A 72089-nucleotide genomic window follows, 5' to 3' on the forward strand; every position below is an offset into this window, starting at 1 on the left:
GTAATAACTGGTTCCTTCCTGCCTAGGGTGTTCTCTCACTGTAAGGCTACAACAGCCTTTAAAATTGTATAAAGTTGCAAACATGCAAAAGTAATGAAGTCATCAGTGGGTATGGCACAGTTTCTTAGTCTTTAACAGATTAATGCTTTAACAATTATTGCGTTTGAACTTAAGTGAACAAATAAGCTACACTTAAAATAGTCTAAGACATTACATATAAACTACATATAAATATAATGCTAGAATAATGTATTCTAAAAGTGCACGTTGCTGTCAGCAAATTACATTGCAACATACTTACTTCTGATTTTTTATTGTGCTGAGAAGGAACACACCTCCCTGGGTACTCTATAGCCCAATGTAAAAACATATGAAAAACCTCTGAAAATAGCATCCCGTTTCTCTCCTCCACCTGTTGTGTAGTGTTGGTATGAGCCTTCTGCCAAATCAGAAGTAGTATTTTGATGTTAGTGGAGGGATTACAGGTAAAGTTATTTCTACATGCTGGCTGGAATGGATTTTACTCTCTACAATCAAGGCAACTTCCCACTGATCTTAATGGGAGTGTTGCCTGAGAGAAGGTGGTAGAATGAAGCCTCATAGTTTATACAGTACATTAGGCTTTTTTTTTTTTTTTTAATCAAATAGATTCTTGTTCTATTCTGTACTGCTGTGACTGTTCCACGCACTAAACTCTCGTTGACTTTGGAGGGAACGTGGGCCATAGAAAAGATATGGAAAATATGCAGCAAATTGAGGATCTAGCCAGTATCAAGTGTGAAGGAGCTAATGCTTCTCTATCTATCTATTTATTTTTATATTAAGAGCACAGTCTAATGCACGTCTTGACTCCACTGGGAAATTGAACGTTGAGAAATCAATCCAGCAGCTTTGTGTGAGCTGAGGTTTATGGAATGGGACTGAGCCAAGCTGACATTGCCAGATTTATTTTGCATATAACCTTTTAATCCTACAAATATGAAATGCAACATTGAAAGGATTCACTATACAATAAAGACTTTCATTTGCTTAGAGAAATAGTCAATAAACATTATATTCTTTCTGAGCAAAGATAATACTTCTAAAGCCCCCTGAGACACATGCCGCCCACACAACCTTTTGGCACAGCTCTTAAAATAATCACAAAATACCTAATAATGATAATAAGACTGTAAGCCAATACAATGAATAAAAATGCCATGCCATTTTATACGTCATCCCCTTACTGGAGGAGGTGGTACAGCATGATATTTTGGGTGGCATAAAAGAGTAAAGAAGTTAAAGGCAGATTATATGAATACATCATCTGAAAATGAAATCAAAGTCTTTGTTGGTGGTCAATAGGGGAAATGGAGTTTTATGTTATCGTTTATGTTCTTCTAGAGAAAACATTACAAAAACACCAAACCCTATGCCATCCAGTCTCTTCCAACTCATAATGACCCTAAGGGACAGAGTAGAACCGCCCTATAGGGCTTCAAGGCTGCAGTCTTTACAGAAGAAGACTGCCATATCTTTCTCTTGCATGGAGTGGCTGGTGGGTTTGAACCACTGATCTTTCAGTTAGCAGCCCAGTACTTGAACCACTGCACCAACGGTGCCCTTGGAAATTATGAGAGGGAGCTCTGTTGTACAGAGAACTGTACAGAGTCTCAAAGAAGGTACACATAAGTAATAAACATGATCTTTCTCTGGGAGTTTCGAGAGTGATGGGATTGCTGGGCAAACTCCAGTGAGATCACAATACCACGTAGAATATTTCCATGGATTTCTGGATGCGAGGATGTAATGAGAGCTAAACCCAGCCACACAGAGCTATGAGAGATTGTAACAATTATGGAAGAATCATCATTAACTGGGACGGTTTTGTGAAGGTCCTGAGTCCTGAATAGAGTCTTGAATGGAAAAAAAAAAAAAAAAAAGGCCCACAGTGACAAGAACATGTCAGGTTAGAGGAACTGGATATGATAAAAGTCAAAGTCAAGGATGATAAGTTCAGATTTGGATGCCGCCAAAAATAGATTCAGAAATGAAAACCATAAGAGGTAAGAAAAAGAAGAAATTAGTGGAGGACCTTGAAGTCCAATTAGGCTAATCGAACACTTAAAATACACAATAAAAATACTTGAATAAATTATTATTAAATGTACACTATATTAAATTAATAAAAATAGGTCCCATTTCCTGAGCCCATACCATTTCTGAGGCAATGTGTTAGTTAGTTGTTTACATATATTATCTCTACTGACCCTGTCAACACTGCGAAATTATATCATCCTTAATTTCCCTAAACGCAAATTGTTCCTCTATAAATGAGTAAATTTTCAACGGCATTTTGAGCTGTTAAAAGAAGTAATTAAGAAATTCAATGCTATTACTAGGCAGCGGCAACAGTATGACTCTAGAGGAACGTGGACTTGAGAGGAAGTTAGTATCCATTCACACACTCAGACTTTTTCCCAGAACACTATCTTCTAGTATTTCAAACTTGAAGGGAGAGTTAAAAACTGTGGCTGGAAAGAGTGATCTAAAAAATTGTAGAGCAATAAGCCGCTGTTGTGGATTAAATTGTGTCCCCCAAAGAATATGTGTGTTAACTTGGCTAGTCCTTGATTTCCAGTGTTGTGTGATTGCCTACCATTTTGTTATCTGATGTGATTTTCCTGTGTTGAAAATCCTTCCTGTTTGATGTTAACAAGGTGGGATTAGTGGCAGTTATGTTGATGAGACAGGACTCAATCTATAAAATTAGGTTGTGTCTTAAACCAATTTCTTTTGAGATATAAAAGAGAGAAGCAAGCAGAGAAACAGGCAGACCTCATACCACCAGGAAAGCAGCTCCCAGAGCAGAGAGTTTCTTTGGACCTGGGGTTCCTGTGCTGAGAAGCTCCTAGTCCAGGGGAAGACTGATGACAAAGATTTCCCTCCAGAGCTAATCGAGAGAAAAAGCCCTCCCCTGGAGCAGACACCCTGAATTCGGACTTCTAGCCTACTAGACTGTGAGAGAATAAACTTCTGTTTGTTGAAGCCATCCACTTGTGGTATCTCTGTTATAGCAGCACTAGATAACCAAGACAGCCACTATTCAAATCAACAGTGAAAACATATAAACTGGACCTTAACTCACCGTATGGAATACAGAATATTTGCTTTAAAAACATCATAACGTAATTGTTCAGAGCACAGGTTCAAACAGCAGTTTACCTGGGCTTGAGTTCTTACTCTTCCAAGTACAAACTTTGAGATACTTGGAAAGTTATTGAGCTTAATCCTTGATTTTGTCACCATAAAGCCTTTGTCACTATTAATATTTCTTTTTTACCTCATGATACTATAATAAAAATTAAATTAGATTTTGCGTGTAAAATGCATAACATAAAGCCTGATTAAGATAATATGTGTTCAATAAATGTCGACTAGTTTTGGCACACTATAACCTCAAATTCTCTACTCCTTTCTACATATTAAAGCTTAGAAACATATGCAGTATTTCCTTTCTAAACTCAAGAGATTTCAAATATTTTCATAGTAAGAAAAAGTCTTACATCATGATCATGTGTGCATGTGTATTCAAACACACACATATACATTTTCATGCATGCACATACATATTTCATGAAAAATATCTTTACTAAATGCCATGAATGTGATACTCTATTCAATTCCATTTTCTTCTATTTCCTTCTTTAAAATGCTGGTTGTGACTCAGTAAATTGACTTTGTTTCTCAATAATGGGTGTTAATCTATTGTTTGAAAAACACTATTCTAAAATTGTTCTTGAGTTAATGAAACTATTATAAATTTGGGAATCTGTACTTCATTGTTTAGCCCTTAGACATTTGTTTTATTGGCTTGTTCTTAGGTATTATACCACTGGACTACTTTGAAGGGTGTCATGGATTGAATTGTGTCCCCCCCAAAATCTGTGTTAACTTGGCTAGTCCATGATTCCCAGTATTGTGTGGTTGTCTACCGTTTTGTCATCTGATGTGATTTCCCTATGTGATGTAAAACCTATCACTGTGATGTAATCAAATGGATTAGTGACAGTTATATTGATGAGTTTTACAAGATTAGATAGTGTCTTAAGCCAATCTCTTTTGAGATATAAAAGAGAGAATCAAGCACAGAGACATGGGGACCTCATACCATCAAGAAAGCAGTGCCAGGAGAAGAGCACATCCTTTGGACCTGAGGTTCCTGTGCTGAAATGCTCCCAGACCAAGGGAAGACTAATGACAAGGACCTTCCTCCAGAGCCAACAGAGAAAGAAAGCCTTCCCCTGGAGTTCTCACCCAGAATTTGGACTTGTAGCCTACTAGGCTGTGAGAGAATAAATTTTTCTCTATTAAAGTCATCCACTTGTGGTATTTATATTATAGCAGCACTAGATGACTAAGACAAAGGGCATTATTATAAGAATAAACCTCATGAAAATTATTATTATACATATTTTAGTGATTTTCTTTTAGAATCTGGGATGAAATCTCACACAATGCCTCATTTAAGGAGCACTTGTGTGTTTCTCAGGTCTTTTTAGGCCTCACATTTAAAAAAAAATCATTACTGTGGAAACCATGGATTGTGTAAGGCATTAAAATTCAAATATCTAGCATTCCCAAGAGAAAATAATACCTTGTGGCAGAAAACTAAACAAACAAAAAAAATTAAAACAAGTCCACAAGAGCCAAAGTACAACCTTAAGTATATCCCAAAAGGATTTGATGCATTGAACGCTAATGACTGAGGACCAGATGAGCTGTGGGATGACATCAAGGATATCATACCTGAAGAAAGCAAAAGATTATTAAAAAGACAGGAAAGAAAAAAAAAAAGATGAAAATGGAGGTCAGAACTGCTCTGGAACTTGCTCTTCAGTGTACAGTAGCTAAAGAAATTAGAAGAAACAATGAAGTAAAAGAGTTGAACAGAATATTTCAAAGGGAGGCTCAAAAAGACAAAGCAAAGTATTGTAATGAAATGTTCAAAGACCTGAAGTTAGAAAATTCGAAGGGATGAACACACTCAGCATTTCTCAAACTGAAAGAACTGAAGAAAAAATTTAAGCCACGAGTTGCAATATTGAAAGATTCTACAGACAAAATATTGAATGATGCAGGAAGCATCAAAAGAAGATGTAAGGAATATATAGTTTCACAATACCAAAAAGAATTGGTCAACATTCAATCATTTCAGGAGGTAGCATATGATCAAGAACCAATGGTATTGAAGGAAGAAGTCCAAGTTCCACTGAAGGCATTGGCAAAAAACAAGGCTCCAGGAATTGACAGAATTGCAACTGAGGTATTTCAACAGAGGGAAGCAATGCTGGAAGGACTCACTTGCCTATGCCAAAAAATTTGGAAGACAGTTACCTGGCCAACATATTTGTCCCGTTCCAAAGAAAGTTGCTCCAATAGAATATAGTAATTATTGAACAATATCATTAATACCACATTCAAGTAAAATTTAGCTGAAGGTAATTCAAAAAATATTTCACCAGTACATCAACAGAGACCTGCCTGAAATTTAAGGTGGATTCAGAAGAGGATGTGGAACTAAGGACGTAAGTGCTAATGTCAGATGTATCTTAGCTGAAAGCAGAGAATACCAGAAAGATGTTTACCTGTGTTTTATTGACTACACAAAGGCATTCCACTGTGTGGATCATAACAGATTATGGATAACATTGCAAAGAATGGGAATTCCAGAGCACTTAATTATGCTCATAAGGAACCTGTACATAGATCAAGAGGCAGCTGTTCGAACAGAACAAGGGGATAATGTGTGGTTTAAAATCAGGAAAGGTGTGTATTAGGGTTGTATCCTTTCACCACACATATTTAGCCTGCATGCTGAGCAAATAATCTGAGAAACTGAACTATATGAAGAACAGCATCGGGGCTGAAGGAAGACTCATTAACAACCTACCATATGCAGATAACACAACCTTGCTTGCTGAAAGGAAAGAGGACCTGAAGCACTTACTGAAGAAGATTGAAAGCTACAGCCATCAGTATAGATTACACCTAAACATAAAGAAAACAAAATCTTCACAACTGGACCAATAAGCAACGTCATGATAAACAGAGAAAATATTGAAGTTGTCAAGGCTTCCATTTTACTTGGATCCACAATCAATGACCATGGAAGCAGCAGTCAGGAAATTGAAAGACATATTACATTAGGCAAATCTGCTGCAAAAGACCTGTTTAAAGTGTTAAAAAGCAAAGCTATCACCTTGAGAACTAAGTCGTGCCTGACCAAAGCCATGGTGTTTTAAATTGCCTCATATGTGTGAAAGCTGGACAATGAATAAGGAAAACTGAAGAAAAACTGATACACTTGAATTATGGAGTTGGTGAAGAATATTGACTATATCATGAACTACCAGAAGAACGAAAAAATCTGTCTTGGAATAAGTACAGCAGACTGTTCCTCTGAAACAAGGATGGTGAGACTTTGTCTCTTGTACTTTGGACATGTTATTGGGAAGGACAAGTCCCTGAAAAGGACGCCATGCTTGGTAAAGTAGAGGGTCAGCAAAAAAGAGGAAGACCCTCAATGAGATGGATTGACATAGGGGCTGCAACAACGAACTCAAACATAGCAACGATTATGAGGACGGGGAAGTGTTTTGTTTTGCTGTATACAGGTTTGCTGAGGCAGAAACAACCCGGTGGCAGCTAACTACAATAGCAAATTTTGTGCATCGATCTTACACTTGCCTTTATTTTATTATCTTCATTTTCTACACTTATTTCCCATTACTCCATTTTCTTAATTTTATGTTGTCTTAGGTACTTTTTTGTTTCTTTTCATTATTAGCTTTTAAAGAAATGCTACAGCCACATGTTTCAAAATTCAATAGGTTCAAAAGACAATACGGTGAAAAGTGTCCTTCTCACACCTGTCTGGCAGCCATCCAGGTCTCATCTCTGGAATCAACAAATACAATCAATATCTTGTGTATCCGTCCAGAGATAGGCAGTATCTCAGGATAGATAAAGGAAAGTTCAGAGTATTTATTGTAAAACAATTTATTATCTACCCAAATAGCTAGCTTTTATCTCACACCTCTTTTATTATTACAAAACAGTTATTCATATTAGTCCATATTTACTTAAACTATGATGAAGTTTAGAAGCCCTGGTGCCACAATGGTTAAGCACTCAGCTGTTAACCGAATGTTTTCTGGTTCAAGCCCATCAGCCACTCCATGAAAGAAAAGACTTGGAGATACGCTCCTGTGAAGATTACAGCCTAGAAGACTGTACGGATCAGTTCTACCCTGTCATATAGGTTCGCTATGAGTCGGAATTGACCCGACGGCACACAACAACAACAATATGATGCAGATTATTCTATTGTATATTAGTAAATAACAGACTTCTTCAGTCTTTCCCATGAATGAATGATATTCTACTAGGTATGAAAATTATTTTTAACCAACCCTATACTGTTGTATGTTCAAGTTGTTTTCTATATTTGTAATTATAAACAATCCTGCAGTGAGTAAGTTTGTCCAGGTATCATTAAGCACATGTGCGTATGTGTAAATATATTCCCAGGACAAATTCCTAGAAGTGGAATTTCTGGCTGAAGGATATGTGCATTTGTGATTTTGCTAAATATAGCTGAATTGCCCTTCCCTGAAGTTGACCAATTTATGCTCCTAAGAGAAACCATGATGTTATCGCATGTGTTTCTGTAAACCACCTCAAATTCTCTTTTTGAAATGACATGTAATAGATATCCAATTGAGGTAAATTATTAACATGGAAGTTAAATTTGGTTTTAGTAAGATTTTAAAATTATTGAAACTTCTCAGTGATTATTGGGAAATGAAAGGTACAGGCTAAGTGAAGAATTTTGAAACTGACAATGCAAAAACTAAATTTCAACTTAGAATGGATAAGCTTGTTCAATATAGAGATGGATGATGACGGAGGGAGAGAGGGAGGGCAGCAGAGAGAGACAGTCGGACATACAGGCAGATGGGAAGAAAAGTAGATTGCTCAAAGCTAATTCAACAGAGATTTTCCAGCTAGTTGTGAAGTACAGCAAGTCAAAAAAGAAAATGTAAAAGGAAGTGTTAATACAATATGACAAAAAATAGGGGAGTACACATATGCCAGGTTAAAGAGAGCATCAATAAGAAGAGAAATTCAAGAGATCGGGCCAAGATGGCAGAGTAGTCAGATGTTTACTGTGGTCCCTCTTACAACAAAGACCCAAAAAAAAAACAAGTGAATTGATTATCTATGACAATCTAGGAGCCGTGAATACCAAAGATAAAGTTGAGGAATCAGACTGAGTGGCAGGAGGTGGAACAGATCGTTCAGAAGCAGCTAGGGGATGCCAGAGCTGAACTGGTCGGAAGCAGCACCCTGCAGGCTTGATCAGCTGGCGTGTGTGGGGTGAGGCAAGCAGTGGAACTTGGGGTGCATTTTCCTCAGCAGGAGAGACCGAGTGGCGGACGGTCTGCTCAAGCCCCCAGAACCAGTGAGATGTGGTACCCAATTGGTGAAAGATAAGTACAAGCATCTAACGTACCACGTGGATCAACCTCCCCCCCTTCTGGGAAGTACCTCTCTCCCATTTACCTGTACCCTCCCCACTCTGCTCTGGGTCCTGGTCCAGCTTCAGTGATTGCTGTGCTCCCTGGGCCAGAAGTAGGACCTGTCGTGTGCCCTGAGCCATTCTCCCAGCTTTGGAGAGGGAATGAATTAACAAAGAGGAAAAAATAATGTCAGTTTCCCTAAGCTGGGAACTCCGGGCAGGCACGGCTCCTTTGTCTAGGCACAGGCAAAAGGGGGTTCACAGAATTTGAATGCCTTCACCCGTGCATAGACTTGTGTGGGCCCATTCTGACAATATAGGCCTCCCTTAACATAGTACAACAGGCTATATACCTGAAGCCTATTTTCAATTGCATCAGCTATAAAGTGGAGTGGCAGATTTGTGACATTTGACACCAACCTGCCCATTAAGCAGGGTCCTCCTCTACCCACATCAGGACCTGAGGACTGGTGGCTCCACTCATTTCACCTAGCCACTCACGACAGGGGTCCAAGAATAAGTGATGCCTCCCAGCCCTTACAGCCAACAGTGTTGGGTGCCCATAATCTGGTGACAAAACCCACATACCTATGTGCTCTAGGGAACACGGATATGCCTTTCACCCAGATACTCAGGGACAGTGGTCAAGCCCCTGCCTTGCTCATCACATGACCCCCCTACTGCAGCCAGATACTTGCATGTGGTCCAGTCACTTCTGCAAATCTAGGACTGTAGGTGAGAGCCTACACCACACACTAGGTGAGTGATGATCTGCACACCTGAGCTGAACTGACACAAGAAAAGTAAATGGACTATTGGGCTCACATATCTAGTAACAGCACTAACCACCTGGTGACAGAACATGAGCGCTTCAAAGATGCCAATAATTGAACTAGCTCACATGACCAGCCTATATGGGCATATCAAAACAAAACAAAACAAGAAGCTAGGACATGGTAAGCAAACATAAAAATATATACATATATAATAACTTATTGATGGCTCAGAGATAACAGTCAATATCAAATCACATAAAGAGGCAGACCATGATGGCTTCAGCAAGCCAACAAAACAAAGAACCAAGAAACTTTTGGAGGAAGATAAATTCTTGGAATTACCAGAGGTAGAATTCAAAAGATTAATATGCAGAGCTCTTGAAGAGATCGAGAAGGAGATCAGGCAAAATGCAGAACGTAGCAATAGAAGAACTTAAGGTTACACAAGAGCATAGTGACAAATTTAACAGGCTACCAAAATCTGTAGAGAATCAGCAAATGGAAATCCAAAAAATTAACAATAAAATTTCAGAGTCAGACAACTCAATAGAAAGTCCTAGGAGCAGAATTGAGGCAATGGAAGTCAGAATTAGTGAGATTGAAGATAAAACACTTGACACTATTTTTTGTTTTTCTAAATTATTTGAGAAAAAAATCAAATAAAATAATTAAAACAAATGAAGAAACCCTGAGAATTACGCAGGACTCTACCAACAGGAATAATCTACAAGTGATTGAAGTGCCAGAATGCGGAGGCGAGGGTAACAGAAAATACAGAGAGAATTGTTGAAGATTTGTTGGCAGAAAACTTCCCTGATATCATGAAAGATGAGAACATAGCTATCCAAGAAGCTCATCGACCCCTACACAAGGTAGATCCTAAAAGAAAGCCACCAAGACATATTATATTCAAACTTGCCAAAACCAAAGATAAGCAATTTTAAGAGCAGCTAGGGATAAACGAAAAGTCACCTACAAAGGAGAGTCAATAAGACTGAACTCTGACTATTCAGCAGAAACCATGCAGGCAAGAAGGCAATGAGATGACATATACGGAGACTTGAAGGAAAAAATAAAGTTGCCAGCCAAGAATTATATATCCAGCAAAATTGTCTTTCAAATATGCTGGCAAAATTAGGGTATTTCCAGATGAACAGAAGTTTAGGGAATTTGTAAAAACCAAATCAAAATTACAAGAAATACTAAAGGGAGTCCTCCAATTAGAAAATCAATAACATCAGAGAACAACCCAAGAACAGAACACAGGACAGAATCACCAGATATCAACCCAGATGGGGAAGTCACAAAAATAAATCAAAGCTAAATCACTGAAAACAGAGATGTCAACAGGTAAAAGATGACAACATTAAAATGAAAAAGAGGGACTAAATAATGTAATCAAGAAACTTTTATATGGAGAGGAAATCAAGGCAATATCATGAAATAAAAAAAAATTGGTTTAAAATTAGAAAAATAGAGGTAAATATTAAGGTAGCTAAAAAGGAAACTAACAATCTTACACATCAAAATAAAAAAAAAGAAAAACATAAAGACTCATCAAATACAAAATTGACAACAATGAAAACAATGAAAAGTAAACACATAAAGAAAAATGACAGCACAGAATATTAAATGGAACAAAGAAACTGTCAACAACACATGCACAAAAAAAATCAAAATGACAACAATAAACTCATACTTATCAATAATTACATTGAATGGAAAATGGACTAAATGCACCAATAAAGAGGCACAGAGTGGCAGAATGGATTAAAAAAACATAATCCACCTATATGATGCCTACGAGAGACACATCTTAGATTTAAAGACACAGACAAACTAAAACTCAAAGGATGGAAAATATATATATATATATCAAGCAAACAGCAATCAAAAAAGGAATTAATCTATGACAAAACAGACTTTAAAACAAAATCTACCACAAAGTATAAGGAAAGACACTATAAAATGATTAAAGGATCAATACGCCAGGATAACATAACCACAATAAATATTTATGCACTCAATGACAGGGCTCCAAAATACACAAAACAAGCTCTAACAGGATTGAAAAGAGACATAGACAGCTCTACAATAATAGTATGAGACTTCAACACACCAGTTTTGGTGAAGGACAGGACATCTACAAAGAAGCTCAATAAAGACAGGGAAGCTCTAAATGCCACAATCAGCCAACTTAATTTCATAGACATACACAGGACACTCCACCCAATAGCAGTCAAGTATACTTTCTTTTCCAATGCACATGGAATATTCTCCAGAATAGACCACATATTAGCCCACAAAGCAAGCCTTAACAGAATCCGAAACATAGAAATATTACAAAATATCTTTTTGACCGTAAAGCCATAAAAGTAGAAATCAATAACAGAAAAAGCAAGAGAAAAAAAATCAAATACATGGCAAGTGAACAACGCCTTGCTCAAAAACTACTGGGTATAAAAGAAATTAAAGATGGAATAAAGAAGTTAATAGAATCAAATGAGAATGAAACATATCCTATCAGAATCTTTGGGACAAGCTGAAGCAGTGCTTAGAGGTCAATTTATAGCAATAAATGCACACATTCAAAAAGAAGAAAGGACCAAAATCAAATCATTAACCCTGCAACTTGAACAAGTAGGAAGGGAGCAGCAAAAGAAGCCCTTGGGCACCAGAAGAAAGGAAATAATAAAAATTAGAGCAGGATTAAATGAAACAGAGAATAGAAACACAATTGAAAGAGTTAACAAGACCAAAAGCTGGTTCTTTAAAAAAGTCAACAAAATTGATAAACCACAGGCCAAACTGACAAAAGAAAAACAGGAGAAGAAGTAAATAACCTGAGTAAGAAATAAGATAAGCAATATCACAAGAGACCCAACTGTAATTAAAAGAATCATAATATAACACCATGAAAAATTGTACTCCAACAAATTTGAAAACCTAGAGGAAATGGACGAAGTTCTAGATACACACTACCTACCTAAACTAACCCAAACAGAGGTAGAACAACTAAACAAACCTATTACAAAAGAAGAGAAATGAAAAGGTAATTAACCCCCCACCCCCCAAAAAAAGCCCTGGCCCTGACGGCTTCACTGAAGAATTCTACCAAACTTTCAGAGAAGAGTTTACACCACTACTACTAAAGGTATGTCAGAGAATAAAAAAGGATGACACCTGATACCAAAACCAGGTGAAGGCATCACAAAAAAGAAAATTACAGACCTATATCCCTCAAGAACTTAGATACAAAAATTCTCAACAAAATTCTAGCCAAAAGAATTCAACAACATACCAAAAATTAATTCACCATGATCAAGTGGGATTCACACCAGGTATGCAGGGATGCTTCAACATTACAAAAACAATTAATGTAACGCATCACATAAATAAAACAAAAGACAAGAACCATGTGATCTTATCAATTGATGTATAAAAGGCATTTGACAAAGTCCAACATCCATTCATGGTAAAAACTCTCAGCATAATAGGAATAGATGGAAAATTCCTCAACATAATAAAGGGCATTTATACAAAGCCAATAGCCAACATCCTTCTAAAAAGAGACAGTCTGAAAGCATTCCCCATTGAGAACCAGAACTAGATGAGAGAACTAGATGAGGATGCCCTTTATCAAAAAAAAAAAAAAAACTGGTAAGGAAGGAGTAAAAGTACCCCTATTTGCAGATGACATGATCTTATACACAGGAAATCCCCCCAAATCTATACAAAAACTACTGGAATTAATAGAAGATTTCAGCAAAGTATCAAGATACAAGATAAACATAAAAAAAAAATCAGATTCCTCTACACTAACAAAGAGAATTTTGAAGAGCAAATCACCAAATCAATACCATTTACAACAAGCTCCCAAGAAGATAAAATATTTAGGAATAAATCTAACCAGAGACATAAAAGACCTAATCAAAGAAAACTACAAGACTCTACTGAAAAAAGCTAAAAGAGACCTACATAAGTGGAAAAACACACTTTGCTCATGAGTAGGAAGACTCAACAGTGTGAAAATGTCTATTCTAGCCAAAGCAATCTATAGATACAATGCAATCTATATCCAAAATCCAACAACATTTTTTAACAAGATGAAGAAACAAATCACCAAACTCATATGGAAAGGGAAGAGGCCCCAGAGAAGTAAAGCATTACTGAAGAAGAAAAACAAAGTGGGAGGTCTCACACTACCTGACTTTAGAACCTATTATACCACCAACGTAGTCAAAACAGCTTGGTACTGGAAAACAACAGATACATAGACCAGTGGAACAGAAATGAGAATCCAGACATAAATTCATCCACCTATGAGCACCTGACATTTGACTAAGGCCCAAATTTCTTCAAAAGGGGAAAAGAAAGTTTCTTAAACAAATGGTGTTGGCATAACTGAATATCCATCTGCAAAAAAAAAAAAATGAAACAAAACCCATACCTCACACCATGAACAAAAACTAATACACAATGAATCAAAGACCTAAATATAAAATCTAAAACAATAAAGATCATGGGAAGAAAAAAAAAAGGGATAAAGCTAGGAGCCTAATACATGGCATAAACAGAATACAAAACATAACTAACAATGCATAAACACCAAAAGAGAAACTAGACAACTGGGAGTTCCTAAAAATCAAATACTTATGTGCATCCAAAGACTTCACCAAAAGAATAAAAAGACAACCTACAGACTGGGATAAAAATTTTGGCTATGACATATCTGATCGGGGTTTATTCTCTTAAATCTATAAGATGTTGCAAAACTTCAACAACAAAAAGACAAATAATGCAATTAAAAAATGGGCAAAGGTTATGAACAAGCACTTCATCAAAGAAGACATTCAGGTGACTAACAGGTACATGAAGGAGTGCTCACGATCATTAAGCATTAGAGAAATGCAAATCAAAACTACAAGGAGATATCACCTGGCATTAATCCAAAGGCTGGCTTTAATCCAAAAAACACAAAATAGTAAATGCTGGAGAGGTTTTGCAGAGACTGGAACTGTTATACACTGCTGGTGGGAATGTAAAATGGTACAACCACTTTAGAAATCGATTTGGTCCTTCCTTAAAAAGCTAGAAATAGAAGTTCCATAAGATCCAGCAATCCCACTCCTGGAAATATATCCTAGAGAAGTAAGAACCCTCACAGGAACAGACATGCAAACCCATGCTCACTGTAGAACTGTTCACAATAGCAAAAAGTTGGAAACAATCTAGGTGCCCATCAAAGGATGAATGGAAAACCAAATTATGGTATAGTCACACAATGGAATACTATGCAATGGTAAAGAACAATGATGAATCCATGAAACATCTCATAACATGGATGAATCTGGAAGGCATTATGATGAGTGAAATTAGTTGCAAAAGGACAAATATTATATAAGACCACTATTACAAGAACTCTAGAAAAGGTTTAAACGCAGAAGAAAATATTCTTTGGTGGTTTGGTGGTTATGAGGGTAGGAAGAGAGGGAGAGGGGAATTATCTTAGGTGAATGGAAGTACAATACGCAATATGGGGGAAGTCAGCACAACTGGACTAAACCAAAAGCCAAGACGTTTCCTGATTACAGCCAAACACTTCAAGGGACAGAGTAGCAGGGGCACGGGTCTTGGGATCATGATTTCAGGTGACGCCTAGGTCAACTGGCGTAACCAAGTTTATTCAGAAAATGTTCTGCATTCCACTTTGGTGAGTGGAGTCTATGGTCTTAAAAGCTAGCGAACGGCCATCTAAAATGCATCAATTGGTCCCAACCCCCCTGGAGCAAAGGAGAATGAAGAACACCAAAGGCAAAAGGAAAATATTAGCCCAAGAGACAAAAAGGGCTGCACAAAACAGAGACCCCATCAGCCGGAGACGAGAAGAACTAGCTGGTGCCTGGCTACCACCAATGACTGCCATGACACGGAACACAACAGAAAGTCCCTGACAGAGCAGGAGGAAAGTGGGGTGCGGAATTCAAATTCTAGTAAAGAGACCAGACTTAATGGTCTAACTGAGATTGAAGGAATCCCAGAAGACATGACCCTGGACTATCTGTTAGCTTAGAACTAAAACCATTCCTGAAGCCAATTCTTCAGACAGATTAACCTGGACTATAAGACATAAAATGATACTTGTGAAGAGTGTGTTTCTTAGTTCAAGTAGATACGTGAGACTAAATGGGCAGCTCCTGTACGGAGGTGAGACGAGAAGGCAGAAAGGGATAGGAGCTGGTTCAATGGACGTGGGAAATCTAGGGTAGAAAGGAGGAGTGTGCTGTCACATTATAAGGATAGCAACTAGGGTCACATAACAATGTGTGTATAGATTTTTTGTAGGAGAAACTAACTTGAGCTGCAACTTTCACCTAAAGCACAATCAAAAAAAAAAAAAAAAAAGGAGAAGATGAAGAGGAATTTAGTAAAGGAAAGGCTGTGGTATCCAAGAATACAGAAGAAACCCCTGAGGGTAGCCGGGATAACGACATTAGTTGTTGTTGTTGTTGTTAGATGCCATCCAGTCGGTTTCGACTCATAGCGACCCTATGCACAGCAGAACGAAACACTGCTCAGTCCTGAGCCATCCCTACAATCCTTATTATGGTTGAGCTCATTGTCAAAGCCATTGTGTCAATCCACCTCATTGAGGGTCTTCCTCTTTTTCACTGACTCTGTACTCTGCCAAGCATGATGTCCTTCTCCAGGGACTGATCCCTCCTGACAACATGTCCAAAGTATGTAAGACGCAGTCTCGCCATCCTTGCCTCTAAGGAGCATTCTGGCCGCACTTCTTCCAAGACAGATTTGTTTGTTCTTTTGGCAGTCCATGGTATATTCAATACTCTTCGCCAACACCACAATTCAAAGGCGTCAACTCTTCTTCGGTCTTCCTTATTCATTGTCCAGCTTTCACATGCATATGATGTGATTGAGAATACCATAGCTTGGGTCAGGTGCACCTTAGTCTTCAGGGTGACATCTTTGCTCTTCAATACTTTGAAGAGGTCCTTTGCAGCAGATTTGCCCAATGCAATGCGTCTTTTGATTTCTTTACTGCTGCTTCCGTGGCTATTGATTGTGGATCCAAGTAAAAGGAAATCCTTGACAACTCCAATCTTTTCTCCGTTTATCATGATGTTGCTCATTGATCCAGTTGTGAGGATTTTTGTTTTCTTTATGTTGAGGTGTAATCCATACATAAGGCTGTGGTCTTTGATCTTCATTAGTAAGTGCGTCAAGTCATCTTCACTTTCAGCAAGCAAGATTGTGTCATCTGGATAATGCAGGTTGTTAATGAGTCTTCCTCCAATCCTGATGCCCCGTTCTTCTTCATATAGTCCAGCTTCTGGGATTATTTGTTCAGCACACAGATTAAATAGGTATGGCGAAAGAATACAACCCTGCCGCACACCTTTCCTGACTTTAAACCAATCAGTATCCCCTTGTTCTGTCCGAACAGCTTCAGGGCATTGAGCATGAATGAAGGCAGATTGGAGGAAATCAAAAGGCAAAATTTTCTGTGCATGTTGACTGAAAATGCTGAGTTGACTCTCCAGGAATGTGTCATGTGATTAAAAACATTAAAGTGTTAAAAAAAAAAAAGTTCCTTTCTGTGTGAAGAGAACCATATGAACATAATACATTTTCTTCATAATTAGAGTATAACTATACTACAGAAGAAGGATATTAGATGTAAAACAAAGACACTGGTTGCTTTATCCTTCATAGACATGCAATATAATTAGCACAGACTTTCCTTGAATGTCTTGCACTAATGCAGCAAAACTGTTTATAGAATGTGCCATTTTCAAATATGAAGATATCAGTTAAATACTATGTGGTATCTAAAATAGCAGTCTTTGGTTAGCACAGTTAGGTTTTCATGGGGTTGGGAAGTCTTGTCTTTCTAGTAGTTTACATCTAATGTGCAATATTGACTAAACCAAAACCAAACCAAACTCGTTGCCGTCAAGTTGATTCTGACTCATAGCGACCCTATAGGACAGAGTAGAACTATTCCATAGGGTTTCCAAGGAGCAACAGGTGGATTTGAACTGCTGATCTCTGCACCACCAGGACTAAGGGACATTAAAATATTTATCAAAAGAGAAAAAAAGTTGAAAAAGTAGTCACAGTCATTGTATTCTTTCTCATTGTTATTTTTCAATATTTTTGTATAGGTTTTAATCCTTTGAGAAGATGGAAAAATTTTGTACGAGAAGAATAGGTCCAAAGGAGGTAAGAAATTAATTGTAGAAAAGTGAAGAGTAGATAAAGTAACAAGTAGGGAAGAGAGTTGTTTGAAATGGGAAGGAGAGGACACGTGAAAAATAACCAGGTAAAGAGGGAGAGACAAGACTAGAACTATATGTCTAGAAAATGTATTGTGCACTAAAGGGTCCTGCCGCTGGTGTCAATCTCACAGTGTCTGTGAAGAGAAATCACTGCCAGAGGCTTCCACTGTAGTGGAGGGTGTGGGTAAGACAAATATGAGGTGGCATACATAACCAAAGCATCACAGAGAATGGATGACATGTTGGAGATTGTCTTGTCCAAAACTCTCATTTTACAGATGGGAAAATTGAAGTCCAGAGAGCTTTAAGTCCAGAGAGCGATAATGATCTGCTATGGCCATTCTACTATGTTATGGGGAAAATGGGCTGGAACCCAGGACTCCAGACTTTTTAATCCAGAGTAGACATCCAGTGGCCATCATTAGCTCTATGAAATCTTCCCACTTTCCCAATGACCTTCCTGAAGACTCCCCAAATGAAACATAACCTCTAAATCACGAACGCATGACCACATTCTCATGTGCCTAAAGTGGAAGACCTGGGAAGGACCCAAGTACATAGAGAACAAGCCCTCACCCAACCTACACAAAAGAATACTGGGGTCCCTGGAAATGACTATTTGCCTATACTTATCTGGCTAATGGTAAAATTAACTAAGTATTTTCCCCCTGGATCATTATCAAATTGCTCTATTTTTCTCCAAAAGAAGATATTTAATTTTTTCTGTTCATTTTTATATTTAATCATACATCATTTGGCATTATTATTTAGTGGTTCCAGGTGGACAACTTTTGCCTTCTCAACTACCTTGTGAACTCCCAGGATACAGGAGCAATGCCTCAAGTAGTTTTTTTCATCGTCTTGTCTTATCAACGTGCAGGAATAGATTACTCAATAAGCAAGGTAAGCATGGGCTTATTTGTCCTTTCTTACCAATCTGTAGTGAACAATTTCCCATGAGTTTCATGATGTGGCGAAACCCATGGGAAATTGTTTACTACAGTTGAGTAAGTAAGCACAAGTAAGCCCGTGCTTATCTTGCTTACTGGGTCATCCATTCCTGTCAGGGATTGTAAATTTGAAAAGAGGCTTTGATTTTGTAGGAAGGTGCTGTGGGGTTGGGAGAGAGACAATATGCCAGCGATACCTAGAAGCAGAATCTTTGATGTGGTGAAAAAATATGAAATTGTTCACCACAGATGATCTGGTAAGCAAGGTATACACTGTGCTTACCTGGCCTATTGGATAATCCACCTCTGTCAACATCTTATACTCTTGTTACCATCAGAGGGGTATCTATAAAAAATAGAGCCTATAGCTATTAGTTTTAAATTGCTGAATGATCTCTCACAGCTGGCAATGGAAATGCAATGGCCGATAGAAACTCCTCATAGGTAGGCTGCCCACCCTGCTCCCACCCCTCAAGCGGTGCCTAGGACAGGAGCCATACCCGCCATATCCCAGACACGCCTCTGGTTTGCAGACAGGTGGCTGTTTATTTCAATCCTTATATGAACATAGTTTTAAACGAGAGTTAAGCTATGTTTCAAACGGCCCTCAAGATACTCCACTGTGGAGCTGCTAATGCCATTTCTACATTTACAAGGTTCATTGACCAACTAGGCACTCACTTTGAAGAACACCTTTTGATAAGTTGTTTTTATACTAATTCATAATCTTCTGCTCCATCATTCTCTTTTTCTGCACTGGCTGTCAGTTTAAGCAGACCCAAGAGAAGTAACTTTCACTATTTGCAGTTTCTCTGCTGTTTAATCAAATGGTGGGTGGAATCAAGGTTGGCTGCTCGAAGCTGCATCCAAGCAGGGATTCTTAGAGGGTGGAAATGTCAGCCTACCCATTGGGAGCTACTCCAAAACCAGCTGGAGCTGCTTCACACACCCTTAATTACCATTTGGTATTTTAAATATCCTAGTTATTGTGGTCTCTTTATATACATAAAAAAAAAAGTAAAATAAATAAGTCCAGGTAAACAAAAGTAAAGGGAAATCCAGTAGCATCCAATTTTTCTTCAAATTCCACCTGGTAGAGGAAGCACAGGCAAAACTTTCTTTAGTCTGTTCTTTCATTGTTAACGCTCAAATGCACAAATCACCTTTTTCAGTCATTTTTTCTTTTGCAGGTTGATTGCCACAAGTAGTAGCTTAGCCCTCTTTCTAACATGAGGTGCTATGAGAGACACTGAACTGTGTGGGGCATCCAATTATTCGGAAATCACCCTGCAAACACTATGCAGCAATGCCAGGTATTGGTAATGACTTTATCAAGGAAGTAACCTTATTTGAGGAGAATGTTGAACTTTATGTCGGTCTGCACACTACTTCGTCAATTCCCAGTTTCTTCCTTCTACCTTCTTTGTCTTTGACATCCCCTGCTGCTTCAACTCACTTTGTTTTGTTCAGCTTTGGTATCCTGTAGTCAGTGGAGTTACAAGAATAGCTGTTTATGCAATACGCTGGACCTGGTAACATTGAGCCTTTGTACCATAGGAATGTTCCCATTGGACATAAAATGCACAAATATTTAAGATTACTCTAGGCCTTTTTTTTTTTTTTTTTTCACTTTCAGCTCATGGCAGTCGATTTAAACATATTAACGTGTAAACTGTCTTAGGGTCCTACTCACAGCAGATCCCATCATGGAGGTGATCACAACATCATATGACTGCCAAACCACTGAGAATCATGGCTCAGCCAAGTTGACACACAACCTTAACCATCACAAATACTAATGACACATGAATTCACTGTAAAAACTAGATGTCTATTTGTATTGGTTAGATAATTCTCACTACAATTTCCTATTCTTTATTATATGATTTAAAGAAAATTAATGACAAAGCTTATTTAGATTGCATTTCTAACATAAAATCCTTATAATAACAACATCATGGAAAATCTACTTCTTTAGGAAACTGTGTGGGACCAGCAGGAGGGGAGATGTTAACTGTAACGTTATTAAATGTGCATTGTGCCTTAGTCAGTAAGAGACGTTTACTATTTTCATCATACCCTTAGAAAAACCTGTGGGAAATAAGTTTTAAATGGAATTTATACCAGGCATGACTTTAAAGAAATGTAATTTTTAGAGAAGTTAGGGAAGGAGTAGTTGTTGTTGTGTGTGTGTCACAAATACACCAAAACACCCACCCAAAATAACATTTTCCTTCACAATATCTATTTTGAGAGATCATACAGGCATCCCTTGCTCATTGGTGAAACTCTTTTGTGGAATGTCTTTAAATTTATGCTCAAAGAAGAAAAGCCGTTTTATAATGCTTAGTCAAACTTTGTTTTAGATGAAAAGTAAAACAAACGGCTTACTTTGATTCCAAATGATTTTGAAATATTCTCAAAAATGAAATTCACTCTCAAAAGACAGATTCCCCACCGTGAACGGTATTCAACACAACGGGTACCAGGCTTTGGTGAAATAACCTTAAGAGGCCCTTCAGCAATTGTTGGAGCTATGAGAAAATATGTATACAGCTTCCAAACATGGCTACTTTGAAAGAGCATTACTCATTAGAATATATAAACTCTGTTTCATTAAAAAAAACAAACTAGAAACCTTAGCTACTATACTTTGTATTCTCACTACTTTTATGCAGATAAAAGAAAGGAAATTATCAGTCACTTATGAATGCATTCGTGTTTTAGTAAATATTTTTGACCAGCGACTACGTGTCAGGCATTGTGCCAAATACTAGGTGTATAACAGTGATAAAACAGACACGGAACCACTCTCACAAAATTTACAGAGAGAAAATAATTACAACAGTGATTGTATAAATAAACTGCGATAAAGGTTTTGAAGTAAAAATACAGTATGTTATGAGAGTAGAGTTTAGGGGAACCCAACCCCATTGGAGGATCAGGGAAGACTCCATGAAAAAGCTAGATCTACGCTTAGGCCTAGTTATGATATTAAGCACTTTAGGTACATTTTCTTACTTCACTTTTACATCAGATTTGACAGGTGGATATTATCCTTACTTTTTTAGATGACTCATCTGTCAGTAGAGGTTTGTGTGTTGTTATGATGCTGAACAAGCTTCAATGGAGCTTCCAAACTAAGCTGAACTAGGAAGAGAGGCCTGGTGATCTACTTCCAAAAATCAGCCAATGAAAATCCTATGGATCCATGAAGGTTTGACTCCATTGTGGATGGGGACACCACGAGTCAGCAGGGGCTGGGGGGCGTGGTGATTCCACGGCAGCTAAGAACACCAACAACATGAGGCACAACGGATATTTCCGTCCTTGGTATTTTCAATCCCCTCATATGCATGCAAAAGCTGGACAATGAATAAGGAAGGCCCAAGAAGAACTGGCACCTCTGAATTATAGTGTTGGCGAAGAATACTGAATATACCATGGACTCCCGGAAGAATGAAAAAATCTGCCTTGGAAGTACAGTCAGAATGCTCCTCAGAAGCAAGAACGGCAAGACTTCATCTTGCATACTTGGACATGTTTTCAAGAGGAACCAGTCCCTGAAGAGGGACATCATGTTTGGTAATGTAGAGGGTCAGTGGCAAACAGGAAGACCCTCAGTGAGATAGATTGACACAGTGGCTGCAACAATGGGCTCAAGCATAATAACGACTGTGAACATGACGCAGGGCCGGGCAGTGTTACTCTGTTGTAACAGGGTAGCTATGAGTTGGAACCAACTCAGTGGCACCTAAAAACAACAGCATTGTCTATCAGACTAAATTTATTCTCCTTCTCTCACACCATACTATCTTAAATAATACCTCGAAGTATCTGGAAAATCATGCTGCATTTACTTGCTAAACCTGCAGGGATCTTAAGTATGTTAGATGTTACTTAGTTGACATTGCCTGATGAAGACTATTTGAGCCAAGGAAATCTGGAGAAAATCCAATAGAAATCAAGATTATTTTGGATGAGTGCAAATTGAAAAATGGATCCAAGTCTTTTTTTTTTTTCTTTAAGAAAGCAGGTTCCATGAAAAATATAGATCTCTTACTGGCAATAAAGGAGCCCTGGTGGTACTGTGGTTAAGGATTTGGCTGCTAACCTAAAGGTCAGTGGTTCAAACCCACCAGCGGCTTCACTGGAGAAGGATGTAGTAGTCTGCTTCCATAAAGATTCATAGCCTTGGAAATTCTGTGGGGCAGTTCTACTCTATCCTACAGGGTTGCTAAGAGTCAGAACTCACTCAACAGTAGCAGGTTTGGTTTGGGTTTCGGTAGGGGCAATAAGAAGCAGCAAACTTGGAGAGAGAGCGTTGTGTCAATCAAACAGATTCTGAACAGGTTCTTTGGCCAACTTTGGTTAATCTCTCATACCCAGAGATGGCTTCATTATTTGGCCCAGGAAGACCTTACTGTCTTCTCTGGGTGAATTTATGTTCCAAAATCCAGGGAGCTTCAGTAAAAGATATACACGGTTTACATGTTCAGTTCAATTTGACAAATATTTACTGGGCACCTTCTATATGCAAAGCACTGTGCTAAGCTTTGTCTCTTTCATCCAGGAACGAATGTGCTTACCATCTAGTAAGGAGTCCCTGGGTGGTACAAACAGTTAACACGGTTGGCTGCTAACCGAAGGGCTGGAGGTTCAAATCCACCCAGAAGCATCTTGGAAGAAAGGTTTGGTGATCTACTTCTGAAAAAACAGATTTTTTTTATGGAGTGTAGTTCTCTGACACTCATGAGGTTGCCATGAATCAGAATTGACTCAACACCAGCTGGTTACCATCTAGTGGGATGGTACTAAAACAACTAAAAGGAAATAATTGAAAGGACGGTGATTTAAATGTCATCGGAACAAAGTGCCAGACTGGAGGACGGAAAGCACATCTGGTTTTTGAAAGAAGTTGGCATCTGAGGTAAAACTAGAAGGGAATAGCTTTCAAGAGCTGGCTAGCAGAAGACAGAGACTCCAGAAAAATACAATAGTCTGTACAAACAACTGGCTGTGGGGAATGTTCTGGAACACTTGTGCAAAGAGTGACTTTATCTTATTGAAATATGGAGAACATGAAGAAAGAGAGTTTGGGATAAGGCTTAGAAGTGAAGTTAGGGGTGAGATATTATGAAGCTATTATTTGTAGGAACAATTTACTAGCATTTGGAGGAGGAGATTTGCATATTTAGAAATGCACTTTAGAAAGATTAATTCGGTAAAATGTGTAGAATCATTCGGGTTGATGGAAGAAGAAACAGCAAGTAGAAAAAATTGGAGAATATTAAACAGTGACAATGTGAATGAGAGGTCCATGATGCTGAGAGGTGTATGAATAGAAATAAATATGGGGGTGTTTCTATTCAGTGTAGTGATCTGTAGCACTATTATAGTGGTAGCTGTAAAATATTGGCATGTCCTTTTATGATTTAAGAGGAAAGGAAAAGTGGCTGAATTGCTTTTTGCCAATTGTTAGTAAGAAATTAGAATTTTTAAACACTGAGGTAGCATAAATTGGTAAAACCATTTTGAAACACTGCTTAACATTCTTTGATTAAGCTGAACATACTTATATCTTAAGGATGCTACCATTACATATGTGCCAAATAAATGCATGCACAGAAATAAAAACATGTATAAGAATGTTCATAGCATTTATAATAGCCCCCAAATGGAAGCAGTACCAAAATTACAACCAAATCCATTGCCATGGAGCCAGTTCTGACTCATAGCGAACTTACGGGACAGAGTAGAACTGCCCCATTGGGTATTGAAGGCTGTAATCTTTATAGAAGCCAATTGCCAAGTCTTTCTCCCATAGAGCAGCTGGTGGGTTTGAACTGTTGACTTTTTGGTTAACAGCCAAGCACTTAATCATTCAGCCACCAGGGGTTCTCGGAAGTAGCACAAATGTGCATAAACAGAGGAATGGATAAATAAGCTGGGGCATATTCGTATAGCAGCACTGGAAGTGAACGAACTGCCAATACACAGAACAGTGTAGATGCATTTCATAAACAGAACCTTGAGCAAAGGAAGCCAGGCACAAAAGAGCACATTAAGTATGTGTGTTATTTATCTAGTGCTGCTATAACAGAAATACCGCAAGTAGATGGCTTCAACAAACAGAAGTTTATTCTCTCACAGTCTAGTAGGCTAGAAGTCCGAATTCAGTGCGTCAGCTCCGGAGGAACACTTTCTTTGTCAGCTCTGGAGGAAGGTCCTTGCCATCAATCTTTCCCTGTACTAGGAGCTTCTCAGTACAGGGACCCCAGATCCAAAGGATGCACTCTTCTCCTGGCACTACTTTCTTGGTAGTATGAGGTTCCCATGTCTCTCTGCTCTATTTCTTTTTTATATTTCAAAAGAGATTGGCTTAAGACACAACCTAATCTTGTAAATTGAGTCCTGCCTCATTAACATAACTGCCGCTAATCCCACATCATTATCATAGAGGTAGGATTTACGACACATAGGAAAATCACATCAGATGGCAAAATGGTGGACAATCACACAATACTGGGAATCATGAAGTAGACAAATTGATATACATTTTGAGGGACACAATTCAATCCATAAGACTATGATTCTATACTTTTTTATTCTTTTGTCCTGGCTCTGATTTGTCATTTGCATATAAAGTTCAAAAGCAAGTCAAACTAATCTACTGAGTTATAATTCAGAATAGTAGTAGTCTATGGAGAGGTTCCCCCACCTGATTGCCAGTTTATTGTACAGTGGGGGGCTTGCATGCTGGAAGCTATGCCACAGGTATTCAAATATCAGCAGGGTCAGCCATGGCAAACAGGTTCCAGATGAGTTTCCAGACTAGAGACTATGAAGAAGGACAGGACCCAGCAGTCTACTTCTGAAAAGAATTAGCCAGGGAAAATCTTATAAATAGCAACAGAACACTATCTGATACAGTGCCAGAAGATGAGCACTTCAGGTTGGAAGGCATTCAAAATACAACTGGGGAAGAGCTGCCTCCTCAAAGTAGAGTCATCCTTAACGACCTGGATGGAGTCAAGCTTTCAAGACCTTCATTTGCTAATGTGGCACAACTCAAAATGAGAAGAAATAGCTTCAAACATCCAATAATAATCGGAAAATGGAATGTATGAAGTACGAATCTAGGAAAATTGGGAACTGTCAAAAATGAAATGGAACACAAACACTGATATCCTAGGCATTAGTGAGCTGAAGTGGATCGGTATTGGCCATTTTGAATTGAACAACCGTATGGACAGTCTACTATGTGGGGAATGACGGTTTGAAAAGGAATGGAGTTCCGTTCATCATCAAAAAGAATATTTTCAAGATCTATCCTGAAGTACAATGCTTCCATATGTCTACAAAGAAGACCAGTTAATATGACTCCTATTCATATTTATGCACCAACCACTAAGGCCAAACATGAAGAAATTGAAGATTTTTGCCAACTTCTGCAGTCTGAAATTGATTGAACATGCAATCAGTATGCACTGATAATTAGTGGTGATTGGAATGCGAAAGACGGAAACAAAGAAGGAGGATTGGTAGTTGGAAAATATGGCCTTAGTGATAGAAACAATTTTGGAAATAGATAGAAATTTTATAAGACCAATGACTTCTTCATTGCAAATACCTTTTTCTCACCAACATAGACAGACAATGAATAAGGAAGACTGAGGAAAAATTGATGCCTTTGAATTGTAGTGTTGGTGAAGAATATTGAATACACATACCATGGACTACCAAAAGAACAAATTTGTCTTGGAAGAAGTACAACCAGAATGATCCTTAGATGCAAGGATGGCAAGACTACGTCTCACATATCTTGTACATATTATCAGGAGTGATCGGTCCCTGGAGAAGGACCGATGCTTGGTAAAGTGGAGGGTCACTGAAAGGAGGAAGACCCTCAACGAGATGGATTGACACAGTGGCTGCAGCAATGGGTTCAAGCATAACAACGTCTGTGAGGATGGCGCAGGACTGGGCAGTGTTTTGTTCTGTTGTACATAGGGTCACTATGAGTTGAAACCCACTCGAGGGCACCTAACAAGAACAGCATGGAGAGGATGAGTAAGTAATGACCGTGGCAAGGCAGGGGGGATCCCGAAGTCCTGGTCAAGTATTTATTCTTGGTCAGAACAAGAGTTATGAAGTTTGCTGTTTTTGTGAAAATTCATCATGGTGTCCACTCATGATTCTGTATGTATGTTAAACGTCAATAGAAAAGTTTATTAAATTACAAAAAAAGTAACTGGGAAATAAAAATGTTACTGAAAGCAAAGAAATTGCAGAGGTCAACTGGAAGCAAAACCATCAGGTGTTTAGTCATTTCAGGGTTCCATATTTTGTTCAAGATAGCACAGTGTGGTCAAACAGCTAACCTCCAACCTTCTAAGAACAGAAATCATCCTGGAAGATGGATTGCACAATAAGAAATGTAGAACTACCTTCCTCTCTCACTCACACCCGTTTACTTAGGAGGTGATTCGTAGCACAGCACACGCACTGTGCATCGAATAAGCTTTCTTGCCTGTTTTAGCAAGTATTTGTTTACGCGTGTCTCTCTCTACTACGAGGGTTGCAAAAATACTTAAAGAAATTGATGGCAAACTCTAAATATTTGCTTCGTTAAACCATGTGCTGTAATGTTCTGGCATCATCATTTTCATTTCAGATAAACTTCAGTGTTACTAAAGAGTGTATGCTCCTTATTAAAACAACCTACCTATGCTTTGCTTTATGGTTTACGATTCAAAGCTGTCAGCCCCCAAATCCCACCTTTCCTTGTTTAATATGTTAATTACAAATGTACTGATGACCTAATGATAAATAGGTACTTTTACTAAATAGGTAAAGGTAAAAGAAATAAAATTTAAAATTTTTATAAAACTTAATAGAGATAGGAGCATTTTGAATTACAATGGAAATATAGAGTCTTAGGGATTTAAATTTAAATATTGAGTCTATTCTTTCTTTTTTTTTTTCCCCTAGGTCTGATTTGTCATTTGCAGGCTATTTGAAATCAATGCTAATGAACTGTCAACTTGAGCTGGTTTTTGGTGGATTGGAGCTGAGGAAGGAGTCTTAATAGATTGCCCTTTGAGTGCTTCAGTATCAGAATTTTCAGCAGAAATCAGACTAAGGGTCACAAAAAGGGAGAGAGCACTCTCTCATTACAGTGGATAACTTCCTCAAAGGCAGCCTTGAGCACCATGAGGACGGACTTGCAGTGAGTTTGCACTCTGGGGAGCAATGGCATACCTTCATTATGGATGGAAGATGCCTCTCTTCTGGGCTAGCTGCTAACTCATTTTCCCTATATTGAAACCACTTTCACTATTTAAATGTGAAAACCATCAATATAACAGACCTGACACCCAGGCTATGATTAAAGTGCCATGGCACTAATCTATTTTTTCAGAAATGGGAAGGCAGTTTCTGCTGAATGAGAAGGGTCTCTCACTACATGACTCTAGCCAGCTCATGAGGTTTTTAATTCGATACGATGTTCATTTCAGTGCAGATACCCATACTAATGGTAGAGAACAATGCCTTACACATATTCCAATGCATAGAACATATTTATGTATTTAGAATGTTGGTGTAGTTGATATTTTGTCAACTCATAACATACACACACATGAACACACATGCGCATGAGCGCACACACACCCAAGCCATGGGGGAAAAAAAAGACCTTGCAAATAAATAGGGCCCTTTCCCCATTCAAATCCTTGTCAATTCTTTCATCCTTATAATATCGCTTCTCAGCTTGGTGCAGCAAATCTACCCCAAGTGTGCTGGCCTTCCTCTTTTTTTAATTGATTGTTTTGTTTTAAAAAGCTTCCTGCAGGGCTGCAGACAAGCTGGATAAATAAAAATAAACATGAAAGAGTAAACTGTACATGGTGTTATATCCTATTTAATTATGTTAATAGAGATTGTAAAATAATTATGAGATGACTGCTCTTATTTATGCCACTGTATTGGTATAAAATTGACTTCTGTTTCCCAGAACTTTATAGAATCTGTGCATTTTATTATAGGTCTGGTTTTCTCTGAGTTCTTCCTTTTGACTTTCATTTTCGTAGTGGTCAGCACCAGACAGTAAGTGAAGTAAAGAAGGTGAAACCAAACCAGTCAAGGAAATATTTATTAGAATGTTAAGATTTTTTTTTTTTTTCTTAATGTCAGACATCTGTACTATTTCTGTTCTTAACACAACTGAAGTTCCCGAGATGGCAATAGCATATCCCTGGCCCTTTTGCTGAAGTTACAGGAAGGGAGAAAATAATCAGAAGAAGAAGATGGAACTGAACAGTTAAATCTGAGTTATTCCGCTTTTCTTTTCAGCCTGCAAATGTGTTTTTCTACTACTTCTTAAAAATCATGCTGAAATCCATTGACCTCTTTCTAAACTAGAGCCATTCACTTAAAATGTGGCCTCCTATGCGCTTAAGGAGCCCTGGTGGCACAGTGGTTAAGAGCTCAGCTGCTTAAAGCTTTAAAGTTTAGCAAGAGAGAGAGAGAGATGGGAAGGAGGGAAAGTATAATTACGGAGTCTAGCGTACGCTGTGTCCCAGACACTATGACTATGTTAGGTGCTTTCTATATTTTGTTCATTTAATCCTCAGAAGAATCTTAGAAGCAGAGGAGACTTTTTACCAAGGCTTAGAAAAGTTGAATAGTATGCCCAATGTCACACTGCTAGTGGCAGCAGAGTTAAAATTGGAAGCAGGCTGTACGATCCAAAGCCCACGGTTTCTCCAACATACGCTACTGAAAGTCAAAATACATGACAACATTATAAATTATCATTTTGTTTTCTGCGTTGCCGATCCTGCTTAGGCTGCTCTGAAAATAATTAAATTCACCTTCAAACGCGATCAATATTATATCTTTACAAGTGGGAAAACACAATTATGTCAGCAGGATACTAATGGTAGAAAGTAGCTGCATTTCTCATGCCCACTTTCCCAAAGAAGTAGCTTCAGTTCTGAGGTGAGATAACGCAGTATACAGCGGTGATCATGAAAAGATCAGTGCAAGTGGCAGTCCTGGGACAGAAGGGCAATTGCTCGCATTCCGAGTTCTTGGCCAGGACCCCTGAGATTCAGCTGGAGTCCCTTTCTACTTCCAACACCTCCTTCCTCTCTGCTCTTAAACAGTCTAGTTGGAAACTACACTGTCTAAAGTTCATGAAGAACTAACTGTAGCTCAAAGAGTTCAACCATTTAGTTGAGCTAAGAACCTGGTAGGGCAGATTATTATTATTTTTCTTTTTTTATCTAAGCCACATGTGTCTTCTAAATTAGAATGGCAAGATTTCAGATATAGTATTTTCTGCTTCCAGTCAAGTCAGTTGATAGTGTAATTTGCTGTGTTAATGGTACCATTTGTCCCTTCTGATCTCACCCTACAGGCAGAGACAGCAGTTTAAAAGGGGTTGTATAAACTCTGCTCCAACTCAGGGGGAGAAGGGCTGTGATTATAAATAATGCATTTTGCAGAATAAATAATGCACTTTGCAGAATATAAATCACCAGCCTTAAATATCGACTCTGAAGACATTTTGGCAGCCTCCATGGCATTACCATTAATACGTGACCATAAAGAGCATGACTGAAGAACTCTAATGCTTCATCGCATATAACATCGGCCATAATTGCAGAAGCGAATTTGCACACTACTCAAATAATAGATCAAAATATAATCTGGTCACTGATTACTAGTGATATCTGTGCAAACAGGGTTGGTGGCAAAGTGTATATATTTTTAATCAAAATCATTTCAGCAAGGAAAGTTTTCAACCTGGAGCGGCCAAAATCTAAGATTATCCTAAATCATCTCTCCTTTGTAGTTTTCTTCTTTGAAAATCTGCCTCTGTTTGCCAGTCTAATCACAGAAATCACACATTGCAATTCCAAGAAGACGCAAAAGGTAACATAAACTTTCATCCCAAGCATCTCTTCTTGTAGAACTCCAAAAACCAGTTTAGAGTCTTACAAATTCTCTTTGCCAGCAATGATTAGAAGCCCGATGGCTGCCGCAGTAATTGCTCCTTAATACCCGACCTGGTTTATGCATACAATCTATATTCTAATAGCAGTCAACAGGTCACAAGTTAATAAAAAATACCATTAACGTCCCCCTGTGACTAAGGAAGAGAGATATTCATCTCACTAGGAGGTGGTGGGCCAATATAATTTCTTTGGCTGTTAGTGTAATTAACTGAGCGGGCCTGCGGATTTCTCTGGAGGACGGTGCTGGCTGGGATGACCTTGAAGTGTGCTCTCAGTGATACTTCTCCAGAGAGTATGGTTTGTCAGGGGTTTGGGTCAATTCTGAGTCAGGTTCCCAGGAAGATAGCCGCTTGTGTAAACCCTGCTGGACACCAATAACGTTGTACACAGTTTTTATTTTCCCAGGTACAGGTATGTACAAACAGGGCAACTGATAATGATTGTGTTATTGATAGTTTTTCTTTGACAATCCAGTCTCCCTTTTTGCCCCTCTTTCCAAGCCTAAGAGTCTCAACTTTTTTCCTAATAGACACAAAATACCTTCCTACTTTCCAAAACTCTTCTTTAACGAATGAAAATATATTAGCATTGATTTCAATTTTTAAACTTTGGCCAACACTCAATCACTTAAAGTTTAAATTCTCCTAAGTATTTTCATTTTTAAGCCTGATTTTTTTTTTAATGGATAGAAAATGTTTTTCTATCTCATTGAAAAATGGAAATTGGGGATTCAGGACCTAAAGAAAGTCTAAGAGGCTTGCCCTTCTGCTCTAAGATGATAAAATGCCCCCTATTGGCCTTGAGAAAACCCTGGTGGCATAGTGGCTAAGCGCTATGGCTGCTAACCAAAAAGGTCAGCAGTTCAAGTCCACCAGGTGCTCCTTGGAAACTCTATGGGGCAGTTCTACTCTGTCCTATAGGTTTGCTGTGAGTCGGAATTGACTCAATGGCAGTGGGTTTTTATTGACCTTGAGGGGCTGGGGAACTGAATGAAGATGGTCAGGGAGGAGCCTAACATGTGGCATTCCTTCCCTCCTCAGTCACAGTCTCTGTTTCCATATGGGGATCCCACCGGCCACTTTCAGTTTCTTAATGAGAAAGTTTAAAGTACAACAAAGCAGACGATAATATTATTAACAAGTCTATAGCCTTCATTTAGTTTCACTTATTTAAATATTTTTTCACGCTAGTTTCTGAGCATATTCTTTAAAGAAATAACTAAATGCTACAAATTCAGATCCCATTTTTTTCCCTCCATTTTGAGAGGTAAAATTTTACTATCAGTAAAGGGCTTTCACTGATAAAGAACCTCTAGTCCAGTTCTTCATATTTTTAAATTTTATAAATGATATCACATCCTTTTTTTTTTTTTTCCCCCTGTGAATACATGTTGCTCAACTTCACTTATTTCAACGGTTGCACAGGACCTAGATGCATGAATACGCCACGATCAGTTTATCCACTCCCTCTCTAATGGTCGTTTGGGTAAGTCTCCATTTTCTTATACAATAAGCACTTCCAAATGGAACATAGTCTGTACGGTTCCTTGTGCGTACTTCAAAGCGTCTCTACCAATAAAGGTATATCTAAAAGTAAAATTCTCTGTTTTATGGGATGAATATAATTAAAGTCTTGTCAAATAGCTATCAAATGTGTAACTCAAATCCCTCCTGCCTGCGATAGTTTGTTTCTGCTCCTTTACATTCTCATCAACACTTGGTACTGCTGGACTTTTTCTTTGCCTCTTTTTTTTTTTTAATCTGAAGGGTGATAAATCGTAGGTATTTCACTATTTTATCTCGTATTTTTCTGATTACTAGGTAGTTTTAGCATGCTTTCATATGTTTAACACACATTGCAGTTTCCTGTTCCAAAAATTGCCTGATTAAAACATTTGCTTATTTTTCAATTGAACTTACTTGCCTTATTTTACTGATTTATGTGCTCTAGCAATTCATCGTTTTTTACGTTACATGCCATGCAGGAAACCCTGGTGGCGTAGTGGTTAAGTGCTATGGCTGCTAACCAAAGGGTCGGCGGTTCAAATCCACCAGGTGCTCCTTGGAAACTCTATGGGGCAGTTCTACTCTGTCTTATAGGGTCGCTATGAGTCGAAATCAACTCCACGGCCCTGGGTTTGGTTTTTTGGCCATGCAAACATCTTCTCAAAGGCTGCGGCTTATATTTTAACTCTATGTATGGTCTTTCTAATTTCAGGGTACTAAAATGTATCAAAAAACTGTCTTTATGGCTAGGGATTTTTAAGTCTTGTTTCAGAAAACTTAGGAAAAGGTATATATTTTTCTATAAGTTAGAAAATTTTGTTTTTCAGATTAGCTCAATCATCACCTGGAATTCATTTTGCTGTATAATAAAAGACCTACTTTTCCCATTTTCTATGTGCCCAATTGTTTCTACATTATTTACTGGAAAAAAAAAAACAACAATAATTATCCCTCTAATTAGAAATGCCACCTCATGTATCAAATTCCCAGAGAGTTGAGTAGGTCTGAAAGGTTCTAATACTAACCCATTCACCCATTTGTCTATCACTGCGTCAGTGCAACACTGTTTTAATAATTATAGTTTTATAGTAAATCTTGATATTTAGAAGATCAAGCTCCCTTCCCTCAAATGCCATTTTATTCTTTTTCGAAATTAGCCTGGATATTCTTGAGCCTTGGCACTCTAAATATATTTTAGAAATAGTTTGTTAAATTCTGCAAAATCTTACTGTATGACTAGAATTCCATTGCATTTATAGTTTACTATATTTATATTTATATTTATATTTATATTTATATTTATATTTATATTTATATTTATATTTATATTTATATTTATATTTATATTTATATTTATATTTATATTTATATTTATATTTATATTTATATTTATATTTATATTTATATTTATATTTATATTTATATTTATATTTATATTTATATTACAGGTCTTTATAGTAATGGGCATGGTATAGCCCGCCATTTGTTTATGTTTCCTTAATGTTTTTAATAAATGTCTTTATTTCTTTCCAGAGTTTTTACACATTCTTTTATTTTTTCCTCAGCTTACTTATATTTTCTATTGTTATAGACATTGTCTCAAAAATAGTTGCATATTCTGTTTATGTCTGATATATAGGAATGTTCTTGATTTTTGAATATTGATTTTTCTACCTAGTAAACTTACTGAAAAAAAAAACAAAAAGTGAGCCCTCATTAATTCTGTTTTCCTATGTGGACATGAAAATAATTTTTTTTTCCTTTCCATCCTTTTTTTTTTTGGATAATCTTTCAGTGCTTACAGTCTATATTTCTTTTCTTACTTTACTGCACTGGTTAGGATCTCCAGTATAACGCTGAATATAATGTGTGCCCCTTGGAGTCCTGGTGGCGCAGTGGTTAACAGCTCATCTGCTAACCAAAAAGTCAGCAGTTTGAATCAACCAGCCTCTCCTTAGAGACCTTGGTGGCCTAGTGGTTAAGAGCTACAGCCACTAACCAAAAGGTTGGCAGTTCAAATCCACCAGGTGCTCCTTGAAAACTCTGTGGGGCAGCTCTACTCTGTCCTATTAAAAAAAAAAAAAAAAACTTTTTTTTTTTGTAGGGTCACTATAATATAAATCAGAATCGGCTTGATGGCAATGAGTTTTAGTGTGTCTCTTTGTTCCCTTCCTGATGTTAAAGAAAAGGTTTCTAAAATTTACTACTAAGTATGATTTTTGTTACATCTTCTGTGTAAAGACCCTCCACTAGGTGTTGAGATTTCCTCTTTGTTCTGCCTTGGGCATGTGGATCTATGTGAGAGGTGTTCTCGAGCATGAGTCTAAAAACCAACCCCAGTGCCCTCGAGTTGATTCAGACTCATAGGGACCCTATAGGACAGAGTAGAACTGCCCCATAGAGTTTCCAAGGAGCTCCTAGCGGATTTGAACTGCCAATCCTTTGGTTAGCAGCCGTAGCACTTAACCACTATGCTGCCAGGGTTTCCCAAGCATTAGTCAGCTCTTGCTTTTTTCAACCTTCTTTTGTAAGCCTAGGAGCCCCACCCTGTGCCAGGTTTGACTCCAGCTCTGATCCCTTACTCTGGGTACATTTACACTCCAAACTTCTGGCTATCTCAGCCTGCTTCAGATTGGACCCAGAGCTCCTGGGTCAAGGCATGGCTTTAATTTGCCTCAAAGCTTCACTGTCCAGTGTTTTTGTCCAGGGATGTTTTTCTAATTTGTAAGTGTAGCTGTGTTTTTTAATTGTCTTGTGATATTTTGTCAGACATAGCCACATTTTTTTAATGGAAAGCATAACTAAAAGCATGAACTTATGGTACTAAGTTGGACTCATCCCTCCCTTGCCCCATCCACCTCTACCCTACTAGGTACCAGGGGTTCACATGCTCATATTCACAGCTGCTTAGTTGGAAGGTTGGTTTAGCTGAAGCCTCCAGAATCCGTGAAACCTGATGGTGGGCTACAGACAAGAAGCCACTACCCAAGGCCCTTGGCCCTAGATGTGTCAGTATGGCTGAGGGAACAGAAGAGAGATAAGGGATACAAAACAGAACATGAATGGACACCAAAGGAGGCAGTGGACTTCAGCCAAGCAGCATGGTGTAAAGACAAAAAGTCTGAAAACCCTACATTTTTAGAATATTATTTAGTTTTGTGACCATTTAACATTATTATTTGGATTTTCAGAATAATCATTAAAATTGAAAACGTGGGTCATATTAAATGTGTTGCTGAGTTTATTTCTTTCAGAAAGATGTTTACCTGTGTTTTATTGACTATGCAAAGGCATTCAACTATGTGGATCATAACAAATTATGGATAACATTGCAAAGAATGGGAATTCTAGGACACTTAATTGTGCTCATGAGGAACCTGTACATAGATCAAGAGGCTGTCATTTGAACAGAGCAAGGGGATACTGTGTGGTTTAAAGTCAGGGAATGGGCTGTGTCTTTTCACCATACCTATTCAATCTGTATGCTGAACAAATAATCTGAGAAGCGGGATTCTATGAAGAGAAACAAGACATCAGGATTGGAGGAAGACTCATTAACAACCTTTGTCACGCAGACGACACGACCATGCTTGCTCAAAGTGAAGAGGACTTGAAGTACTTACTTACGAAGATCAAAGACCACAGCCTTCAGTATGGATTACACCTCGACGACTGGACCAGTAAGCAACTTCATAATAAATGGAGAAAAAATTGAAATTGTCAAGGATTTCTTTTTATTGAGATCCATAATCAACAGCCATGGAAGCAGCAGTCAAGAAATCAAAAGATGCATTGCATTGGGTAAGTCTACTGCGAAAGGCCTCTGTAAAGTGTTCAAAAGCAAAGATGTCACCTAGAAGACTAAGGTGGGCCTGACCCAAGCCATGGTATTTTCAATCACATCATATGCATGTGAAAACTGGACAATGAATAAGGAAGACCGAAGAAGAGTTGACGCCTTTGAATTATGGTGTTGGCAAAGAACACTGAATATACCATGAACTGCCAAAAGAATGAACAAATCTGTTTTGGAAGAAGTACAACCAGAATGTTCCTTAGAGGCAAGGATGGCGAGACTGCGTCTTGCATACTTTAGACATGTTGTCAGGAGGGATCAGTCCCTGGAGAAGGACATCATGCTTGGCAGAGTACAGGGTCAGCGGAAAAGAGGAAGACCCTCAATGAGGTGGATTGACACAGTAGCTTCAACAATGAGCTCAAGCATAACAACGATTGTAAGGATGGCTCGGGACTGGGCAGTGTCTCGTTCTGTTGCGTGTAGGGTTGCTATAAGTCGGAACTGACTTGATGGCACCTAACAACAACAACAATGTATGTGTGTATATGTGTATGCATGTGTATATATGTTCAAGAATCATGATACATTGTTCATGGGGAATAGTCATCTAGAACAGTGAAAGGTGAAACATGTCTAGGGGGAACATGGGCCAGAGACAAACAGAGGGCCCTGAGGGCGACTTTTATGCTCGAACTTTGGCCTCTGAGGATTTAAATACTAATCTATAGCAAATGAGCAAACACTGATGCCTTAGACCTGTCTTGTTCAATTAATTAAGTGATGAGGGAGATTAGAGGAATAGGAAAAGCACAGCCCATAGTTTCGATCAATTACACTAATAAATTTTGCACAAAAATGGAGAGACATGGCAAAGAATTACCTTACTGTTCATTTCAGACTAAATTTTTGAAACTTGGGTATGTGGGGTTTTTGTTTGCTTATGTTACCGGGTTTGTATAAGAAGAGGAAAAACTGAACTAGAAGCTAGAAATCAGTGGTTAATTAAATGTCATTTTCTCATAATGCCAGGCTATGAAGTAGGATTCGTGCAAAAAAAAAAAATTCAAATATGTATTTCTTGTAATAGTTTCATAGTTTTATCAATTGAACATTAAAGAAATGTCTTTGTACATTTCTGTGTAAGTGTCTTGTGCATATGACTTCATCAGGATAAATGAGTGTAACATCCATGGAGTGGTTTGTGCCACTGGGTAGAAAATTTCTGTATTATTAAAGTATCCTCTATCTCCTTAAACATCACTGCTCTACATCTCCTCCTTATTGCACCCAAATTACCATTACCAAAAAACAAAAAAAAAAAACTTGATAATCTAACATCTTTTCAATTATTAAGGAAGAAGCAGAGATTGAAGGATTTTTTCCTGGGTGGCTCTATTCCAGGACAGAGGTGTTTTACAGTCAATGTTTTGCAGCAGAGAAGTGCACTAAAGCACTTCTGAAGTATCAGGGAGCTGCGAGCCAGCAAAATTCCTACAGTGTACACCCATATCCATTCCCTTTGAGCCATGCTGTTTAATTCCTGGAGCCTGCTATTTGGGTAATGTCAGAATGCCAGGGAAATGACTAAAAAGCTATAATAGGTTTAAAAAGTAAACATGTATGTGTTGGGAATAAGCAGAATGGCTGGTTTTATCTAGAAGCTTATCCATTTTCAGTAATTCCCTAGCTTGGTCAATAATAAGGTTCTGTAAAGAAATATATAAAATGCATGTTCCCAAAATGCATGCAGTGACATATAAAATATATAAAGTAACGTGCAATTGTTAAAATTTGCATCGGTGTAGCTACATTATCTCAGTTGAGAGGTTTGGGGAAATAATAAATTTAAGGACTATAGAATCAGATTGCTGTTGCTGGGGGGTCATCAATGCATTGGAGAAAGACAATGAGAGGTTCAAAGTCATTAATCACCAACATAAGGCAAAGTGTGAAAACCACAAGGCCTTCTTGGCAACATGTAGGCTCTCTTCTTGTGCAGATGGAGGGCAGAAATAGCTGAGGATCAGACCCAAGACCTAATTATAAGAGTAGCAGAGCTTCAGAGAAAGTTGAGTTTCCAGCCCTAGCAAGTCTGCTATTCCAAGGTCAGAACTTGATTCTGTAAGGAATGGAACTCTGAGACTCGGGATGAGGGCTTCTGAGTTGAGTACTAAAAAACTTTGTATCCACAGGATTTTTAAGCATTCTGTGCCTCCAGAAGAAGCTCACCCTTACCTGCTAAATGCTAGTGTCATCCCTTGTTTGAAGATGATGCAGAGGTCTCCACATTGCAAGACGTCAACCCTTCTGAGAGCCACCCTACCACCACCCCGTTGCGTTATTCATCCTCCGGGTAACACTAGTCATCCTCTGCATTGGCCATCTTGCTGCTGGCACAATGTGCATGAGAGGAGGCAGTCCTTTGGATGGCCCCAAAGGCTGTAATTACTCCTCATTTCTTCTCCCCTGCTGGCATCTTCGGGCTTCAGAACGAACTGTTCTACCTCCTCCTCTCTGAAGCCTAATGTTTGTCTAAATAAGCAGCAGGGCTAAAGAGATACAATTCTGGGCTAACAACCTGGGCTGGTGCTCGCAGGTCTACCTCCCTCCCTCTTTGGGTGATCAGGTGGGAAAACTTGCATTGCAGTCTGTGTAGTGAAATATATAACCCCTGGAGTATAACACCGGGTGGGGGAAGCTCCTCATGGTCCTTCATTCATGCTGCAAAGGGAGGGGACACCTGTGGAAGTTTCTATCCTGCCTTGATGGCTTTTGAACTAGGGAGGACCACTGTAATGGAACTTTTCCTGTTGTACACTATCTGTTGTCTGTGAGTAATTAAAACAGCTTTCACTATTGCTAACACTGCGTAAGTGTCTTGCGCATATGACTTCTTCAGGATAAATGAACGTAACATCCGTGAAGTGGTTGGTGCCACTGGGTAGAATTTTCCTCCCAGTACTCTGGAGGGTACTTAACCTGGAGACAGCCTTTAAAAAAACCTGCGCGCACAATGCAGTCATCTGAATGAAGTCACTGCAGTGGCAGGAAAGGAGACTATACGTGAGTTTAGCACCATGGTTTCATACTCAACAAGTCTGATCTGGCTATTGCTGCTACCAAATATCCAAACTACCAGCTACCGAGACCAATGCTGAGTTGCTGATACAGCACCTTCCCTTGAGGAGACCAACCAGTCACTTGGCAGCAGTAGGTTGCAGTGGGCCCCTTTTGCCCCTTGTATCAATTGGGACAGCCCCAAAGCACCATCTCAGCTCTAGAGCTCCCTGTAGACTGGGCTGAGTCTTTTGCTACAACTGCATCACAGTTTAGCTTACGCCTCTGCCCAATCCTACTCTTCTCGTCCCTCCCAGATGATGCTCTGAGAGTACTCCCAAACAAATTTCCACCTCATAGTCTGCTTTCCAGGTAATCCAACCTAAGACAGGTAGTGAGGTCCAGGACTTTTCCACTGATCTAAAGTAATTACTGTCAGAAAAAAACAAAGCAAAACATGAATTAACATCATTGGTCCTTTCTCCACACCTGCAAATTCAGCGAAATGATGTTGCTTCTTATTTGAAAGAAGAATTTTTTTGTTGTTGTTCAAGGGTGTATAGCAGCAATCATTAGGAAAGAAATTATTTTACTGACATTTTATTGAAGTGACTCATTGCCTTCTTGTCATGGCCTAGAAAGTCAGAATTACATCTTAGAATGGACCCCACAAATACATGCAGTCTACCAGAGGCCTTCAAGCAAGTAATATTGCCTCATATTTTACATTATAAATTTGAGGTTCAGAGAGATTCGTTACCTTGCCTCGCTGCATAGCTGGGTTAGTGCTGAAGGGGAAATGAGAAAACAGATCTAGTGATACTTAGTAAGGTGTTTCCTTGTATTAATATTCTACCCTTCTATGTCTCTGAAGATGAGTCAAGTCTAAGTCAAATAAATTATTTTAATAGGGAAATGCTACTTACTCCACCTCTTTCTGAAAAGCTACTTGCTGAAATATTCTGTGAATTTCTCAGAATATATCAATATATGATGCTTACATTTCCATGCAGAAAGATAAAAGTTATAACCTGGATAATTTTTGTTGAAAAGAGAAATAGAAGGACATGCCTTTTCAGACCACTTAGAACTACCGGAAAAATTGGGAAATCCCCTCTGATCCCAAATTTCCATGGAATAAAAAAGGTCTTTGAAACAGTCAACATGATTTCTTATTTAGATTTTAAAAGAAGGAATTTCTGATGCTAACATATTTCAGTAGTCACAACCTTCACCATCAGGTAAAAATTTTTTAAATCACCTCATGTCTCTTTAGCTGCAGTTTATGCTCATTGAAACATTTTTTGTTCTCAGCAACAATGAGAAAATAAACTTTAGATGTTACCAGTATATTCCTAGAACTACAGTTAAGAAATGGAAATTCTATGTGACTTATTTATAACTGAATTATCCACTGAGTACAAGATGTACATCTTTATATTCCAAAGAGCTAGCTACATTAAGGAAATGCAATATATATAGCTGAAAAATAACACCCCCTCCTCGAATCCATTTTTAGAGCCTATCACATTCTGGTTTTATTATAAATTGAGAAATATATGTAACACAAAAATGTGCAGAACATACAACTACTGCTTATCACCAAAAGAGTGGAGAACAAACAGAAAATAAAGAAAAGAACAGGACAAGAAATACAGAAACCAAAAAAAAAGTTTAAACAAGAAAAATGAAATTAACTTTGTTTAATGGCAGAAACAAACAAACAAAAAAACTTTTAATAAAGAAAAGAAAGTAGTAATATTTTCAAGGGCTTTGACCAATCTACCTTTCTCAGAATAAGGGTGATTTATTTTTTTTTAATGGTTAAAGTATTCGACTAATAATGAAAGTGAAAAAGGGTTAGGTATATTCTGCTATACATAAACCGAATCAGTGTGGCTGTGTGTGGGGAAGAAACAACTCGTGCCAGAGGAATCATCTAGAAGCACTGGGTCTATCTAGCATGGCCATCTGGGCAGCGGGAGAAAACTCACATAGCTTCTCTCTGCCTTAACATTTTCATTTAAAAAATGAAAGCATGGGAACAGTTGATTTCCTGTTCTTCTAGTTCTACAATTCTATGGCAATTTTTGTTGTACCAGGCTTGTTACTTTAAGAGATATAAAATGAGATTAATATCATACATTCAGTAATTTTACCAATGTTTACCGAGCATAGAATTTATTAATGACATTTTTCATTTGCATGGAAATTTCTACCTTTACAAGTTATTTTCACATTCCTTATCTCATTTAATTGGACACCCTGGTGGCGTAGTGGTTAAGTGCTATGGCCACTAACCAAAGGGTCGGCAGTTCAAATCCACCAGGCACTCCTTGGAAAGTCTATGGGGCAGTTCTACTCTGTCCTATAGGGTCACTATGAGTCGGAATCCACTTGCCGGCACTGGGTTTGGTTTTGGTTTTATGTCATTTAATACTCACCATGAAGCTGTGAAAGGAGCCCTGGTGGTGCAGTGGTTAGAGCAGTCAGCTGCTAACCAAAAGGTCGGTAGTTCAAACCCACCAGCTGCTCCTTGGAAGAAAGATGTGGCAGTCTGTTTCCATAAAGATTTACAGCCTTAGAAATCCTATAGGGTCACTATGAGTCGGAATCGACTTAAGGGCAATGAGTTTGGTTTTTTGGATGAAGCTGTGAGACAGGCAATGCTATCATCATTTTATAAATGTCGGAGAAGTAACTTGCCCGACAGTACTGAAGGGCACACAGGACTCAAAGCTGCATCTCTACACTGCCAGCCTGCACCACTATTCAAGCTTCCTTGCAAATGAAAAGTTCCTTTGAATGAAAGTTTTATTGGATCTAAGAAGTATTAATTATTCCCAAATTACTTCAGAATCCTCTTGACTGTGCAGTGGAGAACTGGGAGAGATGGAAATGCTGAAAGACCAAATTTACTTATCTGCATATGTAGATTATTCCAACTCATAGAGACCCTGTAGGTCACAGTAGAACTGCCCCATAGATTTCCAAGGAGCTGTTTGTAGATTCGAACTGCCGACCTTTTGGTTAGCAGCCAAAAACATAGCCACTATGCCACGAAGACTTCTCTCTTACTTAGGCAGCTTCCTATATCGATTATATTCCAAAATGTAGTTTCAAAACCAAAACCAAACCCACTGCCGTGGAGTCGATTCCAACTTATAGCGACCCTACAGGACAGAGTAGAACTGCCCCATAGAGTTTCCAAGGAGCGCCTGGTGGATTGGAACTGCCGACCTCTCGGTTTGCAGCTGTAGCACTTAACCACTACACCACTTAGGTTTAGAAAAATCATAAAAACCAGAATTTTTCAAGCAGTTGTTTACCTAATACCCACTCTCTGTGAGATATGATGTTTTTCCTAGTTCTTACTCCTCCACTACCTCAAGTAAAAAGATGTTCTATGGTTCCAAACAGTTGGAGAATACTTTGTTAAATAAAGTTAATCAGTGTGTGCCTTTACTACAAGACATTTCAGAGTCTTTAATATGTTACTATGCATTGTGAATTTCCCAAGGGAAGAGATAATGTTCAATATCTCTTATACTTATTCTAGCATCAACATTTTTTAAGGAAAATACTTAATTAAATTTCTGTTTTGTAGAATACAGCTTGGAAATTTTACCTCCTAAAAGCTGGAAAAGCCTAGTGATTATTTATTTTAACTTCTATAAAACCAAAAAAACCAAACCCATTGCCATCGAGTTGATTCTGACTCATAGTGACCCTATAGGACAGAGAAGAACTGCCCCATAGAGTTTCCAAGGAGTGCCTGGTAGATTTGAACTGCCAGTCTTTTGGTAAGCAGCTGTACCTCTTAACCACTATGCAACCGGGGTTTCCATTTAACTTCTATAGCTGACTAAAATAAAACTCAGGTCAGAATCACACAGTTACCAGCATGGCTAATGACCAGGACTTTCTAACTCTTAGAGAATGTTGTTTTCATTTCACGTACTATGTTTCGGTCAGTTAACATGAATTAGAACTATGAAAATAGTCTATTTTCTCACTCAATACATATTTGGCACAGCCAAAGTCAGTAAGCATTAATTTAAATAATGTATAGTAAAATGTCTTGCCGAATCTAATGTATGCATTTACTAGGTTATATTTTACATAAATTTAATGTATTTTTTAAATACTGTTGATTTTCTGAATTCCTCTGGGAAACTGAACTCTATAAACCAATTTAATGTTCTGTTTTCTTTTACAAATGTCAAAATCTTTATGAAATTAGAAGAGATGGTTTCATGGAGAAGATAAGGGAAGCTGTATTAGTTGCCTATCTACAGTGTGCCAAGCATTTTACATACAGTGTTTTTATTTAGTTCTCAAGATCCTAAACAACAAAGAAACAAACTATTAGCTTCATGTCCAACAGGGGATGAAAATAAAGCTCAGAATGTCAATTAAGATGTCCCAGGTCCCGTGATCAAATAGCACAGAGGCCAAGATTTCCATACAGCTTTGCCTGGATAATTAATTCTGTCAAGCCTCTATTTTTCCCTGTATGGAATGCAGGTAATATCCAATTACATCACAGGGCTGTGTGGAGTACCAAATATAGTAAATTTTAAACCATTTTTTGAACCATAAATTGCCTATGTACATACAAACTATGATTACATTTCTCAGTGAATAGCAAATATATCTTAATATTTTTCTTAATTTTCAAGTGTGCCAGTAATATGTACGTAAAGACAAATATCCCCACGAAGGAAAAACAATAAGAAATTTGGTGAAAATCCTTCTGTTGTTTGTGTTCTAAAGGTTCCATGTTACATTTAAACCTGCACTCTGGGCCTTGATCATAGTAGTTGATCAAGCGTGTGTAAAACTGAACCTCTCTAATGAGAACTGCAAAATTTATGGCATTCAAAATTGCTTTGGAAAATAAAAACACAATTTCATTTATTAATGGTCATTAACGGCCTATAATTAAGGTACTGCTAGGCAAATAAACACTTAGCTGTTTTATTTGAAGTATAATCAGAGGATAACCTAGTAATTTTTTGTTTAATCTGTTGGACCCTTTATTCTCAACTCAAAAATGGAAAAGTGGGATATAAACTGAATGTTTTTATACCAAATTGTATTTAAATAGCCTAGGTGAGTTTGTGCTTACCTTCTAATTTAAATTCTCTGTATATCTACATTTTTATTCTGTGTTTCCATAAAGTAGACGTTACCTGACTAAATACAGTAACTCCCCACTTATCCAGAAGGCCCAGCTTGTCAGGAGTCCCTGATAAAGTCCTCAGAGGCCCGAAATATCTGCCCAAAGCCGTGCATCAAGGTTCGTAACGATTCATGTGGAACTTTATTGACTCTCTAAATATGCAATTCTTTTAAAGCTTAGTTATCTGGCTTTTCAGCCTCTGATAGATTAGTAGAAACAAACCAGAAAAGGTCAAGAACTGTCTGAAGCAGGTAACATATAAACAGAGGTGATGGCTGGCAGCCTTTTACTATAACATCCAAAAAAACCTGGTCCATAATGATTGTCCTGAATCACCAAGAAAGGGCTAAGTGATGGTAATATTTGGAATTTTCTGGCTATGTAATGCATATGAGGATGATTTTTCTCAAGTGTGGTTAAGTTCAAATAGCTGTAAAGTTCAGTGCATGTGTGTAATTTGCAATCCATTTTCAAAGCAGGTACCATTTAAGAAGGGTCTTGATAAAGGAGAAGGAAGGCATTAGTAAGGGAAAAAAAGAGGCATACGTTCCAAGAAGAGGGAACACAATAACCCAGAGTTTTGGTGACTAGAAAGAGGGGTGAAGGGTGAGTAGCCTGGTGTGGCTGGGGCACAAAGTCTAAGTGGAAGGGTGGCCAGAAGCCTGGCTCTATCTCTTCTCCTTCTAAGGTTTTACTTACTGTTAAACCCTCCTCCTGCCCTAGGGACTCTATGACATGACCTCAGAGTGTCACTCAGTCAACTTAGACATTGCTGTGATTAAAAAGCCTGCAATATGGTATGGTTAGGAGGATGAAGGAATAGGGTATGGAGGCAGGAAATTGAAAAGGAAATTCACCAATCTCTACCAAACATTTACCATAATTCATGTATTGTGCTGGGTATTTCTTACACCTCATCCCATCTAATTTCACACCACTGCTAATATTCTCATCACAGGAAAGAAAACTGAGATTCAGAGAAGTTTAATGTCTTACTCATTGTCATGGATTGAATTATGTCCCCCCACAAAATGTGTGTATTAACTTGGTTAGGCCATGATTCCCAGTATTGTGTGGTTGTCCTTCACTTTGTGATTGTAATTTTATGTTGAGAGGATTAGGGTGGGATTGTAACACCAGCCTTACTCAGGTCACCTCCCTTATCCAATGTAAAGGGAGTTTCCCTGGGGTGTGGCCAGCACCACCTTTTATCTCTCAACATAAAAGGAAAGGGAAGCAAGCAGAGAACGGGGGACCTCATACCACCAAAAAAGCAGCTCCAGGAGCACAGCGTGTTCTTTGGACCCAAGATCCTTGTCCTGAGAAGCTCCTTAACCATGGGAAGATTGAAGACAAGATCCTTCTTCCAGAGCTGACAGAGAGAGAAAGCCTTCCCTGGGAGAAGACACCTTGAATTTGGACTTTGAGCCTACTTTACTGTGAGGAAATAAATTTCTCTTTGTTAAAGCCATCCCCTTATGGTATTTCTGTTATAGCAGCACTAGATGACTAAGACACTCATAGACACAGAGCAATTCAGTGGCAGGGCCATATTTCATACCCAGATATGCCTGGCTCCACACCTCTGTGTTCTTAGGATCGCACCATGTTGCTTGTGTGGGAAAATAGGCTCTGCAGAAGGAAAAAGTGTACATAAAACTGAGCTATGGCCTCCAACAACAAACTTTACCTGCTGCAAAATAATAATTGAACTGTTGAATTGATTCAAATTAACAAATTAATAAATAAATATTGAGCATAAATTATGTGCCAATGATGATAATAATGGCACACACTAATGATGAAGCATTCGTATCATAGGCAAAGTGCTTTACATACCCTGTTAGTTGAGCGGAGTCCCTGGATAGTAAAAACAGTAGAAACTCTAGGCTGAAAACCAAAAAGTTGAAGGTTCAAGTCCACCTGGGGGGTGCCTCGAAAGAAAGGCCTGAAGATTTACTTTCAAAAATTCATCCCTTGAAAATCCTAGGGAGCACAGTTCTACTCCGACACACATGGGGTCACCATGAGTCGCAATCAATTTGACAGAAACTGCTATTAGCGAAAAATAACTATTCTCATATTAAAAATGAGGATGCTATGGTCAAAAGAATAGGCATAAATTTCCCAAGAAAGGTGATCCAACTGAATGTGGAAATTGCAGAACAATATCATTAATATCACACGCAAGCAAAGTTTTGCTGAATATCATTCACAAATGGCTGCAGCCGTATAAATTCAGGCTGGTTTCAGAAGAGGACGTGGAACCAGAGATATCACTGCTGATGTCAGATGGATCCTGGCTGAAAGCAGAGAATACCAGAAGGATGTTTACCTGTGTTTTATTGACTGTGCAAAGGCATTCGACTGCGTGCATCATAACAAACTATGGATAACATTGCAAAGAACGGGAATTCCAGAACACTTAATTGTGCTCATGAGGAACCTTTACACAGATCAAGAGGCGGTTGTTCAGACAGAGCAAGTGGATACTGATACTGATTGGTTTAAAGTCAGGAAAGGTGTGCATCAGGGTTGTATCCTTTCACCATACCTATTCAATCTGTATGCTGAGCAAATAATCCAAGAAGCTGGATTATATGAAGAAGAACAGGGCATCAGGATTGGAGGAAGACTCATTAACAACCTGCGTTATGCAGATGACACAACCTTGCTTGCTGAAGGTGAAGAGGACTTGAAGCACTTACTAATGAAGATCAAAGACCACAGCCTTCAGTATGGATGACACCTCAACATAAAGAAAACAAAAATCCTCACAACTGGACCAATGAACAACATCATGATAAACAGAAAAAAGATTGAAGTTGTCAAGGATTTCATTTTACTTGGATCAACAATCAACAGCCGTGGAAACAGCAGTCAAGAAATCAAACGACACATTGCATTGGGCAAATCTGCTGTAAAAGACCTCTTCAAACTGTTGAAGAGCAAAGATGTCACCTTGAAGACTAAGGTGCACCTGACCCAAGCCATGGTATTTTCAATCGCATCATATGCATGTGAAAGCTGGACAATAAATAAGGAAGACTGAAGAAGAATTGTTGCCTTTGAATTGTGGTGTTGATGAAGAATATTGAATATACTATGGACTGCCAAAAGAATGAACAAATCTGTCTTAGAAGAAGTACAGCCAGAATGCTCCTTAGAAGCAAGGATGGCAAAACTGCATCTTACATACTTTGGACATGTCAGGAGGAATCAGTCCCTGAAGAAAGACATCATACTTGCCAGAGTACAGGGTCAGCGGAAAAGAGGAAGACCCTCAATGAGGTGGATTGACACAGTGGCTGCAACAAAGAGCTCAAGCATAACAATTGTAAGGATGGCTCAGGACCGGGCAGTGTCTCGTTCTCTTGTGCATAGGGTCGCTATGAGTTGGAACCAACTGGAGGGCACCTAACAACAACAACAACAATGGTCAAAAGAGTTTAAATCATTACCCCACCATGACATAATTGTAAGTGGTGCTTTTCCCCTTTTTATTATGGTGTCTCTCTACTAACCCAAAGAGGATTAAGCTTAATGGAAGAAAGTGGGAAGTTAAATGAGACTAGGAAATAAGTACTTAATGATGTTGGGAGTAAAAAATAGATCTCTCATCACCATATATAATTAGCTATATGTGTATACATCTATCTTTGGAAATAGTAGCACCATAATGCTTCTTGTTATTCCTACAACTATATAATTAGCTAAAATAAGGCAGTAACTTTAAAAATCTGTAACGTAGATAAACTTCTGCTATTGTTCTCATATTTATAATGACTTGGAGAAGCCAGATTTCTACTTCACTCAAACCAAATGACACATTAGGGCAGTCTACAACCTATTCAAGATTATCAGCAATTAAAAAAAAAAAAAAAAAGACTGTCACAAATCTGTTCGAGCTTTTCAAATAATGTGGTTGAAGAAAGCGTTGGAATAACTATGTAGAGATCTGGTTTCAGTTTTGGATTTTGCACTAATTCAGCCTGTGGCTTTGTATAAATCACTTAGCTAATCAGTTTTTCCCCATATGTTATAATGATAGTTCTGGCATTATTTGTTGGTGTGAAAAGGACTGTGGACTAGGATCAAAGATCCAGGTTTGAGTCTTGTTGTGAGACATTGATCAACTCAAACCCTTTGAGTCTAAGAGTTCTCATCTTTAAAGTTGTGCTATTTGCCTGGCCTACCTAATCAAGTTGTATTGAGGATCGAAATGAAATAATGAACTGAAAGTGCGCTAAATTTTATAAAATGCTGTGAGCAATAAAAAAAATCCACACGAATGTCTTGCAAGTTATAGCTATCTTAAATATTTATTGAAAAAATACCTAACAAGGGCCTAGTATTAAATAGGGGTTAAAAATGAAGCCTCTGAGTTAGACTGCCTGGGTTCAAAAATTGACTTTACTACTTAAACTAGGTGACTAATTTGGGAGAAGTTACTTAATTTCTCTGTGCCTCCATTTTCTCACATATAAAACTAGGAAAGTAGTATTTGCCTCATCAGGTTGTTGTAAGGATTAAATGAGACATTCCATATAAAGTCCAGCACATGTAAGTACTCTATTAAGTAGCAAAAGTTATTAGTATTATTCTTTTCATGAGGTTGAAATGAAAGCAATAAAAGGAAGAGGGAGATTTAGGACACAGTAGACATTCCTACCTTTTAAAACCTATGTGGGCAGGAGGTTATTTTATATGGACATAGATAATTTTAATCAACTGCTTCTGTACTATCCCAATCATTTCTGAAAGGATAAGAAAACTGAACACTACTAGGGAGATTATCTAAGAACATGGCAAGCCACTCCTCCTGGCTCAGTAGTTAGGAGCTCCGCTGCTAACCAAAATGTTGGCAGTTCGAATCCACCAGCTTCTTCTTGGAAACCCTATAAGGGAGTTCTACTCCGTCAGGGCCCTGGGGGTACAGTGGTTAAGCATTTGGCTGCTAATCAAAAAGTTGGCAGTTCAAATCCACCAGCTGCTCCTTGGAAACCCTATGGGGCAGTTCAACTTTGTTCTGTAGGGTCACTATGAGTCAGAAATCAACTAGACAGCAAAGGGCTTGGATTTTTTTATTTTCCCACTGCTACCATTTTCTAAAACCCAAGAGGAATATTGAAAGTAAAGGACACCAGGAGAAGGATGAAGATTTAAAAAAAGAATTGGTACGTCAGTCATTTTATGAGTTTTATTTATGATATATAGTATAACTGGGCAATTAAACACCTGGAGATGATGTTCTTTACTCCACCTGAAGTATTCTCTCCTCCTTTCCCTCTCTGGCGAACCTCAGAATTTCTTCCAGTGTACAAGAGACCTTCCCTGACATTCAAGCTGGTCCAAGGCTCCCTCCTCCATTGTACTGACATAAATCTCTATGCATGTCTATCTAATACTGAAATTATTTGTTTACCCATCACTGTCTCTTTCCAGAATATAAGTTCTTCGAAGACAAGGACCATAGTCATCTTTATATCCCTAGAACTGGTCAAGTGCCTGGCATATATTAGGAATGCAATAAATATTTATTCAAGTGGATTAAATTACTTTTCTTCTTGATTAGTTGACTGCATCTTCTTAAATTTTAAATTACTTTTGAAAGAAGTTCAAAATCTACTCTAAATATTCTTGACCAAATTTATTTACTCATAACATTTTTATAGACAGTTTCTAATGACACAAAGTAGATAAACATCTGCTTACCTTCAGATTAAAGAAAACTGAAAAGCATTTGTACTCTACACAAGTACTCCACAAGAGGTCTTAACTCCCATCGGTTTCCGTAAACAAGCTCTATGGTGTTGACTTAGATTTATAACACACTTAAAAGAATCAGCTTCTGTTGGTTAACTTTCAGTGTTTTCCTCTGATAGAATGCCCATGTCTTTTCTAACTGCCTGCTATTAACAATGGGCCCGAAGCTAAATTTCTTAAGGCATAGAACTAGAGTTATTTATTAACTAATTACTTTCATTGCTCTGAACAGGCTCTTCTTACTACAGAGGAAGAGGGTGTAATCTCCCCTGTTCTAATTACACCGAACTGTAAGAAAGTTGTTTCTGTTTTCTACTTTGCTTCCTTGATTCCAGAGTTCAGTCAGGAACTATTCCCACCACAGTAAGGAGGACTTCTAGTTCCTGAACTCTCTTTTCCAGGGATTTGTTCAGGATTCCCTAAAATCATAGACTGCTTGGCTACTTTTGCCAGACGACTGGCAACTTGATAATTTGTAATCCTACAGATCGATTATTTAGGCCCCACACGTATGTGATCATATGCAACAAATGTAACATGTGCCCAAACTGAACAATCATAATGGGTTTTCCCTGCAAAAGCATACAGGGACTAGGACTGAACTTCACAAGAAAAATAATAATTCTATGGCTATTGCCTTTTACTAAGATTATTTTATTGCTGAGAATTTCATTTGACTAAGTATATATATATCCTTCTACCCCAACCCTCAAAACGCCAAAAAAAAATTAATAATGCAAGTGTGATGTTTTCCTCTTTCAAATCTGCATAGTCCACATGAAACAACGACACAGACTCAGTAGTTTACATATACGCGTGTGCTATGTGAGCATATAGGATATAGAGAGGGAAAGGTTAAAATTAAAAAAGAAATTTATTGTACACTCAACTGAAATGGTGATATTATATATATACATATATATATACAGATAGATCATATGATACAGATATATACATATCAGAGGTACCAAGACACCAGAATTCAGGGATTATAGGCAGAAAATGTGTAAGGTTACAATATAAAGCATAAGGTTATCTTCATCCTTGTCTGAGTAAGGGTAACAGCAGGGCTGGGTGCATCTACCTCCCTTCAACTAAAGAATTGTGGGTGCCTCTGAATCTATTTAAATACTTGTGCATTCATACTCCTGTGCACACTTAAGTAGCCATTGATGGTTATACAAAACAGAAAACACATTTCCTCCCTAAATAATGCAATAGTGATATCATGAAACTTGTCATTACCGAAAATTGTATTGTAGGAAAGCCACCAGCCAATCACCATCAGAACCATTCAATTCGCTCATGTCCATCCCGAATGAAAGGCTTGCTGTGCAGCTGTGTTTAAGACTGTGTAATGACTTTAAATCTAGGACACGGACTCTTTTTGCATGTCCAATCAATTTGTTAGGAATCTGATCCTATGCTGATAAGGCTGTGTGCATTAAAATTCATTCTTTGAAAATTGTATCTGAACTGGACGCTGCACACAGCCTTCAAACTGTATCAACTTGGTTTTACCTTTACTTCAGTTTCCAGAAAAGGCTATTTTTCCTTTGGGAAGGAGGCTTGTTTTCAGACGCATATATGAAAGACTAGACAATACTCATATACTGGTACTGTGAATTCTTAAATTAGTATGTGTTGGTTGTAAAGTAGCCAGATTTAAATACATAAAGTACATCGTCCCAACTTATAAGAAATTCCGTGTGAACTTGGAAGAATGCATTCTTGTTTATTTTAGAATTATGATTACATGCAATGAGCTCTAATAGCAATTCCATTATCAATTACCAGCCAAATCATAAACAAAATAAATAAACGAGGGAGTATGCTGGGAAACTTGGAATTTGGGGTAACATAAAAGAAAAGCAAGCTTACGCAGGTCTCTAGAGTTAAAGGAATCATTTTTCTTAATATTTTTCCATTAGCAAACTCTTTGAAAACACTGTCACCGATAATGACATATCTAATTTGCATAAACTGTCACCGATGTTATGATTTTCTTGGTTTTGTAATCCTATGTTATAATTACACAGTCTTTATTTTTGATGTCATGGTAATAATCAATGTATTACTGCAGCATTCCAAACTCTGCGTATAATTGTGTTACTCCATCTTGTTTTCACAACACCGTGACAACATATTAAAACTCTGTAAACTAATGTTTGACGTGGAGCTGTTCAAATCACAACAGTGAATGAAGCATAAAAATGTCATGACATGATTATCATATCTCATGAAACAAATACTATAGTTGTCATGTCCTGATTATCCAAGCTTGTAAGGAAGCCAACATACTGTATACAACTACACTGATAACGTAAAAATCTCATCCAACCCAGTTCAGTCAAATCCAGTTCTACCTGACCTTCGAAGGAAGGGCTCTTGGGCTAAAGGAGTGATCTTTCCTTCTCATTCTCTGAAAAAAGTATGAACCGTGGTTATCAGGTTAATGACTAAAGGTTGAACCAAGAGATGACCAAGTAAAAGAAGCCAACAAGCAGTCCTAAGCTGTAAAGTCCTTGAAGGCAGGAGCTACATTTTATTAACTTATCTTTCTGTCCATCATATCATCAAGAACAGGGTTGTGAAGGTTCTGGAAAAGGCTTTTTTTTTTTTTAATTAAATTAGTTGAGTTGATTGAATTATGTAACACATCAACCTGCTTGGAGCAGAAGTCCCTCAGATCAACCAAAGTTATAACGTTGATAGGCTCAGTCCTTCAACCATAACGTAAAAAGACTGGATTGGTGTTTACTATGTCATCTGAGACTCATATTTGTTGGGAAAAGAGGCAGGGTATAAATAAACACCTAATCACCTAACATTAGAAAGTTAAACACACTTTTCATATTCTTAGCTGATTTCTCTCCAGAATTCTAGGTTGTCGGAGATACTCCTTTATCGTGTGTCATAGAGAGAAACACAGACACTAGGCACCTAAACACTGAGAAAATGAGAGAGGAATGTTGAAGCACCTTGTGCTATAATTATCTGGAGAGTGGAACATTTCAAATTAAGAGAGAGAGAGAGATCTTAAGGAATTGTATTTTCTGACTTTTTCTCTCTTCCACACCCCTGGATTTTTCTGATTCTCCCTTCCACCCTTCAGTTCACATGTTCTTCTGCCTGGGCTAAGCCCTAGGGATAACCATGAAGAAGAAAGAGCCTCAAGACTCATCCCCTGATCCTTCCCTCAGCTCATTCCTATCAAAGCTACTAGGCACTCCTTCAGACCAACTTCTTCTCTGAGGAGCGAGTCCACTTCACCGTGGGCAGGTGGAGAGCGGGTTATGTCGCCAGAGGAGAACAACGCCACAAAAGAAGCGACAGCTTTCGGAGGCTGTAGCTCAGGTTATCAAATTTCCCATAAGTTAACAAAACCCTTTCTTAAAATACAGTCTCCAGGGTGGAATATAATACAAAAATGTTTAAATATGCAAAAACTGAGTTTCTGTCACTTCTCCATGACACAATAACCAAATGATTTTTTTGTTTAAATTACTTTTTTCTTCTTTTTTTATTAATTCATTTACTCATTTTTATCTATAACCTTTTTTTTTTTATGAAGAAGGATGTGATACTCTTTTTCTTTTTTTTTAAGAAAGGGAATGGTTAACTAAATTAAAATAGCCACTTTATAGTATGCCATATTTGAATGATGGATCAGGGCTTTCAGGTTTTCTGCATATCTCACCCCTATTAAAAACATAACAACGTCTCTTAAATTCTTCAAATATAATGCTATTCAATATCTGTTATGCCTGGCCTCCTCTTAAAATGCTTTACTCAGGAGCAGAGTTCATTTATTATTAGCTTTCTATTATCTTTTCTTATTACCAACTCTTGGTAAATACACTTTTGGTAGTAGGTGACTTACATTTCCTTCATGAATTTATGTTATGTCCAGCATGTAGAAACCTGACCATGTATTAGAATATTAAAAATTACTGAGCACTGTATTGGTAACTCTGCAGGAAGCTGTAAGACATATTTAATGTTTCTTTTTAAGAAACTAGCTGTAAATACTTATTCAGCAACTGAGTGATTTACTTTAGTTAGAAAAAGAAAGGTTATTTAAAAAGAGAATTCTGGTGGGGATTTCCTAAATACTAACAACTTACCAAAGTTGATTTCACTGTTGAAAATAGAAAGAATACTTTCATTTTGGGTTATAAGTTGTGATTTTGAACCAATTGGATGCATTTACTAAATTACTAAATAAATCTCTAAAAATCTGATGTAATTCCGTAATCTCTTAAACCTTTCACTTTAGATTTAGGTATATCTTCCTCCTTTGTTTCTGTCCTCTTGGGAAGTGTTTTTAGACCTTCTGCTGTAAACTGGAGTTGTAGATACACTGAAGCTTAGTAAATCAAATTCTTTTTGTCAGTTACTAGTTCTCTAGGAGCTAGTTTGGTGACCTAGATCGTACAACCACTGAAACCTGTAGTGCATTTCAACTGACTTGTCAGACTAGAAATATAACAGGCCACAAATATATTTTAAACAGTAAATTCTGCCGTCAGTATGAAACACAAAGCACTTTATATTCAAGAGGAAGAGAGCTATGGAGAGAAAATGGAGTGAAAAACACATATCCATATGCTCTTTTTTTTTTTTTTATATGCTCTTTAGACTAAATTGTATATGTCCAGTATTGTCAGATCTGTTTACAAGGACATTTCAGTTTTAAACAATTTATACATAATTAGCTTTCTGAAGGATAGGCCACAGACATTTTGGATTCGGATGTAAGTGGCTCTCAAATTCACATACAAAAAACACAGAGTGCCCACAGACCTTGAGGTTTAAGCCGTATTGAGTTACAGTGACATAAGCAGGTGTAACGGCACGAAGCAAAACAACAGGCTTGCTGGCCACGTGAGACGTTTCCTGTGCACATGGAACAGCTGGGATATTACCATTTCAAGGATCCCTGCCTTCCTTTTCCTTTTAAGAGAACTCTGCCACCTGCACGGTTTCTGCAGAACACTTCGGAAGATATCTTTTCACTTACCTGCAAGAAAGAAGAACAACAAAAAAGCATTTAAACATCATCTCACAGCAAATTTGTTTTTGCAATATTAATTAAAGAACAATAATAAAAAAAACCTCTGCCTTATGTAATAGCACATTTTTAAAATATTGAATGCACACTGAAATTTTGAAAATCAAATCCTGCCTTCTCGATGTCTTGACATTATAATTTTAGAGATTATTTTCTGAAAACCAGTTTGGTCATTTGTAGCCATCACTGAAAAAATTATTTAAGTCTTTTGCCTAGACTGTTTTTCTGTACTATATTTTCTCACCCTGTCAGGAGCAATGTCTCCATCTAACACAGAGGAAGGTGGACACCACCTGGTCTCACCATGTATTTAATCATTTATTCATTCTTTCATTCATTCATTTATTCAATCAATATATTGAGCTTCACTATAAGCCAGGAACTTTGCTAGTTCTGGAGGATCAGTTGTGAGTCAGACACCCCAACTTTAAGATCCTAAGTCGCATGCAGTCATTCTTGCAGGTAAGCTCTACGTCTGTCAAGTAGGAAGAGATTCAGCAGACCCTCACCCCTCCACCCCTGGGTGCGTTCAAAAGTCTACACCAGAAAAGCTTTAGTTGTCTTTGGCCCTCAGTTTTATGCTCAGTTTGCAACATTAGGGCAAAGGCATGTTTCCTAGCCAGAAGAAAGGTGGCCCAGGGCAGAATAGGAAAAGCCAGGGACACAATGGTAAACAAAACCTGAGCAGGCTGACAAGTCATCGGGGGAGACTTACACTGCCTGGGTAATAGAAACCCAGGCCCAGCTCTTAGCAGTCCCCCAGCATGAGCACCAGGGCAGATGGCATTGTCCTTTGGCATCTCCCAGTGGGGCACTGAGACCTTTTAAAGGTCCTCAGTTTAACTGAACTTCCACTCTCCTTTTCTTCCAATTAGAACTCTAATCTCCCTCAGTTCTTGACCTCTAATTACCACCAGGCACGTGCCTCTCGTGCTGTTAAGCCAAACAGGGTAGTTCTAGTACCTAAAAGAAAAACAAACAGAAAAACAGCTTCTGCATCATGTGAAAGCTCTTGGGAATTTACATCCTGGCATTTCCTACCTGCCATTGAATGTTACTGAACTGTATTCTATCTTAACTTGTGCAACGAGCATTGGAAGCTCCTGGCTTTCATCCCCCGTACTCTGGGAACAAGGACTGAGTTCCTTTCAGTGGACATGTGACAAATGAAGCTGTTATCAATGTACAATAGCAGTTACTAGAGCTATCACGGAAGGTTGCGAGAGGAGCAAAACCACATTATAGCCTCTGCATGTAGCTGCTGTTTTGGCGGAGGCTGAGCCAATGCACTCTAGTAAATGAAAACGATTAGATGGGAATTGGTGAGTGAGGTGTCTGCTGGGATGACTACATTTTGACAGGCAGCTAGGGTAGCAAGGGAGAACTTTCTGGCATGCTTAGTTTCCTCACCTCAGGTGGGAGATACGTGTCTTCTTTGACTAGGTTTTTCAAGGTGTTTATCTCATTCATTTGATTTTGAATTAAGGATTTTAAAAATGCAAGTTACTGAAAGAAAGAAAAAAGTAAAATCCCTTTGTAACATTCCTAGTTATTACATAGATATGAGTATGTTTTAAGATGGCTGTAGGTTCGGAGGGGGCCAAGATGGAGGACTAGGTGGACGCTACCGCGGATCCCTCTTGCAACAAAGACTCGGAAAAACAAGGGAATCGATCACATACATAACAATCTACGAACTCTGAACAACAAGCACAGACTTAGAGACGGAAAACGAACAAATACGGGCAGACAGCGACCGTTTTCAGAACTAGGAGCCAGCGTACCAGCTGATTACCTGGAAAATCTAGTTTCCCGGTGATGGCTCGGAGACAGCAGTCCACATCAAACCACATAAAGAAACAGACCATGACAGCTTCTCCAACCCCCCAAACAAAAGAATCAAAATCTTTCCCAAATGAAGATACAATCCTGGAATTATCAGATACAGAATATAAAAAACTAATTTACAGAATGCTTAAAGATATCACAAATCAAATTAGGATAAATGCAGAAAAAGCCAAGGAACACACTGATAAAACTGTTGAAGAACTCAAAAAAATTATTCAAGAACATAGTGGAAAAATTAATAAGTTGCAAGAATCCATAGAGAGGCAGCATGTAGAAATCCAAAAGATTAACAATAAAATTACAGAATTTGACGACGCAATAGAAAGTCAGACACGCAATAGAAAGTCAGAGGAGCAGACTCGAGCAATTAGAATGTAGACTGGGACTACTGGAGGACCAGGGAAACAACACCAACATAGCTGAAAAAAAATCAGATAAAAGAATTAAAAAAAATGAAGAAACCCTAAGAATCATGTGGGACTCTATCAAGAAGGATAACTTGCGAGTGACTGGAGTCCCAGAACAGGGAGGGGGGACAGAAAACACAGAGAAAATAGTTGAAGAACTCCTGACAGAAAACTTCCCTGACATCATGAAAGACGAAAGGATATCTATCCAAGATGCTCATCGAACCCCATTTAAGATTGATCCAAAAAGAAAAACACCAAGACATATTATCATCAAACTTGCCCAAACCAAAGACAAACAGAAAATTTTAAAAGCAGCCAGGGAGAAAAGAAAGGTATCCTTCAAGGGAGAATCAATAAGAATAAGTTCAGACTATTCAGCAGAAACCATGCAGGCAAGAAGGGAATGGGACGACGTATACAGAGCACTGAACGAGAAAAACTGCCAACCAAGGATTATATATCCAGCAAAACTCTCTATGAAATATGAAGGAGAAATTAAGATATTTACAGATAAACACAAGTTTAGAGAATTTGCAAAAACTAAACCAAGACTGCAAGAAGTGCTAAAGGAGATAGTTTGGCCTGATGACCAATAATATCGGGTACCAGCACAATACAAGGTCACAAAACAGAACGTCCTGATATCAACGCAACTCAAATAGGGAAAGCACAAAAACAAACAAATTAAGACTAATTCTAAAAAATAAATAAATAAACAAAATAATACACGTAACAGGAAATCATGGAAATCAATAGATAAACGATCACAATAATCAAAAAGAGGGACTAAATATAGGAGGCATTGAACTGCCAGATGGAGAGGGATACAAGGCGATATAGAAGGATACAAGTTAGGTTTTTAATTAGAAAAATAGGGGTAAATAATAAGGTAACCACAAAAAGGAATATCAATTCCATAACTCAAGAAAAAAGCCAAGAAAAACGTTAACGACTCAACAAACACAAAGTTAAACATTATGAAAATGAGGATCTCACAAGCTACTAAGAAAAACGTCTCTGCACAAAAAAGCATGTGGAAAAATGAAATGGCCAACAACACACATGAAAAGGCATCAAAATGACAGCACTAAAAACTTACTTATCTATAATTACGCTGAATGTAAATGGAATAAATGCACCAATAAAGAGACAGAGAGTCACGGACTGGATAAAGAAACACGATCCATCTATATGCTGCCTACAAGAGACACACCTTAGACTTAGAGACACAAACAAACTAAAACTCAAAGGATGGAAAAAATATATCAAGCAAACAATAAGCAAAAAAGAAGAGGAGTAGCAATATTAATTTCAGACAAAATAGACTTTAGACTTAAATCCACCACAAAGGATAAAGAAGGACACTATATAATGATAAAAGGGACAATTGATCAGGAAGACATAGCCATATTAAATATTTATGCACCCAATGACAGGGCTGCAAGATACATAAATCAAATTTTAACAGAATTGAAAAGTGAGATAGACACCTCCACATTTATAGTAGGAGATTTCAACACACCACTTTCGGAGAAGGACAGGACATCCAGTAAGAAGCTCAACAGAGACACAGAAGACCTACTTACAACAATCAACCAACTTGACCTCATTGACTTATACAGAACTCTCCACCCAACTGCTGCAAAATATACTTTTTTTTCTAGTGCACATGGGACATTCTCTAGAATAGACCACATATTAGGTCATAAAACAAATCTTTGCAGAATCCAAAACATCGAAATATTACAAAGCATCTTCTCAGACCACAAGGCAATGAAGCTAGAAATCAATAACAGAAAAACTAGGGAAAAGAAATCAAATACTTGGAAAATGAACAATACCCTCCTGAAAAAAGACTGGGTTATAGAAGACATCAAGGAGGGAATAAGGAAATTCATAGAATGCAATGAGAATGAAAATACTTCCGATCAAAACCTCTGGGACACAGCAAAGGCAGTGCTCAGAGGCCAATTTATATCGATAAATGCACACATACAAAAAGAAGAAAGAACCAAAATCAGAGAACTGTCCCAACAACTTGAACAAATAGAAAGTGAGCAACAAAAGAACCCATCAGGCACCAGAAGAAAACAAATAATAAAAATTAGAGCTGAATTAAATGAATTAGAGAACAGAAAAACAATTGAAAGAATTAACAAAGCCAAAAGCTGGTTCTTTGAAAAAATTAACAAAATTGATAAACCATTGGCTAGACTGACTAAATAAATACAGGAAAGGAAACAAATAACCCGAATAAGAAACGAGAAGGACCACATCACAACAGAACCAAATGAAATTAAAAGAATCATTTCAGATTACTACGTAAAATTGTACTCTAACAAATTTGAAAACCTAGAAGAAATGGATAAATTCTTGGAACAATACTACCTACCTAAACTAACACATTCAGAAGTAGAACAACTAAACAGACCCATAACAAAAAAAGAGATTGAAACGGTAATCAAAAAACTTCCAACAAAAAAAAATCCTGGCCCAGACGGCCACACTGCAGAGTTCTACCAAACCTTCAGAGAAGACTTAACACCATTACTATTGAAGGTATTTCAAAGCATAGAAAAAGGCGGAATACTACCCAACTCATTCTATGAAGCTACCATCTCCCTGATACCAAAACCAGGTAAAGACATTACAAAAAAAGAAAATTTTAGACCTATATCCCTCATGAACATAGATGCAAAAATCCTCAACAAAATTCTAGCCAATAGAATCCAACAACACATCAAAAAAATAATTCACCCTGATCAAGTGGGATTTATACCAGGTATGCAAGGCTGGTTTAATATCAGAAAAACCATTAATGTAATCCATCACATAAATAAAACAAAAAATAAAAACCACATGATCTTATCAATAGATGCAGAAAAGGCATTTGACAAAGTTCAACACCCATTTATGATAAAAACTCTTACCAAAATAAGAATAGAAGGAAAATTCCTCAACATAATAAAGGGCATCTATGCAAAGCCAACAGCCAATATCACTCTAAATGGAGAGAACCTGAAAGCATTTCCCTTGAGAACGGGAACCAGACAAGGATGCCCTTTATCACCGCTCTTATTCAACATCGTACTTGAAGTCCTAGCCAGGGCAATTAGGCTAGACAAAGAAATAAAGGGTATCCAGATTGGTAAGGAGGAAGTAAAGCTATCACTATTTGCAGATGACATGATCGTATACATGGAAAACCCTAAGGAATCCTCCAGAAAACTACTGAAACTAATAGAAGAGTTTGGAAGAGTCTCATGATATAAAATAAACATACAAAAATCACTTGAATTCCTCTACATCAACAAAAAGAATACCGAAGAGGAAATAACCAAATCAATACCATTCACGGTAGCCCCCAAGAAGATAAAATACTTAGGAATTAATCTTACCAAGGATGTAAAAGACCTATACAAAGAAAACTTTAAAACTCTGCTACAAGAAATTCAAAAGGACATACTTAAGTGGAAGAACATATCCTGCTCATGCATAGGAAGACTTAACATAGTAAAAATGTCTATTCTACCAAAGCCATCTATACATATAACGCACTTCCAATCCAAATACCAATGTCATACTTTAAGGGGATAGAGAAACAAATCACTAATTTCATATGGAAAGGAAAGAACCCCCGGATAAGCAAAACATTACTGAAAAAGAAGAAGAAAGTGGGAGGCCTCACTCTACCTGATTTCAGAACCTATTATACAGCTACAGTAGTCAAAACAGCCTGGTACTGGTACAACAACAGGCACATAGACCAATGGAACAGAATTGAGAACCCAGATATAAATCCATCCACGTATGAGCAGCTGATATTTGACAAAGGACCAGTGTCAGTCAATTGGGGAAATGATAGCCTTTTTAACAAATGGTGCTGGCATAACTGGATATCCATTTGCAAAAGAATGAAACAGGACCCATACCTCACACCATGCACAAAAACTAACTCCAAGTGGATCAAAGACCTAAACATAAAGGCTAAAACGATAAAGACCATGGAAGAAAAAATAGGATCAACCCTAGGAGCCCTAATACAGGGCATAAACAGAATACAAAACATTACCAAAAATGATGAAGAGAAACCAGATAACTGGGAGCTCCTAAAAATCAAACACCTATGCTCATCTAAAGACTTCACCAAAAGAGTAAAAAGACCACCTACAGACTGGGAAAGAATATTCAGCTATGACATCTCAGACCAGCGCCTGATATCTAAAATCTACATGATTATGTCAAAACTCAACCACAAAAAGACAAACAACCCAATCAAGAAGTGGGCAAAGGAGATGAACACACATTTCACTAAAGAAGATATTCAGGCAGCCAACAGATACATGAGAAAATGCTCCCGATCATTAGCCATTAGAGAAATGCAAATTAAAACCACGATGAGATTCCATCTCACACCAGCAAGGCTGGCATTAATCCAAAAAACACAAAATAATAAATGTTGGAGAGGCTGCGGAGAGATTGGAACTCTCATACACTGCTGGTGGGATTGTAAAATGGTACAACCACTTTGGTAATTCATCTGGCGTTATCTTAAACAGTTAGAAATAGAACTACCATACAACCCAGAAGTCCCACTCCTCGGAATATACCCTAGAGATACAAGAGCCTTCACACAAACAGATATATGCACACCCATGTTTATTACAGCTCTGTTTACAATAGCAAAAAGCTGGAAGCAACCAAGGCGTCCGTCAACGGATGAATGGGTAAATAAATTGTGGTATATTCACACAATGGAATACTATGCATCGATAAAGAACAGTGACGAATCTCTGAAACATTTCATAACATGGAGGAATCTGGAAGGCATTATGCTGAGCGAAATGAGTCAGTTGCAAAAGGACAAATATTGTATAAGACCACTATTCTAAGATCTTGAGAAATAGAAAAAATGGAGAAGAATACATACTTTTGTGGTTACAAAGAGGGGAGGGAGGGAGGGAGGGAGAGGGCTTTTTATTGATCAATCTGTAGATAAGAACTGCTTTGGGTGAAGGGAAAGACAACACTCAATACAAGGAAGGTCAGCCTAATTGGACTGGACTAAAAGCAAAGAGGTTTCCGGGATAAAATGAAAGCTTCAAAGGTCAGCGGAGCAGGGGCTGGGGTCTGGGGAACTTGGTTTGAGGGGACTTCTAAGTCAATGGGCAAAATAATTCTATTATGAAAACATTCTGCATCCCACTTTGAATTGTGGCGCCTGGGGTCCTAAATGCCAACAAGCGGCCATCTAAGATACATCAATTGGTCTCAACCCACCTGGAGCAAAGGCAAAGGAAGAACACCAAGGTCACACGACAACTAAGAACCCAAGAGACAGAAAGGGCCACATGAACCAGAGACCTACATTATCCTGAGACCAGAAGAACTAGTTGGTGCCTGGCCACAATCGATGTCTGCCCTGTCAGGGAACACAACAGACAACTCCTGAGGGAGCAGGAGACCAATGGGATACAGACCCCAAATTCTCATGAAAAGGACATACCTAATGGTACGATTGAGACTAGAGGAATCCCAGAGACAATGCTGCCCAGAATGTCTGATGACATAGGACTGGAACCATCCCCAAAGACAAATCATCAGGCATGAAAAGGACTGGTCAGTGGGGGGGGGGAGAGAGATGCCGATGAAGAGAGAGCTAATTAAATCAGGTGGACACTGGAGAGTGTGTTGGCAACTCTTGACTGGAGGGGGGATGGGAAGATAGAAAGAGAGGGAAGATGGCAAAATTGGCACGAAACGAGAGACTGTAAGGGCTGACTCAATAGGGGGAGAGCAAGTGGGAGAAGGGAGTAAGATGTATGTAAACTTACATGTGACAGACTGATTGGAATGGTAAATGTTCACTTGAAGCTTAATAAAAATTAATTAAAAAAAAAAAAAAAGATGGCTGTAGAACATTATGTAAATATAAAGTGCCTTTCCACTCACTACTTTTGTAGTCATGTTACCAAGAGCCGGTAGATGGCTTTTGACAAATCCCTACATAAAACAGGTTAGTATATCTGAACTGGAGGCCTGGTGGTGCAACGGTTAAAGAGCTCAGCTGTTAACCAAAAGGTCAGCTGTTTGAATCCACCAGCTGCTCCTTAGAAACCCTGTGGGGCAGTTCTACTCTGTCTTATAGGGTCACTATGAGTTGGAATCAACTCAACGGCAACAGATCTTTTGGTTTATATCTGAACCTATGTACTAGCATGAAAACAGAGTTACACCGTATTAGAAATATCCACTTTCAGACTTGTGATGAAGAAAAACACTGAACGTGACTATTCATGTGCTCATTTTCAGTGCATATGTCTAAATATTTGAATGTTTTAAATCAAGATAACAAACTTGAAACGATATAGTCTGTCCTCCCACCATCACAATATACTTTTATACTGACCTGTAAAGCCAGGGTGAAGTTTAAAATTCTCAGGCCTTGGAGTTTTGTAGCAGAACATGATGACATGAGGCAAGCTGGCCCCAAACTCTCGCCCCTGACCTCCTGGCTTCCTTCCTTTTCTTCTCATCCCTGGCTCCATCATGGACATTGGGGGAACCCACATCCATGTGACTACCCCAAGCTACACATTCAAGCTTCGTCTACACCCCATGCAAACACCTGCCCCTTAGTCACCCCTCTGGCTTAGAGAAGTGCACACTAATAGTGTGTCCAGCTCTTGAAAGACCCTGCAAGCAAGCCCAGGGCTACGTGGGTAGGAAATTTTGGAGTCATGTCAACCCAGATCATAGACAAGAAGAAGTGATACAAGCCCTGGGTGGATATTTCCCCTTGATGGCAAGGATTTCTCACCCCTTGAGGAGGGATTTAGTCTGTATAAAACCTGTTGATGTTGAGTTGATTTCAACTCATAACAACCCTATAGGACAGAATAGAAATGCACAATAGGGTTTCTAAGGAGTGCCTGCTGGATTTGAACTGCCTATCTTTTGATTAGCAGCTGTAGCTCTTAACCATTATGCCACCAGGGTTTCCAAATGGGTGGATGGAAATGCCCTAAAGCATGAGACCGAGTTGTACTTCTCTTTGGAGTCTTGGGTAGCATCCACAATGGAGATAGAAACAAGACATTCCAAAAATAACCAAGGTCATTACTACCTTCCAAGTGTATACTGATCATCACCGTTATGAAGCTCGGTATCATGCATTCTAATTGCATACCTACTGCCTCCCTCTTTGTTGCTACTTGTTTTTCTTTTTTTTGCCCCCTTTTGATGTTATAATTCTCTGTTCTCAATAGCAATGTTGCCACGTGGAGAGCAAAATGAGGCAGCTGCTTAACAGTTGCAGCTAAACAACAAAACAACTTAAACCACAAAGTTACCTTCAAGGAACCTTGGAATATGGAGAAGAATATATACAGATTAAAAACTGGCCAGGCCGAGGTGGAGCCAAGATGGCGGAATAGACAGATGCTTCCAGTGAGCCCTCTTTACAACAAAGACCCAAAAAAACAAGTGAAACAAGTATATTTATGACAAGCTAGGAGCCCTGAACATCAATGGCAAGTTTAGAAAATGAAATGAGGGGCAAGGGGAGGAACAGATGGTTCAGAAGCAGAGACGAGTTACCAGACATGAATCGCCGGGAGCCCTTGGGCGCCATTCTGGGAGTGGCGGAAGTGGGCTGGTCCTAGTGTTCCACCGCAGTTTCCTTGGGGAGAAGCAGCCAGCCACACTGCCTACTCGCACTTCCGGAACCTGAGAAGAATGGAGCTCTCGGCAAAAGCTACGTACTTGAGCATATTTTACTGCTCCCCCACTCCCGAGCCAGCTTTAGTGGCTGACTTCCCTGGGCCAGAGACAGGCCCAGGTGAGTGTCTAGAGCCATCCTCCCAGCCTTGGAGAAGGAATAAATTTGCAATGGCGGGGGGGGGGGGAGATAATTTTCCAGCTACACTAACCAGGGGAGCTCAGGATAGAAGCAGCTCCTGTCTAGGCATAAACGGCCCGTGGACTTGGAGTACCTTTCTCCTCCACATGGACTTGTGTGGGACTATTTCAGGAGAAGAGACCCTTGTTGGCAGACTCCAACTGTTTCACCTGTGTGCCAGGGAGGGGGGTGTTTGATATCCGACCTTGCGCTCCCTATTAAACAGGGTCCTCACGTACCCATGTCAGGGGCCTAAGGACTGGTAGCTCCACTCAGGTCACCCAGCCACCTGCTACGGGGGTCCAAGGATAACTGGTACCTCCCAGTTCTTACAACCAAAAAACATTGGGTGCCCATGGTCTGTCTGCAGAACCCACCCATCTGTACCCTCCAGGGAACGGGGACATGCTTTCCTCAGAAATACAAGGGGATGATTCTCAGCTCCCTGCCTTGTTCAGAGCATGACCCCCTGCTGCAACCAGGTACCAGTACCAACACCAATCACCCCTGCCCCTCTAAGACTGTAGGACAGAGCCTGTACCACACATTTGATGATCAGCTACCTGGATACCTGAGCTGAATTCGTACAAGAAAAGAAAATGGACTCCTAGACTGATATACCTGATAACAGCTTTAGACATCTAGGGACAGGATGTCAGAGCTCCAAGGGTGAAAATAATCAAGCTAGCTCACTCAAGCAACCCATTTGGGCATATCAAAACAAAACAAAGCAAGAAACTACAACACAGTAAGCAAACATAAAATAAACTAATACGATAACTTATAGATGGCTCGGAGACAACTGTCAGTATCAAGTCACATAAAGAAACAGGCCATGACTGCCTCAACAAGCTCTCAAAACAAAGAATCCAGGGATCTTCTAGATGAAAGTGCCTTCCCGGAATTTCCAGAGGCAGAATACAACAGATTAATATACAGAACCCCTCAAGACATCAGGAAGGAAATCAGGCAACATGCAGAACAAGCCAAGGAACACACAGATAAAGCAATTGAAAAAATTAATAAGATTATTCAGGAACATAATGAAAAATTTAATAAGCTGGAAAAATCTGTAGACAGACAGCAATCAGAAATTCAGAAGATTAACAATAAAATTACAGAAGTAGACAACTCAATAGAAAGTCAGAGAAGCAGATTTGAGCAAGAGGAAGGCAGAATTTCTGAACTTGAAGATAAAGCACTTGGCACTAATGTATTTGAAGAAAAATCAGATAAAAGAATTAAGAAAGATGAAGAAACCTTAAGAATAACATGGGACTCTATCAAGAGAAATAACCTACAAGTGATTGGAATACCAGAACAGGGAGGATAACAGAAAATACAGAGAGAATTGTTGAAGATTTGTTGGCAGAAAGCTTCCCTGATATCATGAAAGATATGAAGATATCTATCTAAGATGCTTATCGAACTTCACATAAGGTAGATTTTAAAAGAAAGTCATCAGGACATATTATAATCAAACTTGCAAAAACCAAAGATAAAGAGAGAATTTTAAGAGCTGCTAGGGATAAAGGAAAAGTCACCTACAAAGATCGTATTATACTGCCACAGTAGTCAAAACAGCCTGGTACTGGTACAACAACAGGCACATAGACCAATGGAACAGAATTGAGAATCCAGACATAAATCCATCCACACATGAGCAGCTGATATTTGACAAAGGCCCCAAAACAGTTAAATGGGGAAAAGACAGCCTTTTTAACAAATGGTGCTGGCATAACTGGATATCCATATGCAAAAAAATGAAACAAGACCCATACCTCACTCCATGCACAAAAATGAGCTCAAAATGGATCAAAAACCTAAATATAAAATCTAAAATGATAAAGATTATAGAAGAAAAAATAGGGACAACGTTAGGAGCCCTAATACATGGCATAAACAGTATACAAAACATTACTAACAAAGCAGAAGATAAACTAGATAATTGGGAGCTCCTAAAAATCAAACACCTATGCTCATCCAAAGACTTCACCAAAGGAGTAAAAAGGCTACCTACAGACTGGGAGAAAGTTTTTAGCTATGACATTTCCTGTCAGCGTCTGATCTCTAAAGTCTGCATGATATCGTAAAAACTCAACAACAAAAAGACAATTAACCCAATTAAACAATGGGCAAAAGTTATGAACAAATACTTCACTAAAGAAGACATTCAGGTAGCTAACAGATACATGAAGAAATGCTCACTATCATTAGCCATTAAAAAATGCAAATCAAAATTACAATGAGATTTCATTTCACTCCAACGAGGCTGGCATTAATCCAAAAAACACAAAATAATAAATGTTGGAGAGGCTGGAACACTTATACACTGCTGGTGGGAATGTAAAATGGTACAACCACTTTGGAAATCGATTTGGCGCTTCCTTGAAAAGCTAGAAATAGAACTACAATACTATCCAGCAATCTCACTTCTTGGAATATATCCTAGAGAAATAAGAGCCTTTACAAGAACAGATACATGCACACTCATGTTTATTGCAGCACTGTTTACAACAGCAAAAAGATGGAAGCAACCAAGGTGCCCATCAGTGAATGAATGGATAAATAAATTATGGTATATTCACACAATGGAACACTACACATCAATAAAGAACAGTGACGGATCTGTGAAACATTTCATAACATGGAAGAATCTGGAAGGCATTATGCTGAGTGAAATTAGTCAGTTGCGAAAGCACAAATATTGTATAAGACCACTATTATAAGAACTCGAGAAATAGTTTAAACAGAAGAAAATATTCTTTGATGGTTACGAGAGAGGGGAGGAAGGGAGGGTGGGAGAAGAGTACTCACTAATTAGATAGTAGATAAGAACTACTGGGTTTTTTGGGGGTTAGGTGATGGGAAAGACAACACACAATACAGGGGAGGTCAGCACAACTGGACTAAACCAAAAGCAAAGAAGTTTCCTGAATAAACTGAATGCTTTGAAGGCCAGTGTCGCAAGGGCACAGGTTTGGGGTCCATGGTTTCAGGGGACATCTAGGTCAATTGGCATAATAAAATCTATTAAGAAAACATTCTGCATCCCACTTTGGAGAGTGGTGTCTGGGGTCCTAAACGCTAGTAAGTGGCCGTCTAAGATGCATCAATTGGTCTCAACTCACCTGGATCAAAGGAGAATGAAGAACACCAAGGACACAAGGTAATTACAAGTCCAAGAGACAGAAAGGGCCACATAAACCAGAGACTACATCATTCCTGAGACCAGAAGAACTAGATGGTGGCTGGCTACAACCGATGACTGCCCCGACAGGGAACATAACAGAGACCCTTGAGGGAGCAGGAAAGCTGTGGGATGCAGACCCCAAATTCTCGTAAAAAGACCAGACTTAATTGTCAGACTTAGACTAGAAGGACCATGGTGGTCATGTTCCCCAGACCTTCTGTTGGCCCAGGATAGGAACCATTCCCAAAGTGAACTCTTCAGACAGGGACTGGACTAGACAATGGGTTGGATAGAGATGCTGGTGAGGAGTGAGGTTCCTGGATCAGGTAGACATTTCAGACTATGTTGGCATCTCTTGCCTGGATGGGAGATGAGAAGGTAGAGGGGGTTAGAAGCCAGTGAAATGGACAGGAAAAGAGAGTGGAGGGAAGAAGCGGACTGTCTCATTAGGGGAGTATGTAGCAAGTTGTATACAAATTTTTGTGTGAGAGACTGACATGATTTGTAAACTTTCACTTAAAGCACAATAAAAATTAAAAAATACATTTTTGAGATTTACAGTGTGTCAGACAGTGGTGAATAAGCAGGCATGATTCCTCTATACACTCAAATTTTAATACATTCTATGAAAAAAGAAAAAAAAAAAAGCTGGCCAGACGTTGATCCTAACCCAGTCACTTTACAGAGGTGTCACGGGATTGTCAACCATTACCAGTGGTCAAGCCTTGATGTTTAAGTCTCCTATGAAGGATATGGAGCCCTGGTGGTGAAGTGGTTAAGAATTACAGCTGCTAACCAATCCACAAGTTCCAATCCACCAGTCACTCCTTGGAAACCCGGTGAGGCAGTTCTACTCTTCCCTATAGGGTTGTCATGAGTTGGAGTTGACTCCACGGCCACAGGTTTGGCCTTCGGTTAGGAAGGGTACAGTAACAAGAACCCAAGACCACCGTATAAGAAGCGAGCAGTTCAGTGCTGACTCGTGAATATCATCCAGGGGAGGATGGTTTTCACCAGAGAGCTCCCACTGGAAATTTCACATAAATCGCAATCATAAATAAATAATATCATGTAAGTACTAAATGGACCTAGCATCCCTAAGATAGTTTAATCAAAGCTCAGGTATTCTGAAATCAGCTTTGTTTTGATATTCCTAACGCTCCATTGTTTACTTCATGATAACGAAACAAAAGCTTTTCTAAAAACAGACAAAAATGAACGGCTGTTACCTCAAGTGAATGCCATTCACACTTCCTCAAAAAGTCACCTCGTGAACCCAATGTAATCAAAACAATGGCAGGCAAGTTCTAAATTCTTGTTAAATAACCATTAATTATTTATCAACAAAGTCCATTGCTTAAGAGAAGATGCAATTTTTTGGACTGGAGGGGAAAAAAAAAAAACTGTTTTTTTTTTTCTTTTTTAATCTGTTGAGCCTGTTGAGATATATTTGCAAACTGTTATCAAAGTACGCCCTCTACATAAATGCTGGAAAAGGAGGTAAACTGGCATAGTGGCTGCAACAATGGGCTCAGACATAACAATGATTGTGAGGATGGCACAGGACCGGCCAGTGTTTCGTTCTGTTGTACATAGTGTCGCCATGAGCTCAATGGCACCTAACAACAACAGCAAGATCTTATCCATAGGAATGGCCTATATTATCTACATGAATATTGTAAGCCTAAGTGATTTACAGCCTTGGAAACCCTATGGGGTGGTTCCACTCTGTCCTACAGGGTATCTATGAGTTGGAAGCCACAGGACAGCAATGGATTTGGTTTTCGGTTTTGGTTAAGTGATAATACTCTCAGTTAGTGCCAACATCGGCAAATTAGGAATGATTTGTGCAACTGATATTATAAGTATAAACAAATCAATAAATACATAAACAAATAGTATTCCAAACCCATTGCTGTCAAATCCATTCCAACTCATAGCGACCCTATAGGGCAGAGTACAACTGCCCCATAGGGTTTCCAAGGCTGTAAATCTTTAGCAAAGCAGACTGCCACATCTTTCTCCTGGGGAGAGACTGGTAGGTTTGAACTGCTGACCCTTCTGTTAGCAGCCGATCCCTTTAACCACTGCACCACCAGGGTTCCTTCACAATAATATTAGTATTCTAGGTATTTTAAGATTCCATAAATATAATCAGGATAGCTTTATGTGATACTTTATAATTTACAAAAAATTTTCTACATTTTATCTCATTCTATCTACAAGGCATCCCTGTGAAATACTAGAAATACTGTTTCAGGGAAAGCTTCTCATCCAACCCCAATTGTGTTCTACATTTTCCTCTTTTTCTGCCTATAAACCACAAATGAAGAATTACCCTATTAGATAAAGGAGGGAATAGATACAGCAAAAACTTGACCTTTGGGCCCATGTTAGCTACTCCTTCTCTAATAGCAACCTATGCAATTTACATGTAAAAGTAACCATTCTGCATGGGTCAATATCTTTCTTATCATATTTCTTCACCAAGAAATTTCCCTTACCTTTCCAAGGTCTTCGCACACCCTTTTTTCCCAAAATTTGAAGAAACGATGGGGAAGCAGCATTGCTAGGCCAATTTTGAAAACAAACTAGCTTTAGGTAACTTTCTCTTTCCTTTATTTCACCTTCTGTGTTATCAATTCTACCTTCTTTCTCAGATTCCTCTAATTGAATTAATAGGATTATCCCTTTGTTCAAATTCCCTAATCTTATTTATATACATGTGTGTTTACTTATTTATATTTACTCAATAGCCAAATCCAAAACCAAACCCATTGCCATGGAGTTGATTCCATCTCATAGAGACCCTAGAGGACAGAGTAGAACTGCCCCGTGGGGTTTCCAAAGAGCGCATGGTAGATTCAACCTGCCAACCTTTTGCTTAGCGGCCATAGCTAGCTATAGCTCTTAACCACTGCACCACCAGGCATATAGTGCAGGAAGCATAATGGGCTTGTCATTCCACCATTATGGGGGACTGGTGACTTATTGATTACAATAGGTCCCCCAAAAGGGCAGGATGACAACCCTATCGTGTTTGCTGTATTATACATATTCCTCTTTCTGATTCTTTAGTACTTTAGGACAAACTGAAATAAGCAAAAAAGTTAGTGTCAAGTTTAGACTATATTAACAAAGGTATTTAGTCAAAGACTTTCATCATATTTTTGCCTGTATGTCATACCTACTAACATGATTTATATCAACATTTGTTTAATTCCGATTGTTCTTTTTAAATGGCAACCCCTTTCCTCACAAAGTAACATCAAACGATTTAGCCCATTTATTTGCTTTCTTTGGCATGCTCACCATCTCTTAGTGGGAATTGAATTTGCTTCCATTTTACTCCTGCCATCATTTAAAACACTTCTATTTTTTTTAACGATGAAGGAAATCATCCTTTCATTCAATAGGAGATTTCTTAACTTCCGTGCCCAGGTTCAGTTCCTGGCCAATGTACCTCATACACGGCCGCCACCTGTCTCTCAGTGGAGGCTTGTGTGTTGCTATGATGCTGAACAGGTTTCAGCAGAATGTCCAGACTATGCTAGACTAGAAAGAAAGGCCTGGCTATCTACTTTTGAAAATTAACCAATGAAAATCCTATAGATCGCAATGGTCTGATCCACAACCAATCGTGGGGATGGCACAAGACAATTATTTTAACAGCTGTTCAATGAGAAAACAAGTCCCCTCATTCTACACATGGAACCAATAGAAATTAATAAACTATA

Source organism: Elephas maximus, chromosome 1 (genome assembly GCF_024166365.1).
Source record: "Elephas maximus indicus isolate mEleMax1 chromosome 1, mEleMax1 primary haplotype, whole genome shotgun sequence".
NCBI classification, from domain to species: Eukaryota; Metazoa; Chordata; class Mammalia; order Proboscidea; family Elephantidae; genus Elephas; species Elephas maximus.